The sequence below is a fragment of the Rutidosis leptorrhynchoides genome, chromosome 5 (genome assembly GCF_046630445.1).
Source record: "Rutidosis leptorrhynchoides isolate AG116_Rl617_1_P2 chromosome 5, CSIRO_AGI_Rlap_v1, whole genome shotgun sequence".
In the NCBI taxonomy this organism is placed as follows: Eukaryota; Viridiplantae; Streptophyta; class Magnoliopsida; order Asterales; family Asteraceae; genus Rutidosis; species Rutidosis leptorrhynchoides.
In genome coordinates, this window is record NC_092337.1 from 381459468 (window position 1) to 381531556 (window position 72089).

The window sequence follows — 72089 nt, forward strand, 5'->3', positions numbered from 1 at the left end:
GTAAGGTTATGAATATAGAGAAATAAAAAAGCGGCTTAAAATACTCAAACAATGAAACCAAGACGTTATAAAAGCGGCAAGGTTTTGTGGCTAGTGGTGAGATAGTAGCCCCAACATAATTCTCGATGTACCTAAATATAATATTAAATAATAAAGAGTATCAAAGTGGTATTTAAGCATGCACGATAATTCACATGCGAATGTATTAATTATCGTAAGATCTAAAAGTGCAAAATTCAACTTTAAAAATAGTAAAATGTCATTTTTGACATTTAACTGCTTCGAACGGGGGAAAACCTTAAGAAATTCTTGTTCGTAGTGCCGTTTTTTAGTTATCTTGTGAAAATTGGCCCAATCTGCATTAGAAAGTTTTTCGAAAAATTCTCCACCTAATTTAGTTAGATTCTATGGAGAATGTAGTGTTTTGCGGACATGAAGTTTTAACGAAACAAAACTATACTCTCATATTCGTATTCAATATGAAATTTAGAAACAAAAATAAAAATAACGTTTTGAATCTTGAGGAATGAATAAACCTCTTAAAATACTCTAATAATGAAACCAAGACGTTATAAATGCAGCAAGGTGTTGTGGCCAGTGATGAGATAGTAGCCCCAACATAATTCTCGATGTACCTAAATACAATATTAAATAATAAAGTGTATCAAAGTGGTATTTAATCATGAACAATAATTCACCTGCGAAATCACGTAAGTTACACAAAACGTAGGTACTAACTACGCAGCAAAAAAAAAAAAAAAAAATCTTTAGGTGTTGTCATGATAATGTAAACATACCACGGGTACCAACGGCATAACTTTTTCTTAAATTATTATTATTATTATTATTATTATTATTATTATTATTATTATTATTATTATTATTATTATTATTATTATTATTATTAGTTATTGTTATTTTTATTATTTTCTATACTATTTTTGTTGTTATTATTATTATTATTACTGTCATTTTAATATATTATTATCATTTCATATATTATTACAATTATTATAAAAACAATAATAATAATAATAATAATAATAATAATAATAATAATAATTATAATAATTATAATAATAATAGTAATAATAATAATAATAATAATAATAATAATAATAATAATAATAATAATAATAATAATAATAATAATAATAATTAGTTATCATTATGGAGTACTGTTTTAATGTTATACGGAGTATATTATTATTATTGTTAATTATTATTGTTACTATTAATTTATGTCTATCCATAAACGCATTGTTGTTTTTTGATGTGTAAAGATCAAATAATGCTATTTTGATTTGTTTAATTCATCATGTATGTATGTACCCATGGCTAACTATAGTTAGCAATGGGTACCAATCACGTAAGTTACACAAAACTTAGGTACCAACTACGCAAAAAATAAACTTTAGGTGTTGTCATGATAATGTAAAAAAATCACAGGTACCAACGACGTAATTTTTTCAAATATTTAAATAGTTTTAACAAATGAAATTTTTTTTATACATAAATGTTTAAGTTTTATATTTATATATATAGTTTTTATTATAATTACACACACACACACACACACACACACACACATATATATATATATATATATATATATATATATATATATATATATATATATATATACACATATATGATCCAGCACTAAACAATATTTTAGGGATTAGGGGATAAGTGATTTTGTGATTTTTATATCTTTAGATCTAAAGCTCCAATTAAAAAAAAAATGATGGTATCCATTTTCATTGTATAGATTCAGAAAAAAAATTTGAAAAAAAGCTCGTTAACATACATCTGATGCATATTAGTTGTTGTTCATGCACCAGATGTATGATGACTCCGAATGTATACTCATAGAGATCATGAAGGCGTTTTAAATTAATCGGTTTATTAATTTTAATTGAGTGTGTTTTATTAATTTATTTTTTTAATAATTACTGTTGAGTCCCCTAAATAATTAAGGATTTAATTATGACAAAATATGATCATAAAAACTAGTTGTAATGTGCAGACCACCATAAGTTAACTTATCTACTTTTAAGAGTAACATTGTTTTTTGTGTCCGAGTGAGTTAGTGTGATGTCCTCACTATCAGCACAAGATAGTTAAAGATTCAAGGGTTCTTCACAACCAGCATAGGATGTATGCTGAACCAGCAACAAGATCTTACGAAGAACTAGCATGAGAAGAACCAGCACAGACTGGAGCAGCACACACCACTTAGACAAATTATGTTCCATTACAAGCATAATCATTTCGTGTGTTGTCTACATCAAGAATACTATTCAACTGACATCGAAGACAAAGTTGAACATAAAAAGGACACGCGTCGGTGACTGAAAAGTGACTTTATAAGGCAACAAAGGAATGCAGAAGTTTAACCCATATGCAGTTCATGGTTAATACTTTGTCAATGCCTAAGGAACCCAACATTCCATTTTTTTCAAATAGGATGTCCAAACACTTTGAGGTGTTCCTGCAAATAGCTACCGAAGAGGAAATGGAGTCACGTGCTTCCTGACATAGTTGTCGGCTGAGTACAAACATCCTTTGTACTAGTGGACAATAGATTTATTACACAGTTACGAGGACTTCTATAAATAGATGTATTCCACTATTGTATTAATTAGTGGTGTGAGTATTAAATCGATAGAGTCCAAACCTTGTATAATTTCATTTGTTCGAAAGCTATCTAAGTGTAATCCGTTCAACCAGTTATCTATTCCGCCAAAGGATAACCACGATTCTTTGAGATTATTTCAATAAAAGAATAACGTTGAAAAATACATATGACTCCGAATTAATTGATTATTAATTCTATACTTAAATTTGTAAATAATCTTAATTAACAAAAAAATTGTATTTACTCCCTCTCTGTACAAACTAAAATAATATAATAATAATAAGACAAATGAAAAATAAATCAAAAATAACCACCCTTACCTTTTAACAGGGTACTTAATACGTCATCTCGTTATTTTTTAATTTACCAATAAACTCAACACGTCAGACACCCCACTCTTAATACGCTAGTTTTGCCATCACCATTGGATTTGGATATGATTTTATTTGTTACTCCCGGTTAAATATTGAAGCCATTATTATTATTGGATAAAATGATGATGGAGAATATTCACATACATTATAAAATTTGTCATGAAGTGTGAGAGACATGAATGACGAGACAAAATTTACAGAATATGTTTTTCAATGATTGTTGTAAACATGTGATCCAAAATAAACTCGACAAAAAAATGTAAAAAAAGTTTTCCAAACTAATGAAAAAAAATACTCCCTAGTTTCAAAAAATTAAAAGAAGTCGTGACTTTTTATTGAATTTAAAATATTTTAATAAATTATCAAATAATAAAAGGATATAGTTGAACTTTATAGATTTTTTAGTTGCTATATTTAATTTGACTTTTTATAAAGAATAACTAATAGATTAATTACTATATTTAATGTTAAATTTTCTAATAATAAAAGTGATATAATTAGAACTTATTGGTTTTAATCGTTATTTGAAGTAAAAAACAATAATTTTGAAACAAACAAAATAGAAAGGTAGACAGTGTTAGAGCTATTGGACCCAACAATAAGAGTGATTTACAGAAATCACCCACCTACAATAGATAAACAAAGACAAAAATAAAGAAAATAAGAACGCGAAGATTTTAACGTGGTTATATGTAATCAACGGATTGATTACTTTAATCCACGGACCAAACTAGAGAGATTTTATTGATAATTTTTGTAATGTATGGGTTACAATAGAATGTTTATATAGGCAAAGTTCTCTCCGTCAGACACGCGTCGCGGTCGCGACATATGCATCCTGGTCACGACGTGCCTCCCCAAAGTTGTTTCTCGTTCTGTCACTCCATCATGACCGCGACTCCAACATTCCGGTCACGATACTCCCTTGTTCTCACGAGTCTTGATTGTTTGAATCTCTTTCACCACTCCAACAATCTCCCACTTGAAGGAGTATTTAAACAAACTCAATTTTTGTCAACCCAACACTTCAATAAACTAACCAAGATAATTGAACCACCATACATACCGCCAAAACACCATTTGGGACACACACACACACTCATCACATATGTCGAATGAGTAGACTTTCGATACAAGGTCTTCAACACTTCTTGTTATACTCGAACCATCATCTCTCTATCTCTCTAGTAGGTCATCTTCTCTCATCAATTCATGAGAAGACCGGTTAAAGTAATGCAAAACCTCAACTTATCCTTCGTCACCACCTTAGTAAGCATATCCGTGGGATTCTTCGAACCAAGGACTTTCTTCAAAACTAAAGTACCATCTCTTATATAATGTCGAATGAAATGATACCTCAACTTGATGTATTTCGCATAACTATGAAACACCAGATTCTTCTCAAGATGAACCGCACTTTGATTATCACAATACAAGATGCGATAGTCTTGTCTTGTACCCAATTCACACAAGAAGTCCTTCAACCACACAAGCTCTTTAGTAGCTTCCGCAATAGCCATATATTAGGCCTCCATTGTAGATAAAGCAACACTTCTTTGTAGTCGTGACATCCAACTAATCGCCGTCTTCCCTATGAAAATATAACCCGTAGTGCTTTTCCCCGAATCATCACATCCACCGAAATTAGCATTCGCATAACCTCTAAGTATGACATCGTTTCTATTAAAACACAATCCCATATTAATAGTACCTTTCAAGTAACGAAGCAACCATTTGACCACTTCATAATACTCTTTCACCGATTTAGACATGTAACAGCTTACTACTCCCACTGAATGGGCAATATCCAATCTCGTACAAACCATGACATACATAACACTACTCACAGACGATTCATACGAAACCTTTTCCATCTCCGCTTTGTCTTCTTCCGTTTTAGGTGATTGACGTTTCGATAACCTTATTGAGCTTCCCAAAGGCATAGAACGAGCATTTAAATTCTCCATGTTGAACCTCTATAATACTTTCTCAATGTATTTCGTTTGAGACAAGTATAGAGTTCCTTTCACACGATCACGCACAATACTCATCCCAAGTATTTGCCTAGCTCCACCAAGGTCTTTCATCTCAAACTCATAGGAAAGTAATCTTTTCAATTTGTTGATTTCGGACATGTTAGAACCCGCAATCAACATGTCATCCACATACGATAACAAGATGATATGAAAAGACTTGAATTTCTTCAAGTAGCAATAATGATCGGCTTCACATCTTAAAAAAATTAATCTTCTTCATAAACTCATCAAACTTAAAGTACCATTGCCAAGGTGCTTACTTCAATCCATACAAACTTTTCTTTAGCTTATAAACCCACTTCTCTTTACCATTTACCTCAAAGCCCTCGGGCTGCTTTATATAGATCTCTTCATGAAGATCTTCGAGTAAGAATGCGGTCTTTACATCTAATTACTCTAGATGTAAGTATTCAGATGCAAGTATAGCAAGTACCAACCGAATAGCAGTCATCTTTGTAAGTAACTAGAGGGGGGTGAATAGTTACTTAATACGTTTTTAATACTTTTTCGATTGATCACCAAATTCGATTTAACTTTGATCAACCAACTCAACTCAAACTTGATGTGTATAGTGTATATGTTCAAAATGATAAATGAAGTAATGTAAAGAACATAGACATAAGGATTTATAGTGGTTCGGGTGGATGTTAACTAATCCACCTTAATCCACTCTCCGATTACACTAATCGGGATTTGTTGCTTCACTAAGCACTTTTCTCCATACCCGGTGGAGATCCGATTTACAAGTCTTCAACTTCTTTGGTAGACAACAAACCTAATATTTATTTCCCTTTGAAAGATCAACTCCAACCTAGATCAACTTGCCTTCACCTTGGACAAGTATTAATCTCCAAACAAGATTAATTAACTTCCTAAGTCCCTTTAAGGAAGTAGATCACTAAGCTAGCCTATGCTTCTACTAATTGAAGTTACAAGACTTATACACTTTGCAATGATGATCCTAACACAATACTAGGACATAGATTACATTAAGTAAACTCACAAGATAAATGATTTTGATTAGTAAGTTTACAACAACCCAATTCTATATCTATAAGATCATAGAATCTTCTCTTGCTTGATCACCTTTAGTAGTAATTGATGCACTTGTGATCACTGGAGATAAGCCTTTGAAATATGCAAGAGGGTCAGCTTCAAATGCTCTTAAATGTTTGCCTTTTATAGAGAGATTCAAAAAATAGCCGTTGATACACAGTTGCCTGCACGGTCGACCGTGGTGCGACCGTGCGTGCTCCAGTCCAAATTAGGTATCTGTTGTATAGCCGTTTGACTCAAATTTGAACACCACATTTTGGCACATTTACTCCTTCTAGTACCTGCAAAAGAAATCAAACATCCTATACAAGTACTATATGCATTAAGTGTGTGAGATTTGGTCTTATTGCATGAAAGTGACTAATCATTCCAAAAGTGGTAAACCTAACATTCTTGAAGAAGTGTCTTGATTGATATTTAGGGAAATTTCAGTTTGGTCAAGACTTAGTTAGTCACATTAATGTCTTTGGTTCAATTCTAAAGACTAGTCACTATGTCATTAACTTCCTAGTTTCAATTAATCACAAGTCATGATCTTTTTTAAGTTTAGTTAGAGATTAATTGAACAATGTCTCTATAAGATAATCATGAAGCATGTAAAGACATCAAAGTTAAGTCATAAGCAATCACCCTTAGTTACTTAGACTAGATCAAATAGACAATTGACTATACTTTCATTGTGAACCATTTTACACTTAATCTATTAGAGTAGGTTAGATACTTGAATCCTAACTAATGAGCACATAGCAAACATATTAATCAAGTTGACAAGTTTATGAGTATTAAGCATATTGGCAAGTAGCAAGTAATACTCACATAGCAAGAGATAGTTATTCTAGGATCAATCATATATGTAATGCCCCGTACAAAACCATCGTGTACGAATCATCAACAACAGGATCATTATAAGGTTAAGTACTATATGCTGTAATTAAAGAAATTGCATTCGCGATAAAAAGGTGATGTCATAACCGACATCAAATGTTTTACATTTCAAAAGTATGCTTCACTAAGTAGAAGCAAATAATAAGTGTACGTGACCACAATGGTCGTTACAAGTCATAGTTCAAAAGTACGAATGTTTGAATGCAAAGTAAAGTAGTTCATGTGTGGACAACTCTAAGCAGCGGGTTCTATAGCATGACTAGTACATAGCGGAAGCAACCTCAAGCGCCTGAGAAATACATGCTTAAAAACGTCAACACAACGGTTGGTGAGCTATAGTTTAAGTATAACAGTATGTAAGGTAGGCCACGAGATTTCAGTGCTACAAAGAGCGTTTCAAAACAGTAATCCAAATCTGTATGTTTAAGTATATGCTCAACCGTGGGCACTCGGTAACTAACTTAACGTTTAATAATATATCACCCCCTGAAAGTACACTTGGCAAGTGCGTATGTTTACGAAGTATTAAACACTCGTTAAATGCTAGCGCAACTAGCCCGAGTGGGGATGTCAAACCCTATGGATCCATATCTAAGATTCGCGTTCAAGGTTCAAAAACCAATGATTAAACGTTACCGAGCTAAAGGGAATGTTTATGCCGTTGTATAACCCATACATATATAAGTTTAAGTACTCGTGCCTAGTATGTAAAACATAAAATCCGCAAGTATTCTCAGTTCCCAAAATTAAGTTAAAGTAAAAAGGGAATGCTATAACTCACAATGATATGTAGCGGTAAAGTAGTAGTCGGGAAAGGTGTGCAAGTAAATGGTCCGAAGTCCTCAACCTAAGTCAAATAGTACTAAGTCAGTAAATCGTCTTAATTGGTTTAAAAGTATGTATTTAAGGTCTTAAGGGTCATCATCATTCATCATCAAACAAAAGGCGTAAAGTAAGTTTCGTTTATGAAAGTAGTTTAAAACAAAGTCTGACTTCAGTCAGTCACCACGGCCTATACCCTTACTGAATTAAGGTGAGACCAGTGGCCATGGCTCCGTCTATGAGTCCCTTAAGTGTGGTAAAATTTACAGAAGCAAACTCGTCTTGGTTTGACCGTGGCGACGGTCTAAGTGCGAGTAGGTCAGAAATTTCTGCACAACGTTAAAGGACATAGTGACGATCGGAGGGCCATAAATCCTAAACCGTAACTCGGATTAAGACGAGTCCTATATGAAAAGTTATCTACACGAACTGAGCTATCTGAAAATCAAGCTTACAGTATCCCAGGTGTACTGGTCTGTTACAGAAACCAGAAAAACAGAAACTGTACACAGAAAACAGAAAAGTAAATGGACATAGTGACGCTCGGAGGGCCGTAGACTCTAAACCGTAACTCGGATTAAGACGAGTCTTATATGAAAAGTTATCTACTCGAAAAGTTCTATCTAAAAATCAAGGTTAGAACAGCCCAGGTCTACTGGTCTGTTCCAGAAGCATCAGGTCAGTAGGTTTTGGACAGAAGCAGTGAGTTTAAAAGGGTTCCGGTGGTCTTGGTGCTTGATGTTCATCATGGTTCTCATCCTTGATGCATATAGCTTCAAGTGTACAACTCATTGATGTATCTACATCATCTTAACCAAGTCTTGACCATCATAACCCATGTGCAAGTCTAAGACATGAAGCACAACTCACTTAAGAGTTGCATGTAGTTTGATGAACCAAAGTTACATCAAAGTCTTAGGTTTGACACTTACATGAACTATAATAGAAATATTGAACTCTAAACTTGAAAATAAACTAACTACCTGAAATTAAAGTGCAATAAATGAAGAAGTAACTAAGTAAACATGTAGTTTGTTCATGGTTGTTCATACTTTAAAGATTCAAACCAAAGTTTGATCTTTAGAAAGTAAACTTTAAAGTTTACTTCATGAACTTCAAGTATGAGTTTAATCAACACATGAACTTGCAATCTTTTAAGAAAGTATATGTAGAATCATAACTAGTAAGCTATGTTCTTGAGTGTTCTTGCAATTACAAGATAAAAGAAGAATCTAACTAGAAAGTTGATTCTTGTAACAAGTATGTAACAACAACAAGTAAGTAAACAACTATAACTAACAAGTAATCAAACAACAAAGATGATGATGATTTAAGGTGTATAAATTCAGTTTTGTAAGAAAAGAAAGGAAGAAAAGAAGTTCATAATGCTTACAATCTAGAGAGAAAAAGAAAGGAAAGTTGAAGTGCAAGTTGAAGTGTGTTTTGGAGAATGAGAGAATGAGAGTGTTGAAGTAATGAAATATGAAACAAAAACTCCATCTAATGGCCTAAAGGCCACGAGATTTCTGCAGCAAAAAGGGAGGGGGGAGTTGCTCTTTGGTTATTAGCATGAAAAGTTTACAAAAGTTGGGTAAAATGGGTGTTCACATGGGGATAATGAGCAACTAGATTCTATATCTCTTAACTAGCTAGTTCCATGTTCTAAATGATACTTACACTTGAAAGAGTGGGCTAAAGGGTCCATTAATAATGTAGGGTGGGCTTGTAAGCCCAAAGTCAAGTGTCCATTACACTAACAAAGCCCAAGTTCAAATAAATCACAAGTTAAACCAATTAAAGCCCAAGTAACTAACTAATAGTCTTAGTTAATTAAAATGATTAATAAATTTAATCATGAATGTAAATAATATCTAAAAATATTATTCGTGAAAGTTCCGGGTGTCATAAAGACGTTTCGGGCCCTTAAAAGTCAAGTACGGGCAATCATGGCAACATGTAAATGTAATAACGTACATTCGTTTAAACACGCGTATTAATAATAGTAATTATTAATAAATAAATATTGGAAATTCCAGGGTCGTTACATTACCCACCTGTTAAAGAAAATTTCGTCCCGAAATTTAAGCTGAGGTAGATGGAGGAGTCGGGAAAAGGTGAGGATACTTTTGCATCATTTGATCCTCTCGCTCCCAAGTAAACTCAGGTCCTCGTTTAGCATTCCATCGTACCCGTACAATCGGAATCTTGTTGCGTTTCAAAGTTTTGATCTCACGATCCATAATCTCAACTGGTTCCTCCACAAAGTGGAGTTTGTCGTCAATCGTAAGTTTCTCAAGTGGTATGATAAGTTCAGGTGCAGCAAGACACTTCTTCAAGTTTGACACATGGAAGGTAGGATGAACTGAGCTCAATTGTGCTGGTAGATCCAAACGGTATGCAACGGGTCCAACACGTTCCAATATCTTGAAAGGACCAATGTATCGTGGGTTCAACTTTCCACGCTTTCCAAAACGGATCACACCTTTCCAAGGTGCAACCTTTAACATTACACGATCACCAACGTTGAATTCAAAGTCTTTACGCTTAAGATCGGCATAACTCTTTTGGCGATCACGGGCAGTCTTAAGTCTAGCTTGAATCTGAGCAATCTTTTCCGTGGTTTCGTGGACTACCTCGGGTCCGGTGATTTGCTTTTCGCCTACTTCGGCCCAACAAATAGGAGATCGGCACTTACGGCCATACAATGATTCAAAAGGTGCAGCATTAATGCTTGAGTGATAACTGTTGTTGTACGAGAATTCGGCGAGTGGCAAATGCCTTTCCCAGGCCTTTCCAAAATCAATAACACATGCACGCAACATGTCCTCCAAGGTCTGAATCGTTCGTTCACTTTGTCCGTCAGTCTGAGGATGATAAGCGGTACTCATGTCAAGACGAGTTCCCATGGCTTCTTGCAAAGAACGCCAAAATCTAGAAGCAAAACGGGGATCGCGATCGGAGATGATCGATAAAGGTACACCATGACGAGATACAACCTCTTTGATGTACAGCTGAGCAAGTCTTTCCATTGTATCAGTTTCCTTCATTGCCAGGAAGTGTGCAGATTTGGTAAGGCGGTCAACAATAACCCAAATGGTATCGTATCCGCCCACCGTCTTCGGCAGCTTAGTAATGAAATCCATTGTGATCCTTTCCCACTTCCATTGTGGGATTTCCGATTGCTGAAGTAAACCAGAAGGTCTCTGATGCTCGGCTTTAACCTTCGAGCAAGTCAAACAATTACCAACATAAGTCGCAACGTCCTTCTTAAGATTCGGCCACCAATACTGTTCTTTAAGGTCGTGGTACATCTTACCCGCATCGGGGTGAATCGAATATCTCGATTTGTGTGCTTCATCAAGTATCAGGTTCCGTAGATCTCCATAAAGAGGTACCCAAATTCTTCCGGCATAACATCGGAGTCCAGACTCCCTAACCTCGAATCGAGAGACAAGTATGTTCAAATGTTCGTGAGATATGTTCTCCTCCTTGAGAGCCTCAACTTGGGCTACTCTGATCTGGCTGTTGAGGTTCGAATGGATGGTGATGTTCAGAGCCCTAACACGAAGAGGTGCCGTCCTCTCCTTTCGGCTTAAAGCGTCAGCTACAACATTGGCCTTGCCAGGGTGATAACGGAGTTCACAATCGTAGTCGTTGAGCGTCTCGATCCATCGACGCTGTCTCATATTCAGTTGCTTCTGATCAAAGATGTGCTGGAGACTCTTGTGGTCGGTGAAGATAGTGCTCTTAGTTCCATACAAATAATGTCTCCACAATTTGAGTGCAAAGACAACAGCTCCAAGTTCAAGATCATGTGTAGTATAGTTCCGCTCGTGAATCTTCAATTGGCGGGAGGCATAGGCAATAACCTTTGACCGTTGCATCAGTACACAACCAAAACCACTCTTCGATGCATCACAATAAACAACAAAGTCGTCACTGCCTTCAGGAAGTGATAGAATAGGTGCGGAGGTTAACTTCTTCTTTAAAGTTTGGAATGTTGATTCGTGTGCGGGTTCCCAAATGAACTTCTTGCCCTTGTGAGTCAGCGCGGTCAAAGGATGCGCAATCAGAGAAAATCCTTCGATAAACCTTCGATAATAACCGGCGAGACCTAGGAATTGGCGAATATGCGTAGGAGTAGTGGGGGTCTCCCACTTGCTGATGGCTTCAATCTTGGCGGGATCAACTTTGATACCCTGGTCGCTTACAACATGACCCAAAAATTGTACTTCCTTCAACCAAAATTCACACTTGGAGAATTTGGCGTAAAGTTGCTCTTGTCTTAAGAGTTCAAGCATTAATCGGAGGTGTTGCTCATGCTCTTCTTTGCTCTTAGAGTAGATGAGGATATCATCTATGAAGACGATAACAAACTTGTCCAAGTAAGGCTTGCAGACACGATTCATGAGGTCCATGAACACGGCAGGTGCATTTGTCAAACCGAATGGCATCACGAGAAACTCATAATGACCATAACGGGTCCTGAATGCAGTTTTCATCACGTCACTTTCCTTCACCCTCAGCTGGTGATAACCGGATCGCAAATCGATTTTTGAGTAGACACTCGATCTTTGTAGTTGATCAAAAAGATCATCAATTCGCGGAAGAGGATACCGATTCTTGATTGTCAATTTGTTGAGCTCACGGTAGTCGATACACATACGAAAGGATCCATCCTTCTTCTTCACAAACAGAACAGGTGCACCTCAAGGCAAGAAACTTGGTTGGATAAACCCTCGATCTAACAGCTCTTGTAGTTGACTCTGTAATTCTTGCATCTCGGAAGGTGCGAGTCTATAAGGTGCGCGAGCTACAGGTGCAGCTCCTGGCACTAAATCAATCTGAAATTCTACGGCTCTCGGCGGTGGTAATCCAGGCAATTCCTCTGGGAAGACATCGGAAAATTCGTTCACAATTTGAACGTCATTCACGCTCTTCACCTCAGTTTCTACCGCTTTCACATGTGCTAGGACAGCAAAGCGTCCCTTCTTCATAATCTTTTGCGCTTTCACGCAACTAATGAGGTTCAACTTCGAGGTACATCTCTCTCCATAGATAACCAGTGGTTCGCCATCTCCTTGTGGTATGCGAAGTGCTATATCTCCACAAATAACATCGGCCTTTATCTTGCTCAACCAATCCATACCGACGATCACGTCAAAACTTCCCAGTTTGATAGGTATCAAATTAATTTCAAAATCTGCACCAGCTATGTTGATAATAGCTCCACGACTAATATGGTCAACCTTTTCAAGTTTTCCATTGGCGACCTCGACAAGCATACTTTCTTTTAACGGGACTAATGACCAATTAATCTTATCGCAAAAATGTCTACATACATAACTTCTATCCGCACCAGTATCAAACAAGACAGAAGCTAAAATATTGTTGATTTTGAATATACCTGTCACCAAGTCGGGGTTATCGCATGCATCCCTTGCATTAACATTAAAAGCTCTAGCACGCGGTGGTCCGCCATCCTTTCGTTTGTTCGGGCACTCGTTTCTGAAATGGTCCATCTGTCCACATTCGTAGCACTTCTTAGGTCCATTGGTGTTCGGCTTCCCATTCAGAGTAGTGACCTTGCAGTCCTTCCCGATGTGCCCAGCCCGTTGGCACTTCTCACAAACAACATTGCAATACCCAGTGTGGTGCTTGTAACATCGCTTGCATTGAGGTAAGGTTCCTTTGTAGTTCGGGTTGGTGTTGGTGTTGTTGTTGGGATTAGGGTTTCCACCATTGTTGTGCCTCTTGGAGGGGGTCTGATCGTAATTTCTCCCCCTGTTATTGTTGTTGTTGTTGTTGTTGTTGTTGTTGTTGTGGTTGTTGTCCCATTTCCTCTTTTCACTACTACCGGCTTCAAACTTAGCCTTCTCCGGCTCATCAATAAGGATCTGATTCATGAGGGTATGTGCCATGCGCATTGCTTCGGGAACATTCGGTGGTTTGGATGAGGTGACATTACCCTTGATGGACTTAGGAAGTCCCGAGAGGTATTTCTCCATGCGCTTGAATTCGGGGGTGACCATGGTCGGACACATTAATGCTAACTCCAAAAACCTACGATTATAACTGTTAAGGTCGTTCCCTACGGCCTTCAACTGCATGAATTCAATTTCCATCTTCTGAATTTCGGTTCTTGGACAATACTCATCAATCATAGCCGCCTTGAATTCCTCCCATGGCGTAGCATACGCCTCATCGATACCTTTCGCTTGAGCTAACGTGTTCCACCATGTTAGCGCGCCGTCAGATAGCGTGCAAGATGCAAACTTGGTCTTATTGTCCTCCAAACAGTTGCTAACTCGGAATACTGATTCAAGTTTTTCGAACCATCTGGTGAGACCAACTGGTCCCTCGGTGCCGCTGAAGTTATGCGGTTTGCAGCTCTGGAATTCCTTGTATGTACACCCATTTCGAACGGGTGGAATAACCGGTGGTGGTGGCGGTGGAGCTTCGAGATTTCTTTCTGCTAGGGCTGCAGCAACCCGTTCGTTGATCATGTCCTCAATCTGGGCGGCGGTAGGTGTGGATCTTCCGTTAGCCATGGTATTCTAAACAAAAATTTTGACTCAAGTCAAAATCCAGTATGCAAGTAGTAGTAATAAAGTATATAGTGACCAACATGGAATCAAAACATCACATGTTATTAAATAATGCATCTAGGTACAAATACCACAGAATCATCGTACAGCAATGTAAATAGAATACCGTGCAAGAATTAAATAATGCAAAGTTCCATTCATTAATAATAATAAGTTTCATACATCTGAATAAGTTCGTACAATACATATGAAATACATGAAACTATGCCTAGATTACATCATGAAATCTAAATACAAGGTCCTACGGTGAAGGCGGGTGAACTGCTCCTCGAGCCAACTGCTCCTCGAGCTCAGTGACTCGAGTTCGGAGAGTCTCAGTCTCCCTCATCAGTTCCTCGTTAGAGGGAGCTGGTGGGGCAGGCGGTGCAGGTGGGGCGGGTGGTGCGGGTGGTGCCGATGGTGCCGATGTAGATGGTCCGGCTCTGGATGTAGACGGTACGTCTCTAGATGTAAGCGGTCCGTATCTAAATCTAGGTGGTACGGTTCCAGGAATAGTCAATATGTAACGGGGAACCTTACGTATCTGTGGGTCGACAGGGTATGGCACAACTCGTTTACGAGCAGTAACCCTACGACGATGGCCAAAAGCGTCAGTAAAAGCACGACCTCTATTCACCCCTGGAATGACGGTGCCGTCGAAACGGTACCGCTTCTTCGGCGGGGTGGAGGGTGCTTGAATAGGTCTATCAGCAGGATCCTCATCATCGCTGGAGTCGTCTGATGATGAAGAATCGGCGGATGATGAGTCATCCGAATCGTGTGGTGGTGACACTGGTGGCGGAGCTGGTAATCCGAAGCGTCCGAAGGCGGCCAACATCTGTCTGTGTCTGCCTGGCGGAATCACGACTAAACGTCCGTCGGGAGTGCGTCGGCAAGGCATGCGCATGTGGTTACGAAACGGCCCTTCCCCAAACTCCGCGGGGATCTCAATACCACCAATACGGGGCTGTGACCTCGAGGGTCCGGGAGCAGACACTGGGGCAGGTTCACTAGTACCAGCTCCGGAAGTAGAAACGCCGGGATCACTAGTGGGTGTCGGGGCCGGTGTATCAGCAGTAGCAGCAGCAGGTGTAGCAGTAGGTAGGGCGACGGGGTCTGAGTCTGTACTGCCCGAAATGCCAGCAGGTGGAACATCCGACATCTGAACAAGGAAAAATAAATTTTCCATGTCAGTATGTCATAAAGCAATCAAATAATAGGCCAACAGTTTAAATCATGTATAACGGTAACTAGCATGGCAATAACAGTAATTCGTATGAAGGTAGCATGCAATCGAAAGCAAGTAGCATCATGCTGTAGTGAAATCATGTAGAGCATACGGCATATAGCAGAAAAAGTAAGCAGTAGCATGCAGTAAATTCAGCGGAAACAAGTAAACTAGCAAGTTGTAGATTAGTCCTATTAGTGAATCCTACTCGGGTCGGTCTTAGACTCACTAATGCAACCTAATTCCCTACAACCAATGCTCTGATACCAAATGTGATGCCCCGTACAAAACCATCGTGTACGAATCATCAACAACAGGATCATTACAAGGTTAAGTACTATATGCTGTAATTAAAGAAATTGCATTCGCGATAAAAAGGTGATGTCATAACCGACATCAAATGTTTTACATTTCAAAAGTATGCTTCACTAAGTAGAAGCAAATAATAAGTGTACGTGACCACAATGGTCGTTACAAGTCATAGTTCAAAAGTACGAATGTTTGAATGCAAAGTAAAGTAGTTCATGCGTGGACAACTCTAAGCAGCGGGTTCTACAGCACGACTAGTACACAGCGGAAGCAACCTCAAGCACCTGAGAAATACATGCTTAAAAACGTCAACACAATGGTTGGTGAGCTATAGTTTAAGTATAACAGTATGTAAGGTAGGCCACGAGATTTCAGTGCTACAAAGAGCGTTTCAAAACAGTAATCCAAATCTGTATGTTTAAGTATATGCTCAACCGTGGGCACTCGGTAACTAACTTAACGTTTAATAATATATCACCCCCTGAAAGTACACTTGGCAAGTGCGTATGTTTACGAAGTATTAAACACTCGTTAAATGCTAGCGCAACTAGCCCGAGTGGGGATGTCAAACCCTATGGATCCATATCTAAGATTCGCGTTCACCGTTCAAAAACCAATGATTAAACGTTACCGAGCTAAAGGGAATGTTTATGCCGTTGTATAACCCACACATATATAAGTTTAAGTACTCGTGCCTAGTATGTGAAACATAAAATCCGCATGTATTCTCAGTTCCCAAAATTAAGTTAAAGTAAAAAGGGAATGCTATAACTCACAATGATATGTAGCGGTAAAGTAGTAGTCGGGAAAGGTGTGCAAGTAAATGGTCCGAAGTCCTCAACCTAAGTAAAATAGTACTAAGTCAGTAAATCGTCTTAATAGGTTTAAAAGTATGTATTTAAGGTCTTAAGGGTCATCATCATTCATCATCAAACAAAAGGCGTAAAGTAAGTTTAGTTTATAAAAGTAGTTTAAAACAAAGTCTGACTTCAGTCAGTCACCACGGCCTCTACCCTTACTGAATTAAGGTGAGACCAGTGGTCATGGCTCCATCTATGAGTCCCTTAAGTGTGGTAAAATTTACAGAAGCAAACTCTTCTTGGTTTGACCGTGGCGACGGTCTAAGTGAGAGTAGGTCAGAAATTTCTACACAACGTTAAAGGACATAGTGACGATCGGAGGGCCATAAATCCTAAACCGTAACTCGGATTAAGACGAGTCCTATATGAAAAGTTATCTACACGAACTGAGCTATCTGAAAATCAAGGTTACAGTAGCCCAGGTGTACTGGTCTGTTACAGAAACCAGAAAAACAGAAACTGTACACAGAAAACAGAAAAGTAAATGGACATAGTGAAGCTCGGAGGGCCGTAGACTCTAAACCGTAACTCGGATTAAGACGAGTCTTATATGAAAAGTTATCTACTCGAAAAGTTATATCTAAAAATCAAGGTTAGAACAGCCCAGGTCTACTGGTCTGTTCCAGAAGCATCAGGTCAGTAGGTTTTGGACAGAAGCAGTGAGTTTAAAAGGGTTCCGGTGGTCTTGGTGCTTGATGTTCATCATGGTTCTCATCCTTGATGCATATAGCTTCAAGTGTACAACTCATTGATTTATCTACATCATCTTAACCAAGTCTTGACCATCATAACCCATGTGCAAGTCTAAGACATGAAGCACAACTCACTTAAGAGTTGCATGTAGTTTGATGAACCAAAGTTACATCAAAGTCTTAGGTTTGACACTTACATGAACTATAATAGAAATATTGAACTCTAAACTTGAAAATAAACTAACTACATGAAATTAAAGTGCAATAAATGAAGAAGTAACTAAGTAAACATGTAGTTTGTTCATGGTTGTTCATACTTTAAAGATTCAAACCAAAATTTGATCTTTAGAAAGTAAACTTTAAAGTTTACTTCATGAACTTCAAGTATGAGTTTAATCAACACATGAACTTGCAATTTTTTAAGAAAGTATATGTAGAATCATAACTAGTAAGCTATGTACTTGAGTGTTCTTGCAATTACAAGATAAAAGAAGAATCTAACTAGAAAGTTGATTCTTGTAACAAGTATGTAACAACAACAAGTAAGTAAACAACTATAACTAACAAGTAATCAAACAACAAAGATGATGATGATTTAAGGTGTATAAATTCAGTTTTGTAAGAAAAGAAAGGAAGAAAAGAAGTTCATAATGCTTACAATCTAGAGAGAAAAAGAAAGGAAAGTTGAAGTGCAAGTTGAAGTGTGTTTTGGAGAATGAGAGAATGAGAGTGTTGAAGTAATGAAATATGAAACAAAAACTCCATCTAATGGCCTAAAGGCCACGAGATTTCTGCAGCAAAAAGGGAGGGGGGAGTTGCTCTTTGGTTATTAGCATTAAAAGTTTACAAAAGTTGGGTAAAATGGGTGTTCACATGGGGATAATGAGCAACTAGATTCTATATCTCTTAACTAGCTAGTTCCATGTTCTAAATGATACTTACACTTTAAAGAGTGGGCTAAAGGATCCATTAATAATGTAGGGTGGGCTTGTAAGCCCAAAGTCAAGTGTCCATTACACTAACAAAGCCCAAGTTCAAATAAATCACAAGTTAAACCAATTAAAGCCCAAGTAACTAACTAATAGCCTTAGTTAATTAAAATGATTAATAAATTTAATCATGAATGTAAATAATATCTAAAAATATTATTCGTGAAAGTTCCGGGTGTCACAAAGACGTTTCGGGCCCTTAAAAGTCAAGTACGGGCAATCATGGCAACATGTAAATGTAATAACGTACATTCGTTTAAACAAGCGTATTAATAATAGTAATTATTAATAAATAAATGTTGGAAATTCCAGGGTCGTTACAATATAGATAGTTGTACAACTTATAATTCAAGCACTTAATAAGTTTAATGTGCAATATAACACATTACATGATTAATGTGTAAGCACACATTAATGTCCAACACATGCACAAGGGAAGAGCAATCTCTAGTTGGGACTTGGTGACCATCCTAAATGTATCTAAGTATGTTTTAGGATTACAAGTCATTACTAGTTAACCTTGAGAGCATTGTTTCTTATTTAGCCTTAATTAATCACTAAGTCATTTCTAATAGCAATCATTGTTTTAGTGACATTGGCTTAAGTGTGTTGGTACTTGATGATCAGACTAAGGATATCTATATAAGAATTAAGATCACAAGTTGTTGATTAACACTTATGTGTTATGCCTAATCTTGGTTAATTTATTATTAAGATGTCATTAGGCGTAATTAATCACAATTAGTATTTTTATGACCAAAACTCGGTTGAGTATGAAGAAGGCATCTATTCTAAGCATGTTGAGAAAGGTTTCATGAATTATAGATGTCGGGAACTAGTCAAACTTTATTTGGTCAAAAATGGTAACAGAGAGAACTGCGGTCGCACTGCTGTTGATTGTGGTGACGACCGTGCAACTTGTTTTCACAAAACTGCGTTGTAATTCAGTTTGGGTTTTCACGGTTGACTATGCGGTCGACCGTACCTCGACCATGTGTTTAGCTGAAGTTTTAATTTCATTCTTTAACCTATGTTTGACTTGGTCATTTGCAAGATAAAGTATGGATTAGTGACCTTGCGTGTTTTATGTTAAGATGTCAGTCATCACTTATGCATATGTATGTGTCATCATCAAAACATATTCTTTGGTTAATCACACTTTGGTTAATCATACTTAAGTTTATCATTTAGTACATTAACCCACATTCAACCAACAATCTTAACTACCGGTGAAAATATCTCGTTGTAATCAACTTCTTCCTTTTGTTCAAAGCCTTTAACTACCAACCGAGCCTTGTACCTCTTCTTGCCATCAAACTCATTCTTTAGCCGATACACCCATTTGTTTTGCAACGCCCTTTTATCATGAGATAATTTTGCTATTGACCAAGTTTTGTTCTTCTCAAGTGATCCTATCTCTTCTTTCATGGCAAGCTTCCATTATATGGATTCTTTAGATTGTCTTGCCTCAAAGTAACTCTCAAGTTCACTATTTTCGGTATAGAGCAAGTAGTTTGTTGATGAATAATACTTAGTAATGATACGCATAATGATCCGTCTCAAAGCAAGCAAGCATCTCGGCAAAGATCCTACCCGGCACCGCACGTCCCGGAATATGGACCCTTCCCGGCATCCATCCGACGTCATCTCAGCAACTTTACTACGCCGGACGAATGGCTAGACTGAGAACCTGGATGACATACACATAACCGACATCATATAGCCAGTCATGATGGTTATAATCGTGAAGAAACACTTGGAATAAATAGAAAGCAAAACCTCCCCGGCTAGACTGAAAGCACCGTGATGCCTTAACCGGAACCGACACGATGCTGTTACCATCACCGCTTCTCGGTTCAAACCGGCATAAAGATACCCTCCGGGGACAAGCACGGCGTCCCGGAGAAAGTGCATTGTCCCGGAATAGACACTTCATCCCGGAACGAATACTTGACAACAGAACAAGCATGCAAGCAAGATTGCATGCCACGTCAGCCCGCGTATCTAGGAAAGTTTGTTAGGATCTGTTGTTCCCATGAAAAGGACAGGTGCCACGTCACCCCTTGGGAATAGCAAAGTTCGTTACAACCATGAAAGGGACATGTGCCATGTCATCATTCCCTCTAAAACATCAATAAATACGTAAACAAGATCTTTCATTCACACAACACTGGATGCATTAATGTTACTCTGCTCAAATCAATTACGATAGCATTACTCCAGTCGTTAACTCAATTCTAATCAACGCTCCGATCGTCATCGGAGCCAATCTTCGCTCTAAGATATTAACTTATTCGATTTCGATCGAATAATGTTAATTCAAGCGATTGTTTTACGCCCTTGGAATCCAGATTCCAAATCGGGGTTTGCACAATTATTGGAGTTAAAACATTCGACTTACTCTTTTTTCCAAATCAAGCACTCAAACCCGAAATCTATTTACGCCTAACGATTTTCGTTTGATCACTTAGGATTAGGCTTGTGCACTCTATTAGAACATCTTAGTGTAGGAGCAACCGGTATGGTTGGACCGGTTCCATTCCATCATCATCCTCCTCATCACTAGAACTCACACTATGTTCGGAACTTTCACCGCTTTACAAACCATCTTCATCATTAGCACTTTGTGACGCCTCACCATTATTCGGAAATTCATTGTTACCCGAACTCCCACTATAAACTGCAAGATCATCAATACAAGCACCGTCAAAAGTAATATAATCCGGTTTAGGACTCCCCGTTTCCGGTTTGCCATAAACCGAATCTTCATCAAAGGTAACATCACGCGAACGAACAACTTTTCTAGCATCGTTATCCCAATATCGATAACCCATCTAATTCGAATCGTAACCTATGAAAGTACACCTCTTTGACTTAGCCTCAAGCTTGTCTCTATCCGCATCCTTGGTCTTCATATATGCATTTTACATTTGCACCCGAAGATTCTAAAATGACTATAACTCACCTTTTTACCTTGCCATTCTTTCTCGAGAATTCGGAAACCCAATGGTTTTGAGGGTCCCCTATTTATCAAATAAACTGTCGTATTAACCGTATACGCCCAAAACATCTTAGGCAAACCGGCATGTAGTCTCATACTCTTAGCCCTTTCAGTCAATATACGATTCATACGTTCGGAGACCCCATTGTGTTACAGTGTCTCCGGTACCTTCTTTAACATCTTAATACCGAGCTTTGCACAATGTCTTTAAACTCAAGACTACCATATTATCCTCCGTTATCCGACTCTAAGCACTTCACTTTTAAATTAGTTTCATTCTCTACCATAGCTTTCCACTTCACAAAAGTATCAAATACATCGGAATTAACTTTAAGAAAATAAACACATACCTTTTGAGTGGAGTCGTTAATGAATGTGACATATTAGTGAGAACCTCCGTGTGCTTCTACATTCGTTGGACCAAATACATATGTATGAACTAGCTCAAATTTCTCCAACTTGGGCGCATTCCTCGATTTCCAAAACGTCACCTTCTTTTGCTTCCCAAACGTACATGGTTCGCGAAACCCAAGTTACACTTTCTTCAAATCCGGAATTCTCCCACTCGAAACAAACATCATCATACCTTTTTCACTCATATGGCCTAGCCTTCGGTGCAATAGAGTAGAACTATCTCCAACATCAACTATAGCAACCACCGTGTTTTCATCAAACACCTCAAATATATAAAGTGTTCCCCTTTTATGTCCACGAGCCACGACCCTACTACCCTTAACCACCTTCCATTGAAGATTTTCAAAAGTAACCGCATTACCTTCCTCATCTAATTGATCTACCGAGATAAGCTTCCTTTTCAACTTAGGAATAAACCTCACGTCTTTCAAAGTCCAATTAGAACCAAGAGTGGTCTTCGATACAACATCTTGTATACCTTCAATTTCAAGCTTCTTATTGTTTGCCAATCTAACCTTACCTTGAAACGATCAAAAATTCGTCATCAAACTCCTAGTGGGTGAGGCATGAAACGAAGCTCCCGAATTCAAAATCTAAGACTCCACTGAATCTTCAACACTACACAAAAGTGCGTCATCCATATTTTCTGCGATAAAGTTAATACCTTTCGCCGGAGAAAATTTTACAAATCCTTTGAAAGTGTCCCTTTTGATTGCAGCCCCAACAAATAGCTTCACTTCGGTCTTTTGATGGATACTTCTTTGACTTCTTCCTACCCTTCTTCTCACCACCACGATCAATTTTCCTACCCCGGTTGTTGGCACTTAACAAGGATTCGGATGACGATTCCCCCGAGATTCTCCTACGAGTGTCTTCACCGAGAATCAAATTCCTAATACCTTCAAACGCTAGCTTAGTAGTTCCCGTAGAGCTACTAACCGCGGTAATCGTACCCGACCAACTTTTCGATAACGATGAAAGAAAGATAGTGCTTTTAGTTCATCATCAAACTTGAGATCTACCGATTCAAGCCTTGATATAATATTGTTGAATTCATTGATGTGATCCGTTGCACTCAAACCTTCCCACATCTTCGTATTGAACAATTGTCGCGTAAGAAAAACCTTATTCGCCGTCGTAGGGTTTTCATACATGTTAGAGAGAGCCTTCAAACATGCAAACATTATTTTCTCATTCACAACGTTATATGCAACGTTCTTTGCAAGAGAGAGACGAATCGCACCCAAAGCTTGGCGATCCAAAAGAGACCAATCGGCATCATCCATGTCTTCGGGTTTGACCTCCAACAAGGGTTGGTGTAGCTTCTTTTGATATATTCGCCTATTCGGTTTGTTTTCAGGTCTTGATAAATAGAAGTCAAAAAGATTGTATGATCATTCAATCAGACTTAGGTCTGACACAATTGTAACAACTAAATTATTTGATCATTTTATACAAAATATATTAAAAAAAACTTGTTCTTTTTAAATATGGAGTATGTGAAACTATAATTAACATAACAAATTAATAATTATTATGAATAAAAAATCACTATACTAATTAAATTTATTATTACTATCTATATCTATATTACAATTATAATATAATAATAATAAATAAATTTTTATTAACATTATCAAGTTAGTGGTTAAAATAAAAATCAATGATTGAAAATAGTATAAAGGCAAATATAACATCAACATTCACGTCATGAGAATTTTATTTACATAATCGTTTAAGGGTTGAGATTGAATACGTTTAATAAATTTTCTCTTTCCTTTGATAAATAAAAAAGTTAGTTTGTTATTGACAATTGTTATTTTATTTAATTTAATATTGAAATATTATCATTATATTATTATCACTATTATTATTATTAAATTATTAATGTATGAGTTACAAAACATAAATGATGAGTGGCTAGGGTTGTAAATAAGCCGAACCGAGTTCAAGCTCGACTAGGCTCGAGCTCGGCTCGTTTAAATTTCAAATAGTTTGGGTCTCGAGCTCGCCTCAATTCAAGCTTAATATCTTAAACTCGAGCTCGGCTCGTTTGCTATTTTACAAGCTCGAGTTCGACTCGTTAATTACATAAAATATTTTCATTTCTTTTATATTATATTTTTTGATTTAATTTGATTTAATATTTTTATGTATTTTTTCTACTCTTATAATCATATTTAATATTTCTATATCATTTTAACCGGCTGGCGGCATGCTAACGTCAGCCTGACATCAGCTATTTTGTCTTTTGGTGAATTTTTTTTTGGGAAATTTTGCTTTTTCAGCCCACTTATATAGGGCAAGGAAGTGGGCCACTGGACCTCCATCTAGTTATTTATATTATTAAGAAAGATATTTTTAGCGTATAAATGAAAAATCCGTTTAGACTCGTGAGCTTGTTCGAGTTCGAGATATGAAGTTTGAGCTCAGACTCGTTTATTATATGAGCTTCATAAAATGTTCAAACTAGGACTCGAGCTGGTTTAGGTTCGGCTCGAGTCGAGTTTTTAATGAGTCGAGCTCGGGCTCGTTTATTATACGAGCTTCATAATAAGTTCAAGCTAGGGCTCGAGCTCGTTTAGGCTCGGCTCGAGTCGAATTTTTAACGAGTCGAACTCGAGTAACTCGCGAGTAGCTCGGCTCATTTACAGCCCTATTAGGGTCTAATATATGAAATCAAGTATTGAGCTTTAAGATCATCTTTAAACCGTCAAACATTGAAACTGTCAAATGAGAACAAAGATAAAAATATTTAAATCTTGAAATGGGGACCACATCACTCCCAACTAACCGACACATGAAGGATGTGACAAGTCATGACGGAAGTCATGACGAGTCCATGCCTAAGATCACCATTAACCTTGTCTGTGACGTCTTTCTGAAGAAAAAGTGAATTTTGTGACTATGACGTGACAATGTCATGAAGTGTAGTTAAATAATGGTAAGTGTTAAATTCAAGTGAGTGAAAACGTATAAGGTAATGTGTTAAAATATGAAAAAAAAAATTAAATTAAATTATTGATATAGATATTTACGTGTTAAGATTGGTTATAAAAAATCTAAGATCTAATTTTTCATGTCAGATAGTTGACTTGCGCTCATTTTTCGTCACAGATAACGCCCCATTAAGACGTCAGGGGGGCGTTAATTTTGGTCCACTTCAGCAAATTGGGTGTGAGATTGTCTCGATGACGCCTGGTTAACATTGATCTAAGGCATTATGACTTTCACGAACAAAAAAATGAGAATAACGGAGGGTGTTAGTAGAATATTGGGAGTTGTCTTGTTAGAATTCACGATAATAGAATATACAACCCATTCGATTTATTTATGTATACAAGTTAACAATATTACACTCTTAGAGCACTGAAGTCACTTGGCATGTCAGGTCTGACTTGCTGAGTCAGAAAAAGTGGGGAGTGGTGACCTCTGTCAGTTGGGCATGTCAGTTTATATTTTTATTATTATTTTAATGATTTAAAAATAACATAAATTAATAAATTATAAAAATTAACATAAATAGAAATAACTTCCATTAAAATAAAAATAAAACATTATAATTCCTAAAAAAAAAACATTACAATTCCCAAAAAAAAAAAAAAAAAAAAAATTACAATTCCTATTTATTAAAAACCAATACGAAACGATTCAATTTCCACTTCGAAGCTTGGCCCGAATCGCTGCTTTCTTCGCTTGAAGAACTATTGCATCTTCTTCATCCATTCCAGCGGTAGACATTTGTAGTATTTTCAAATCAAAGTAACTAGTCATTGAATCAAAAGTACTGCTTGCACTTTCATCAAACGAGGATCTTGCGGAAGCGGCGGAACTCGAAGATGTCTTTTGTGATTTTGATTTTCTTGATTTTCCAGGAGGTCGTGGTGTTGCATCCTCCCCATATAGCTCTGCATTTGGATTCTCTTCCGGTTCCTCTGGTTCCTCATCAAGATCACAATCATCCAAACTAACACAATCACGTTTAATTGTTTTAAGTGGAGTCGGGTTGTTCCACTTTTGCTTATCTTTTAGGAATTCTCAAGCTAGGTAATTGTTAAACCTCTTAAACGTCTCCACCTTGTATTGTGCATCACAATGTTCCTTGAAATTTACATCACCCTCGCCACTACGTGGAACTCGTTTGAGACAACTCACGATTCCACCATATTTTCTGCAACATTCATTCATTTTTGTCCATTTGGAGGTCAACATATCCTTTGTTCGTTTGTAAGGTAGACCCCTCGAATGGTACTCATTCATAACCACGTTCCAAAACGAAGCTGACTTTTGATCAATGCCTTGGTTTGGATCTTCAGAAGCCGCAATCCACGATTGACCTAAACGTAGCTCATCTTCGGGTTCCCACAAGTACTCAGTTCGTCTTCTAGGTTGAGACGAATCGACCGCAACTTCTTTCCCTTTAGCCTTTGCTCTCGACTTGCGTTTTGGTGCTTGTGGTGTTTGTTGTGTTTGTTGAACTTGTGTTTGTTGTGTTTGTGGAACTTGTGATTGTTGTTGTTGCCACACCATAAACGCTTGCATTTGCTCGGGAGACATTTGTGGAAATGATTGTTGTGAATTCGAAAAATTCGAAAAATCGAGATTAGCATCACCACCACCATTAGCCGAACCTTGAGCCGATCCGGGTGAATATGGTGAGAGTGGACTCCATTGTGAATTGAGATAATATCGGTTATTTGACATTTTTTTTTTGTCAATGAGATTTGCGTTTGCGTTTGCGTTTGTGTATGTGTTGTGTATGTATAGAAAGTAAAAAAAAACAACGGATACATAGCCTTGTTCACGAACATTATAGATGGGATGAAAATATGAGTAGAGACACTTTGTGATAAATGTTTTTATTTAGGCGGGAAAACGCTCGAAGAAGTAATATATAACAATTATCGTGTTTTTCGAGCGTATGTTGAGGTTTTAGCTATTGGGGTTTAGATATTAGGGTTTAGATATTAGGGTTTATAGGGTTTAGATATTAGGGTTTAGAAATTTAGGGTTTAGGGTTTAGATTTAGGGTTTAGATTTAGGATTTAGATTGAGTTTTTAACATGAACGGTTTAGAGTTTAGGGTTTAGAGTTTGGTGTTTTGGGTTTATGGAATAAACCCAAAACACCAAACCCTAAACCCTAAACTCTAAACCCTAAACCCTAAACCCTAAACTCTAAATCGGGCTAAATTTTACTTCACAAAACATGAAGAAAAAAAACGTTCATATTGTTCACGAACAATATTATCTTGAATGTTATTTTTGTCAATCGTTTTCCCGCCTAAATAATAACATTCATCACGAAGTGTATCTTCTAAATGTTCATATTTTCGTGTGATCTTGATGCCGGAAAAAAAATTCCAAAAAAAAACGAAAAAAAAAATTTGCTTCCCCCCGATTAGTTACTTCCCCATTGATCATGCCCATATATATATATATATATATATATATATATATATATATATATATATATATATATATATATATATATATATATATAGTGGTAGGATCAAGAGGGAAGTAACCAATCGGGGGGAAGCGGGGGGAAGCAAAAACTTTTTTTTTTCTTTTTTTGAAAAAACCTTGTTCACGAACATTATAGATGGGATGAAAATATGAACATTTAGTAGAGACACTTTGTGATAAATGTTTTTATTTTGGCGGGAAAACGCTCGAAGAAGTAATATATAACAATTATCGTGTTTTTCGAGCGTGTGTTGAGGTTTTAGCTATTGAGGTTTAGATATTAGGGTTTAGATATTAGGGTTTATAGGGTTTAGATATTAGGGTTTAGAAATTTAGGGTTTAGGGTTTAGATTTAGGGTTTAGATTTAGATTGAGTTTTTAACACGAACGGTTTAGAGTTTAGGGTTTAGGGTGTAGGGTTTAGGATTTGGTGTTTTGGGTTTATGGAATAAACCCAAAACACCAAACCCTAAACTCTAAATCGGGCTAAATTTTACTTCACAAAACATGAAGAAAAAAAACGTTCATATTCTTCACGAACAATATTATATTGAATGTTATTTTTGTCGATCGTTTTCCCGCCTAAATAATAACATTCATCACGAAGTGTCTCTTCTAAATGTTCATATTTTCGTGTGATCTTGATGCCGGAAAAAAAAAATTCCAAGAAAAACGGAAAAAAAAAAAAAAAATTTGCTTCCCCCCGCTTCCCCCCGATTGGTTACTTCCCCATTGATCCTGCCCCCCTATATATATATATATATATATATATATATATATATATATATATATATATATATATATATATATATATATATATATATATATATATATATATATATATATATATATATATATATATATTCATCAATTTTATCCGTCGCCTACTCGACTGACATAGGGGGGACGCAAGCAAGTGACGGGGTGGGGGAGTGGGGTGACATGCGACGAGGTGGGGGACGGGGCATCCGACGAGCTCCACTCCCATTGCTCTTAGTCTCTTACAGAACATGAAACAACCATTTTTAGCCAACTTAACGGTTCTAGGATCTGATGTTTTGTCACCACGGCCTTTAGGTTTCAAATCCTCAACAATCATCACTTTAGGGGAGGGCTGAATTTGCCTCTGTTTCCATTAGTCTCTTCTCCGTTTGAGAAGGGGTTTGATTCTAATCATTCTATGTCTTCTAAAAACATACCAATTTACAAAAAACATAACATTAAATGAAAAGTAAACATGCCTTCAGTTTCGTTGAGCAAGATGGTTCATCTTATATGTTCACACTTCACAGATCAAAACCAATTTATTATGCTGACAAATATGACAAAAAAGACTACTCCTCTTGGGATACAGTGGAACTTGTAAAATTCTCAACATTCAGATAAAAGTGAATCAAGAACTCCAGCCTGTGTACTCGTTTTGAGCATACTTAAATCATCTAAATAAGCAATCATCAATTCAAATCAAATATTTTAAAGGAAAATCATGTACAAACTACAAAGACAACCAGACAACATCCCTCAAACAAACTTGCACAATAACAAATTAACAAAAGAAACAACATTAGATGATCTCTAACCAAGTGTAGGAATTCGGATCACGCATACACAGTGAGAGTAGTATTAGACGAGACAGAAAAACCGAACACCATCAACTACATTCTACAAATTATCCAGCACTGAAGTAAACTATCTTAAAAAAATCACACCACAACATTCCAACCGACACATAATCAACAACCCACGAAAATCACCAACTCCTATCTACCACACACTATCAATCCGTCTATCACGATCTCGGTTCCGCAAGCCGTGAGCTGGCGGCAGCTGCACTGCTACTACTACCGCCGCCGCCGCCGCCCACTCTTGAAGCTAACGCAAGAACTTCAGGTGACATGTCCCAGCTCCCGCTTTTCCTACCCCAACTTGACCTTCTCGCGTGTATAATATTTGCTCGGTCCCCTTCGTCAACTGTTGTTCTTATCTCCGGTGACATTTCACCTATTCCAATTTCTTTAGTGTTCAAACCTTCATTGTCGCTGAGCTGTCCTTCACGGGGATCTAAAGCGGCCCCACCATCACCCCAAACCGCTTTCCTTCCCATTTCAATGTCTTCTACGGCCTTCCCCATGTTTGGACTTACAAACCCACCGCCAACCGATCGACCTCCGATCCCGGGTTCTCTTGGCACGTAATCCCGAAACTTGTTTTTAGAGTCGGGGATTCGGGTGCAAAATATTTCTGCAAAATTCTGTAGGATTCCTTTGTTGTAGGGATTGGCTCGCCTGTCGTACCTATATCTGAAGTTTTCATATGTAGTCTGCAAAGGTAACATAACATGTTAGATTTATATGACTAAATGTTTGACTATAGTGGCGACGTAGTTGACTTGGGTACAGTGTTGCAAAAATCGTAACTCAAGGAGCACTCGTTCGGGACTTCTAAAAGAATACTTGGCAACTCGGGAAGTTCTCCGGGAGTAATTTCAAGTTTGACTTTGACTGATTTTGACCGAGTTTTAGCAGAGTTTGACCCGAGTACTCCTTGAGTTGCATAAACCGAGTACTTGCCGAGTAATTCCGAATTCTGCAACACTACTTGGGTAACAGCTCAAAGCTGGACGTTCAAGATACGGGCTGAAACAGGTGGGGCCAGTTTGAATGAAAACAGTTTTTACAAAAAACATAAATAATAACAATTGTGTTTTAAAATATATAACTAGTGTGCCAAATAAGGGTTAAAATTTTTATATTATTATTATTACATTATTACAATAAGCTAATAATAAAAAGATTAAAGAGGTATTATGCATTACAAGTAAACTTTGGTCAACTTTCAACACTGTGTAATTCTAAGCCTATTTTTTTTTACTCAACGAGCGAGCAAAACCTGAAACAGCCTATGCATAAGTAGATGAATCGATATAGCCACCTCAGATATGAAATATAAAAATCAGAAATAAAAAATAAATTTTAATCGGGTAATAATTAAATTAGGGAAATAAACGATGACCTGATTTGTACTGATGAGATATAGATGAAAGGCAGTAAGGCCGCCCACAAACCACACTGATATGAAAGTGTAGACAATTAACACAATGGAAGCAGGCGTTTTGAGCATTGCTCTCCATAACGTTATGTCCTCTGAATCCGTAATCCTCTTTATATAGATCCAACAGAAACTAAAAACATATATACATAGTAGAGTGGTCGAAAACACAAACATGAAGAAGAACCGATAATTTCTCTGCAATCACATTAGTATGATATCAGATAAACCACGTATCACCATATGCAAGACATCATGTAAGCCCGTAAAACTTTGAAAAATGAAGCATAAACAAAGCAACTACTAGGCAATGTTGCAAAATCGCTACTCGGGGAGTACCCGTTCGGGACTTTTCAGGGAGTACTCTGCAACTCGGGAAATACTCGGATGTTGACCAATTTTGATTTGACCGAGTTTGACCAATTTTGACTGATTTTCCGAGTAATCCTGAGTTTTGTCCAGGTTTGACCGAGATTGACCAAGTTTGACCTAGTACTTCGCCGAGCAGTGGAGGAAGATAGTGTGTCACAAAGGGGTATCCGCCCCATCTGGATTTAACAAGAAATTTTTTTTTTTACACTAATTAAAAAAATTACTAAAAATAAGGTTTTTTTAGTGTTTACCCCCGCTGACAATGGAAAATTTATTAAATTTTAACACCCGCCCCATCTGTATCCGGGTTCAAGTGCGAGTACACCTTGAGTTGCAAAAAACGAGTACTCGCGGAGTAATTCCGAGTTTTACAACACTTATACTAGGTAGTATAACTGGCACAATTAATTCTTAATCTAAAGTTCATTAAAGATAAATAACATAAATTAGATGCAAATGTGTAAGCTAAGTTGAAGAGAGAAATGCAAATCTTACCAGGCCTATACATTGTCCAACCCAAGGGCAATGGTGATCGAATCGTTCAACGCAATTATTGCAGATTGAACAGTGTGAACATCGAGGAGGTCTATAAAGCATGCAGGTATCACAATATTTGATCTTTACAGTTACACCATTGACTTCAACTTCCTTAACACGAGGCAACCGTAATTGTGGGGTTTGGGCACTACCTTCAGTGTTTCCGTCAATGTTCTCGGGTTCTGGAGGATGTGCATTACGTGGAATGATACCGGGATCTCGTCCGGATGTTAGTAGGAGAAGTACTAAAACCTGAGATATTCATGTTTACACAATTAATATTTTTATAACGAATAGATAGATGATCAAACACATCACTCAGATGGCAGATAAGATTGCAATATCGCTTTAACAACAACAATACCCAATCAATACAATTGTTAATACAGTTGTTATCAATACAAACATAAATTTGGACCTGAATTGACATGTACTTTAAAAAATTACCCATCTTTACCAGAGACCCCATCCACCTATTTCTTTTCATCACTACCCAGAATCAACAAAGTAACAAGTAGGCACCTCTTTTTTACTAAGGGAAATATGTTTTAGGGGTTTGTGCAATTACAATGCTATCATGAGAGTGGTAAAACATATAAAAGCGTAAGAAAGAAAATGTTGATTTCTCACTACAGAGCCACAAAAGTCATCATAAGTGTATATTAGATTATTAGTTCAACGATGATAATATCATGTCCTTTGACATTGGTCATCCTATACTACATTCTAAATATATAAATCCAGAGAAAGTTAGTTTATAAACTCTCAGTAGGCTTCAATGGTGGAGCAGCAACCTTGTAATCCATAATAGGATTAATAAACGGTATGAATTAAGAACCAATTAGTATAATACAAGTATTTATATCTATATCAAATTAAGCACCAAATATGCTAGCTTAATACTCCTATCTACACAATATCAGAGACTGTGCTAAGAACCATTCACATGTAATGACCGAACGATTTGATAATAAGTTCTATAACTGCTTTTGCAATGACATTTGTCCCAAGTAACATGATAACGCACCGTATAGTTTGGTTGACTTTATGGGAAAACTCTTAAAATAAAATAGAACTCCGATTATTATATTCAGTAACAGAGGAGAGGAGCTTACATGAATTGTGAATAGAATAGCCACAACCATAACTGATATCCCCCAGTTATCTTCAAAGTCATACATCAGTTTTCTAGCAATGAAAACACAAAAAACTGAAACAGGAGCTACCACAAGGAATATGGTCAGCACCAGTGATCTTACATCCGGTCCAAATACAAACCTACCCTGAAGGAAAAATATCTGCAAAGCAATATAGGATACAAACATTTCATAAAAGATTATTACTCCTTGATTGCTTAACTACACTTAAAATGTATAATTAGTTTTAAAGTCAGTAAATTATACAATCACAACACAATTGGCACATTAAACGCATGCCTGTAAAAAACTTTATAGCATTTAAGTAGTTCATTCCACTGGATACACATCAGTGACTATGTTCTTAACTCAATTTGGTCTTTATAATCATAAAAATGTTATCTTGTGTGACTTATTGTTGTTATCTACAGTTTCATTAACAAATTTACTATAAGCTATACTCTGCATATCATCATTCATAAAGCAAGCAAATAAACACAAATTTCAATCTAATGCATTACAGAAACCAAAAAATAACACTAACAATAATCAATAATAATAAACTATTAAAAATGTGTGTAATTGTGTATAAAAACAAATTCTAGAAATTAGGGCACTCAAATTATACAAATTAGGAGTTAGGAACTAAATAATTAACAAAACCTAAATTGATCCAGGAAGAGATCAAGTAATAAAACAAACACTTACATTGCTTCCTTTCCATGTCTGATAAATTCTCAAGTTATCCGGCCCGTTATTGGATCCGGTTAAAGGATCCGAGCGCTTCGGCGGAGGGACCACGTACATCCTTATTATTATTTTATTATTATTATTATCACCTTTTTCTCAAATCTGAACTCGAGATCTTCAACAAAACGTGAAATACACACGGTGAATGCGAATGTATATGTATATGCGCTCGAGATACAATATGCTTTCACTAATTCCAACAAGCAACTATATAAATTAATTAAAAAATTGAATAAATGAGAAACAAGTAGTAGTCGGAAAAGTGGAAAGGGCAAAACTCCGGCGAATGTTTTAAGTCCGGTGAACGGAAAAGGAGGTGGTTGTTCTCAGGGTTTGATTGGCCGACAAGCCATGAGAGTAAAGAAAAGAAAAAGGAGAAAGAAAAAAGGGTTTTTGAGTGTAGGGTGAGGGGAGTGTGTGTGGGGATGTAATTGTATTTATTTTTTGCTGTATGTATATTATTTCATTTTTGTACAGGATAGTAAAAAAGAAAGATGACGTGGCGTTAAGTTAGTGGCCACGTCATATTTTTGTGTTTTGGACCGGTGTGATTGTAATCCGTTTAATTGAAAATTTAAAATAAATGTTACATTTAATGAAATAACTTATTTATAATATTTCCGCGTTTATTTTTGTTATTATTATTATTTTTTTGAAAGAGCTCTCAGTTTAATTGGTGGAACCTTTTTTGAATTTTACCATCTTCGATTCTTACATTTTCACAAGTTGTTATAATGGATTAGGCATCAAGGCCAACAAATATTGAAAGTTTATTAGGTCGGGATCATTATAGGCGTTTTGGATTGTTAGAATTGAATTGATATTTATTTAGTGTATACATTTGTTGGCCCCTCACGAATGGTTAGTAAATCACAATATATTTTTTTTTTGAAAGGCAAGTAAATATTATTAAAAATTTTAAAAGAACACGAGATAAAAACTAGCAAGGAGCTAGACAGGACACGAGGCAGCCCATAACCGCACAATTAAAACGTACACACAACCATAAACACGAAAAACACAAGGACATTAGATGCAACACGACACGATACTAAGATAAGTTATGTTTCCGAGTCCGATGATGCGCATGAAGAGCAGCATGAGCAACAGTCAATATCCTCTTTCGAATCATCCATCACATTCTCGATAAAGTATCGCTCATGCCACCGAAAATTATCCCAACGACGGTTACGCTTCATATTTCTCCTACCCCACACATGTTTAATAAAATGACTTTTAATCAAAGGATGAGCATTTTTCCTAGTAAATGACAATATATGTGAGAGTCGTCAATTTTATGTGTGGTAAATACTCCTAGGTTGTTTCTGTGATCGAGTTTGTGTCCAAGTTTGTACAAGTGGGTAACAAGAGTGCATTTATTCTGTGATCTTTCCTTTTAGCTCTCTAAATGTGAAATATTGGATATTGAATATAGTTGTTTTTCCCTTTTTAATGGGGTTTATCAATGGGGAGTAATAGAATGTAAACCACGTTGATCATTGGTGTATTTTTTAATTTTTATTTTTTTCGTGAAAAAATCATTATAATTTGATTCGAGTTTGTTACCAAAATAAAATAAATAATAAAAAAGTGGATAGAAAAATAGTGAAATGAAATGGGGTAACTTAACGAGGTCACATATATCCAAATCACATGGATTGTTATTTCAAATAGTCTAGATAATAAAAAGAGTACATAAATCTCTTAACAAAAAAAAAAAAAAAAAAAAAAAAAAAAAAAGGAGTAGATTTTAAAACTTTAATCTAGATAAAATTGCTCATTTCGTCCTTGTGTTTTTCATTTTTTTCCCGTTTTATTCATGTATTTTATTTTCTACATTTTTCATCCGTAAAAGCATTTTAAAGTCTCAATTTCATCCCTCACTCTAACAAAGGTTAACCGAGTCCGTTAAAACTATTCACAGAGACTATCCACGTAATCTTTAACTAATTAAATTACAAAAATCAATTCATTCTTCCTTTCATTATGTCTGGCAGTTCAAAACCTTCAAATATTTCAGTTATATCATTAAAAAAAATTATGAAAGGTAAGGGATGATATTGGGAAGTTGTGAAAGGCAACTATAAGGTGGGTAATTTTCTTTGGTAATTAGTAGTGTTATATAAATGAAGACAAAAATTGCTGAAATGGTCCCTGTGGTTTGTACCAAAATGCTGGTTTCGTCCCTGTGCTTTTTTTTGATGGATTTGGTCCCCGGTGGTTTATAAAAGTTGCTGATTTAGTCCCTCTGACCGACGGCTGTCAAAAAAGGCCGTTAAGTCCAGTATGTGCCAGACATGTGAGGGTATTTTCGTCAGTTTCATTCATTTATTAGCAAAATTGCTGAAATGGTCCCTGTGGTTTGTACCAAAATTATTGAAATGGTCCCTGTAGTTTGTCTTTTCATTAAAAAAACATCATCACCTCTCTTCATCTACATCCCCAAATTCTCTAAATTGATAAACAAATCCACATCAAACACAATCTATACTTCATCTTTATCCCCAAATTCTCTACAATGATAAACACTCTAATTTAAAAAATTAAACACTCGATAAACACAAACCCACAATCAAATTCTTCAATATCTATTCATATTCATATTATTCAAACCAAATAATAAATTTAATGCCATATATACAAAAAAAAATTATAAAAAAAACGTACCAAAAACTTGTTCAGAAGGGGAGTGAACAATCGCCAGCTTTAATCAAAAAAAGGTCCAACAAATTTGTGTTGTCATCATCCATTTTTATAGATCTGGAAAAAAAGAACTCAAACCCAAATTCATATTTTTCTTCACATCTGCTTCTTCATTTTTCGTTTCTCCTTTTGTAACCCTAAAATCCTTATCTTCTTCCCTAATCTCACACTACTGTATTTTAATCATTTTTTCCCTGATTTTAATCACTTTATTTCGAATTTCGATAGCTGTAAAAAGAAAAGAAAAACAGAAGAACACAAGAGCAGAAGCATCACTTAAAGGAATTTCAATAAGAAAACTTGCAAATTCATACTGAGTTCGATTAACCACCAATACCACTCGATGAACAAAGATGAAGAACTCGTTCTTCGACTTTTATTTGAAATTAGCGACAATCCCATTTCCAGATCTGATCGAATTGGTTAACGAATTGAAGCAGAAACGAATTGGGTAACGAACTGAAGCAAAAAACTAATTGAAGCAGAAAATAAATTGAAGTAGAAAACGAATTGGGTAACGAGCAGGTCAGATTCCAAAATGATTTTGTTTGGGTAAATGTATTTGGGAATCACAGGTCAGTTCTAAGCGATCTTGTTTATGAAATCACATATTTTTTTTATTGATTATGTTTATTCAGAGGTGAAATTGACTAATTTTGTTTCAAACTGATTATATGGCGATGATGATGATGCCAAGGGTGCCGGAAGACCCAGATGACGATGATTATTGTGTTTATTTAGGATGTTGTTTTTGTTTTGGAATTAAATGGTTTGGTACGTTAATTAAACTGTTCGAAGAAAATGGAAAAATTAGGATTTGTTCATATGATTTGGGGATAAAGATGAAGGTGAGTATTTCAACAATTTTGGGACAAACCACAAAGAATATTTCAGCAATTTGATCAATAAAGGATATAGAGGATTGGGGAAGAAGATAAAGTATAGATTAGGGTTCATCATTTTTGGGTGGATAAGAAGGTTTAGAGAAGAGGAAGAAAGAGTCGAAGAAATAACAGGGACCGTTCCAGCAATTTTGGTACAAACCACAGGGACCATTTCAGCAATTTTGCTAATAAATGAATGAAACTGACGAAAATACCCTCACATGTCTGGCACATGATTGGACTTAACGGCCTTTTTTGACGGTCGTCGGTCAGAGGGACTAAATCAGCAACTTTTATAAACCACCGGGACCAAATCCATAAAAAAAAAAGCACAGGGACGAAACCAGCATTTTGGTACAAACCACAGGGACCATTTCAGCAATTTTGTCATAAATGAATTTAACTGGTAATAGAGCATGCATCAAATTGTAACTGCACTTGGTCAAGTGAACATGACAATACCAAAATCAACAATGAAAAGTAAATAAACCAAAAACAAAACACATTTTCCTGTTTGGTACCAGTTGGCTTATGTTTTAAAACAAATCAGGTTTCAAACTAGACCTTGAACCAGATATGTAATCTGGAAAAAGTTCTATTTTTTTTTCTTTTTTTGATCAAAGTGGTTTGATTATCAATTATGGTTTGGAATTGGACATATTCTGAGCCCAAACCAGGTTTTGCTCACACCTCAGAGGCAAGTAACACATTTTTGTAGTTGTATTGTTTCATACTTTCATAACTCATAGCTTCTTCCATAGATTTTTTTAACTTTCCATATTTATTTATTTATTTTTCCTTTATTTTGGTTTGAAGAAACTATATGATAACTTTGATAGATACTAAAGAATTCAATGGAAATGTTCTGAAGAAAACAAATAAAATTAAGCGAAGGATTTATTCTTCTGAGCAAGAAAACTAGCTTATTGACTACATGACTGGTGTTACTTCATCCTGTCCAGGTTTGTTACGTTATATAGTGCAAAAATGTATGTATAACGACGAACTACTTTAAAACTCATTGAACTACTTCCTGGTTAGTTTTCGCCGCATATCTTATGTTATAAATTATTTTTGTCACTGATATATATATATATATATATATATATATATATATATATATATATATATATATATATATATATATATATATACACGACCAATTGGTTGAATGGTACCCGGCTCCCATGAACCCCGGGCCCGCAGTTGTATACCCCTTGCCAAATATGGGGTGCAGGTTCGAATCCGGCCTGCGCCAACTGTTGGGTATTGGGGGGAGGAGTTTTACACGGTATACTTAGCCCTTACGGGGTGGGCGGTATAGGTGCTACGGCACACGGTGTCAGGGTTTCACCGCCAAATTAAACCTTTTGCCATATATATATATATATATATATATATATATATATATATATATATATATATATATATATATATATATATATATATAATATATTGTGTCAGATCTTTCATAATATACCCTAAAGTACATTCACTAATTATTACTTTATTAGAAGATTTTATTTCCCTGTGAATAGTTTTAACGGACTCTGCTAACCTTCGTTATAGTAAGGGATGAAATTGAGACTTTAAAATACTTTTAAGGATGAAAAATGCAGAAATTAAACACGGAGATGAAATGGGAAAAAAGTGAAAAGAACGGGGACGAAATGAACAATTTTGTCTTTAATTTAATTATTACTTCGTATAACACTAGATGCTATGGAACTCCACATAAGGCCACTTGCTATGGTGTTTATTTTTAACACAATATTTATACTTTATATCAGCACAAACACTTTAACATTTCTTTCACATTCCTTTCACTAAACCATCACTATCTTACACTCCATTTCAAACTTTAACTAATTTTAAATTATTAAATAAATACAATAAAAAATACAAATAATATTTTACTAAAAGAAATAACATTTTTAAACTAAAATAAATAAAAATAAATTACATAAAATAAAAATACGATTACATTAATATAAATAAAATTACGATTACATTAACTACGATAACATAAACGATAACATAAAATTAAACTACGATTACATAAACTAAATACGATTAAATTATAAATACGATTAAATTAACTAAGTACCGATTAATCGGTATAATACACATCCTCACTATGATCAGTTAAATGAAGGATATCGTCCCAATGTTTCGTATACAACACGACATTAGTCGAGTTGATTATGGCGGTTCCTAGTAGCCAAGCCCATTTATCATTATCCTCGAGCCACTCGAACACCTTCTTTTCTTCATTCCAATACGCAAATTGCGAAATCTCGTCGCAATCAGCGGGTAGCCTTAGATGATCGAACAAATTGCTAACGTAAAGGTCGATAACCGCCACATCTAAGGTATCGACCCTCTCATCGTCGTTTGGGTCCATGTCATCGGAAAAAATTATCCGTCGTGAACCTCGAACGTAACCGTTTTTGTGTGCACCATGATTGTGTAATAATTGAGAGTAAAAAATGTACGTGTGAGAAAAAATTGAGAGTGAAATGGTATGGTTTTGGTTAAGTGATGGTGTATATATATATATATATATATATATATATATATATATATATATATATATATATATATATATGTGTGTGTGTGTGTGTGTGTGTGTGTGTGTGTGTGTGTGAAATGGATTGGAATAAAAAAAAGCCAACGGCTAAATAAAAATATTCAAAAATTGAAGTGGGCCCCACAAATGCATCTGTTAGAACCGTTGCAGGAGCCACTGGTGGAGCCAGTGACGGATTGCTGGTGGTGGCAGTGAGCTGGTGGGGGTGGTTAACGGAGCTGGTGGCGGAGCCATTGCGAGTGGCCTAATGTACCTTACACTTTTAAGTTTTAATAGAGAAGTAATAATAATGCAATAACAAATCTTTAACTCGTGAGTACTACTATTTATCTAGAAGTACTAGTAGCCTAAAAGTGTCCTTTGAACTATAGAGTATAGTAGAGCTTTATATAAAAGGATTTCCTAAAACATGCCATATTGCCATAGAGATCCTTTGAGAAAGGCGAGCAAATAATAAATCCAAAGGGACTATAAACTTTTTTTATTTGTTATGGAGTTTTTCTAAGAATTTGATGTCTTAAGATTATGTATGTAGGAGGTTAATTGGTTGAGATTAACCTTGTTTTGATGTTATGAACTTAGCATGAGTAAGGAATTGATGAGATTAGTATCTATGTTAGGTGCTAATAAAGGAAAAGAAGCAAGAATTTAGGATCAAGTAAATCAAGGTGAGTTATATGGTGGTGATTTGGGCTGGCTAAGAGTGTTCATGGACTTATTCATGATCACGAGTTGCATTGATATGTAAGACAACTCATGAGTTTATCATGATCACGAGTTGTTTTGACATGTAAGAGTGTTCATGGTTCACCATGATCACGAGATGATATGATATGTAAGAGTGTTTATGGGTCGTCCAGATTGCATATGTGCATGATGAGTCCATGAACAAGAGTTATGATTTTGTATGGTACTTTTATTTAGAATCGGATCCGATGAGTTAAGATTTCCTATGAATATGAGTTAGATAAGTTGCCCTTTTTTCCTTATAATACTTGCACTGTAACTCACTAAGCGTTTTGCTTACCCATTATGTTATTGAATGATTTGTAGGTACAAGTAAGCATTGTGAAGGTATGGAGCTAGCTTGAGATTAGAGTGAGCATTGGCCCAACGTAGGTGGACTTCGTTTCCTTCCTTAATCAAACTTTATGATAAGCCGCTTAAACTCCATGTTTTGGGACTTCTATTTAATGTAGTATGTGTTATGTCAAAATGGTTAATGTGTAATGAAATCGTGTCATGACTTGTAATGGTCTTATGTTTTGAATGTGGATGATCATGTGTACAAATGCTTGTGTTCCAAAGTTGTAGTGTTTAGAGGTTTTCAGGTATGATCAAAGTGGTTTTATATTTCGAATGAGTCGAGTGTCATTTTGTGTAAAAATCAGTATAATCTGATACACGTATAATGCACTGTGCTCTGCGCACTAAGGCTGCAAATACCCTTACACGGCAAAAAGATGAAAATACCCCTACCCAGCAGTAGAGGGCCATGCTCTAATGATATATAGGATAATTGTTATCTAGATATAATATTTTTTATTAAAGGTTAACAACTATGATATTGCTCGATTTATACACATTTTACCTCGCAATATCTACCTCATTTCATTCGGTTTTGAGGATCATTGAGCCCGAAAGTTGGATATTTGTGTAAATGTATCGGTTCAAGGCTAAAAACTCATATTGGTGCAAAATTGACCAAAATCTAGCCAAATTTGTGAACCAAAGTGCGGGGCATGGTCTAGAGTGCAAAGAGAGTGCAAATGTGCAAGTTTAAAGTGAGAAAACATGATTTCTTGAAGTGCAGGCTTAAGGTGCGGCGCACCAAAGTGCAAAAGCTGCGCACCTCAACAAAGGATTCTCAAATTTCAAATTCAGAACTTACATGAAGATTTTATAGTTATATGGTGTGGTGCACCACCCCTAGGGTGCGGTGCATCTCAGAACACCGTTATATGGTGCGGTGCACCATCGCTGTTTTTAGTACAAAATTTTTCAAGGTATAAAAGGAATAAGTTAGGGTTTTCCAAGGGGGAACTGCAGTTTTTGTCTCGAATCTAATCCAAAAAACCCTAATTTCATCATCTAAGTGAAGATTAAGGCTAATTTGGAGGATCAAGCAAAAGCTCAAGCAATCTTGGCATTAGATCTACCTAGTTTTCTCATTTAGGTTGTAATCTCCACCTTTACTTCTCTTGTTTTTGATTGAATACTTGTAATAGTTGAACATGAAGTTTATTTGTGATTTATTGTCTTTGATTAGTGTAATCTTAGCCATGCTTGGCTAATTTTGTTGTGTTTGCTTATTTATGAAACTCAAATGTGAGGATTTTGGCCCAAATCATTGAATAAAAGTTGTTTGAATGAAATATATGAGTAAGTGTTATTGTGTTAGCTATAGATCCATTGCTATGCATTTGTTTTAGGGTTTACTTTGATTACATAGATTGACTAGCTTTTTTAAGTGATTTGATTAGTGAAACAATTTGTGCTTCAACACCTTAAGTTATCTAGACAATCAAATTTGAAATTTCAAGTGATCATGTTCTTGATTTATGTTAGTTTTCAATTGGCCTTTAGTCAACATAGTGGTGTTTGATTATCTTAAGTGATTTTGATAATTGAAGGGTTTTAAGTGATTTCAATCCAAGCATAATCTCAATGACTACTCATGATTAACTTGATCTTATAATACAATGGTTATGTGAGTTTGCATAGTGTGATTTGATTAAGGTTTAGTAGTGATGCTAAACATCTAATAGTTCAACAACGAATGTGATAGCAAATTGGGTAAAGCGGGGCAATCCAAGCATAAGAGTGGATTAGATAAGTGAACACTACTTAGTTCATTGATTTAGATTCCTATAATTAGTTATTTGATTATTTGTGCAGGTTTTAGATGTTAGTCAAAATCAATCAAAAGTCAAAACTCCACAATCAAACAAACTTTAGGACAATTATTAGTTTCAAATATTCGATTGAACCACTCTCTTAGGACAAACTTGAATCGAATACTTACATGAAAAGTGCTATAATGATCGGGACTTAGTTGCTCGTTAGTTGTGTGTGCTTATTTTTAGTGTTTGAATCTTATTAAAAATTTGAGAGTAATTGGTGTATTGTGCGACACACATCAAAATTTTTGGTGCCCGCTGCCAGGGAGCGGTTTTTAATTTGATTTTTGATTTAAGCTTTTAATTGTTCGATCCTTTTGTGAGGATTTATCCTTGCAAAAATTACTTTTCTTGTTTTTATATATTATTGTGTTTAGGGAAACCCGTGTTTTGTTTTTTTTTTTTTTTTTTTGTGTGATCAAAGGTTAGGTACCACGGTGTATGCAAAGGAGATCCCAAAAGGATCGGGAGTTTGAACATCCATTTTCCGAACCGAAGAGGAACGTTCACGGGGTTTATAAAAAAAGGGAAGAAATGGTATTAAAGAAGAATTTTGAGGTTTTACCATTTTGTATTGATGAAATAGAAGGTGTTAATCCACAAAACGAGGGTAATCCATTTGGTCATGGTCTACCCAACAATCCACTACTCGTTAATCAAGAACAACAAGTAGATCCTAATGATACACCTATGTGGGATGCTAGGTTGGTTACACCTACGGTGGTGCCACCGGCTATTACTAAACCGCCCATCGGGGCCGACAATTGGAAGGTTGAGGGTAATTTCTTCACTATGATAAAGGATGTGCAATTTCACGGTTTAATGGAAGAAAATCCTTTTGAACGCCTTCAATAATTCAATGAAATTTGTGATATCTATAAGCATAATGATGTTACCGAAGATGCATATAAGTTAAGGGCATTACCCTTTTCTCTTTAAGGTGACACTAAAGTTTGGTTAAGAAATCTACCTTCTGACTCGATTAGAACTTTTCAAGATTTGAGTGACACCTTTCTCAATCACTTCTTTCCACCATCGAAGGCGGAGAGACTTAGGATGGAGATCAATGCATTCGCTCAACGGAGTGATGAATCTTTATATGATGCATGGATTCGTTTTAAGAAGATGTTGAGGGCGTGTCCACCACATGGGTTAACTAAGAGATAGTACATCAATACTTTCTATCGGGGTACGAATTTATTGACAAGACAAGTTTTTGATGCCTCCGTAGGAGGTGTGTTCATGTATAAGTCACCAAATGCGGTCGAAACATTGCTAGAAGACATCTCGATTCATAATTATGAGTGGAATGAAATGCCCCGTCCTAATCCATCTGGACGAATACATTACATTTGATTACATCGCGAGGTACTTGACCTCTGTATGATACATTTTACAAACATTGCATTCGTTTTTAAAAGACAAACTTTCTTTACATCGAAAGTTGACGGCATGCATACCATTTCATAATATATCCAACTATAATTGACTTAATAATAACCTTGATGAACTAGACGACTCGAATGCAACGTCTTTTGAAATATGTCATGAATGACTCCAAGTAATATCTCTAATATGAGCAAATGCACAGCGGAAGATTTCTTTCAAACATGAGAATAAACATGCTTTAAAGTGTCAACCAAAAGGTTGGTGAGTTCATTAGTTTAAAATAATCGATCATTTTCATCATTTTAATAGACCACAAGATTTTCATTTCCATTTCTCATAAATATACGTCCCATGCATAGAGAAAAAAATAATCATTCATATGGATTGAACACCTGGTAACCGACATTAACAAGATGCATATAGAATATCCCCATCATTCCGGGACACCCATCGGACATGATAAACTCGAAGTACTAAAGCATTCCAAATTCCAGAATGGGAGTTGTTAGTTCCCGTAGATCTACCTTTAGGATTCGCGTCAATTAGGGGCCAGTTCCCTAATTCTTAGGCTACCAAGCTAAAAGGAGCATATTCGATTTCGATCATTCAACCATAAAATGTAGTTTTAATTACTTGTGTCTATTTCGTCAAACATTTATAAAAGCGCATGTATTCTCAGTCCTAAAAATATATATTGCAAAAGCATTTAAAAAGGGAGTAATGAAACTCATAATACTGTATTTCGTAGTAAAAATACATATGACGTCATTGAACAAGTGTATGGTTGGCATCGGATTCACGAACCTATATCAAGTATATATATTAACACATATAATTGAAATCGAACAAATTTGTATATAATTAATGATATAAATCTTATATTAAAAATTTATAGGCTTCCTTAATAAATTAAATATATTCATTTTATATATAAAAATATTAATTTTATTAAGTTATATATATTGAGTATAGTTTTAATAGTTATAATATTAAATAAAAAGTTGTAATATCTTTTAGTAATAATAATAGTAAATATTTTTAATAATAATAATAATTATAGTAATCATAACCATGATAATAATAATGTTAATAATGTTAAGTTGTATTATTTTTATTAAATATTAATAACTATATATAAAATAATAATTTTAATAATAATAATAATTATAATAATAATAATGAAATTTTAATAATAATGATAATATTAAAAATAATAATTTTAATAGAAATGAAAATATTTATAATACTAATAATAATGATAATACTCATAAAAATAAATAAAATGTTATAAGTTAATAATAATAATGATAATCCTTATATTAATTCTTAATGATAATACTAATATTAATGTTAATAATAATAATAATAATAATAATTTTACATCATGTTAATACTAATAATAATAATAATACTAATAATAATAATAATAACTATGATAATAATTATAATACTAGTAATAATGATAATAATAATTAATAATATTTATAATAATGATAATAAAATAAACATACATAATCATTAACATTATATTATCATCATAAAATTCATCCTTTATAATTATAAGTATATATGTAAATTTAAAACTTAAGTTTTAAAGTTTATACCCTCGGGTCAATCGAACGCGAGAGACGAGTAGTGTTCGGAAGTGAAGCCTAACAGCAGTGACAGAAGGTGGAGTAAGAACCTCCAATCATGATGCACCAAATCTAGTTTAAGAAAATGGGTCTTAAGATAACTAAACCCAATTCTCTCACCCTTATTGTTCCTTCCACTCTTTTTAAGATTATAAGCCCATCATCATAAGTTACATGAGTAAAAAAAAAATATAATTCCCTCTAATCATTCAACAACCCAGTCATTACATCCCATGACCCAACTGTACTGGGATTCCTAACCTAATACTTATTTAACGAACGAGTAGAAAATTCCGGTGTACTATATCAATACGACAATTCATATTTCCTACTACCATCTTTAATCAATTTCGTCCCTTTAATCCAAACAACAAAGGTGAGGTCACCGAACTCCTTATAACACCTACATCATCTGGATTCACATAATTAAATCCCTCAGCTAAAATCCGTTCTCCTCTGTATTTGATTTCTTAAAGCAGCAACAGCCGATTGAAGCCCTTTCTTCTCCTTCTTTCTCCTCTTCATCAACGAAACCCTATTAAATTTGTGGCGTCATAAGATCACACACATCTCTACAAATACTAAATCACCTTCGTTTCTTGTATCACTTAAACTATCATCTATCATCTTTATCATCAAATATTCATCGTGTTTCATTGCTAAAACAAAATAAAAATAGAAAAGTAGCAGTGGTAACAACAAGCAGTATTTTCATGGTTCACCAAATTACGCGAATTAATTATGATCCATACGAAACGTGTGGTTTTCTAATCTTCGCGAAACATACACATATATATACGAAACGCGTAATTCTTTGTCAAGTTTACTGTATCATCGTTATATCTGTTTCATCTTCTTTATCAGAATCGTGTACGTCATCATCATCTTTACATCATCATAGAATCACAATCATCATCAACCTTTGTTTCCTTCATCATCATTATCATCATAATAACAGGAGGCGTACAATATTAGTCAACCATGGTTATGTGGTTTGGTTGTGGGGTTCGTTTGAAACAGTGCACAGAAATAAATCGTTTGAAGGGTGTTGGTGATCATGGTAGAAAAGAAAACGAATAGTGACAAACGAATGGGTTTTGCAGCGGTTGTAAATAAATGATAGAAGTGAGAGAACGAGAAAAAAAAAGGTGACGGTTGTTGATGGTGGTTAGTGATGGAGGTTGTGACCCACTGTGGTGTATGGTGGAGGCAGAGGGTGGTTGTAGGTGGCCGGTTGCTCTTGGTTAAACGGACTAGTGAGTGATGCATATGTATATATGCATATCACATATATATAGTTACAATTGATACTAATAATAATATAATATAATAATAATAATAAGTATTAAACTAATCATATGCATGAAAAAGAAACGTGTTATATGTAAGATGTAATAGTGTAGCAGCCGACAGTTTTCCACGAATATCATTTCGTGTCCATTGCTAAACAGTTAAAATATAATAGTGTTCCTAAAATCCCCAAATTTTTTAATTGGGTCCATTTATTTATTGTGGTCATTATGGTATAAAATTCGATCATTAACTATTAAATAAATATTACATTAACTGTCCCTCTCATTTATGGGTGAAATATGAAAAGTGTTAAAATTTAATATCTAGATCCTAAATACATTTTTAGTAAGCCTAAAATTTATAGAACTCATTTTCGGATCACCGTTTATTTTAAAATCACATAATTTCGAATTAAACTTCTCTAAATAATAATCAAAACATCCAACGAGTATTACAATCATTTAATATTTATTTTTACTATACTTTATTTATATATAGTTATGCTTTAAATAATAATTATTATAATATCTTATTTTTATTTTATTTTACATAATTAATTTTAAATACAACAACATATAATGTTTCAAATTATTTTTTTTTCAATACATACATACATTATATATATATATATATATATATATATATATATATATATATATATATATATATATATATATACATATATATTTATTTACAAACAGTTGTTCGTGAATCGTCGGGAATAGTCAAAGGTCAGATGATTTCATAAAATAGTTAGAACATTTTGAGATTTAGTTTGATAGACTTTGTTTATTGTGTCGGAATCATAATAAGATTAAGTTTAAATTTAGTCGGAAATTTTCGGGTCGTCACAGTACCTACCCGTTAAAGAAATTTCGTCCCGAAATTTGATCGAGGTCGTCATAGCTAACAATAAAAATGTTTTCATGACGTTATATCCATTTCATCGTTATATCCGTTTCATCTTCTTCATCAGAATCTTGTACTTCATCATCATCTTTACATCATCATAGAATCACAATCATCATCAACCTTAGTTTCCTTCATCATCATTATCATCATAATAACAGGAGGCGTACAATATTAGTCAACCATGGTTATGTGGTTTGGTTGTGGGGTTCGTTTGAAATAGTGCGCAGAAATAAATCGTTTGAAGGGTGTTGGTGATCATGGTAGAAAAGAAAAATGAATAGTGACAAACGAATGGGTTTTGCAGCGGTTGTAAATAGATGATAGAAGTGAGAGAGCGAGAGAAAAAAAATAGGTGACGGTTGTTGATGGTGGTTAGTGATGGAGGTTGTGACCCACGGTGGTGTATGGTGGCGGCAGAGGGTGGTTGTAGGTGGCCGGTTGCTCTTGGTTGAACGGACTAGTGGGTGATGCATATGTATATATGCATATCACATATATATAGTTACAATTGATACTAATAATAATAATAATATAATAATAATAATAATAATAATAATAATAATAATAATAATAATAATAATAATAATAATAATAATAATAATAATAATAATAATAATAATAATAATAAGTATTAAACTAATCATATGCATGAAAAAGAAACGTGTTATATGCAAGATGTAATAGTGTAGCAGCCGACAGTTTTCCACGGATATCATTTCGTGTCCATTGCTAAACAGTTAAAATATAATAGTGTTTCTAAAATCCCCAAATTTTTAAATTGGTTCCATTTATTTATTGTTGTCATTATGGTATAAAATTCGATCATTAACTATTAAATAAATATTACATTAACTGTCCCTCTCATTTATGGGTGAAATATGAAAAGAGTTAAAATTTAATATCTAGATCCTAAATACAATTTTAGTAAGCCTAAAATTTATAGAACTCATTTTCGGATTACCGTTTATTTTAAAATCACATAATTTCGAATTAAACTTCTCTAAATAATAATCGAAACGTCCAACGAGTATTACAATCATTTAATATTTATCTTTACTATACTTTATTTATATATAGTTATGCTTTAAATAATAATTATTATAATATCTTATTTTTATTTTATTTTACATAATTAATTTTAAATACAACAACATATAATGTTTCAATTTTTTTTTTCAATACATACATACATATATATATATATATATATATATATATATATATATATACATACATATTTATTTACAAACAATTTTTCGTGAATTGTCGGGAATAGTCAAAGGTCAGATGATTTCATAAAATAGTTCGAACATTTTGAGATTCAGTTTGATAGACTTTGCTTATCGTGTCGAAATTATAATAAGATTAAGTTTAAATTTGGTCAGAAATTTCCGGGTCGTCACATGGAATCCCTCACCTGGGGATATGCCAAGGAAGAATATAGCTCAAGTGGGGAGTGACAACGGTCAAATCACACTTGCTAGTTTGAATAACCAATTTCAATCATACGGGAAGGAGTTGAAGAAGCTACAACAATCCATCATTGCTATGCAAGTCAGGTGTGAAAGGTGTGATGGACCCCACCTCACAAAAAATTGCCCCCAAATCAACCAATGCAATCATATTGATTTGGATGATATCCCAATGAATTCGGATGCTCATGTCAACTATGCGAGTAATCAAAATTACCAAAGGGGCAGTTCATCAAGCCAAGGCAATAACTCTTACCAAGGAAACCAAGGTTACTTCAACCAAAACCAAAGACAAGTCTCTTTCAACAACCAAAATAACCCACCACCCGAATTTACAAACCAAAACCGAAGTCAAAGTTACAACCAAGGATACAACCAAAATCAGAGCAACACCAACCAATCACAAAATCAACAACCTTACAACAACCAATCCTATAACAACCAACCTTATAACAATCAAAGCAATCAAGGCTATCAATAAAACCAAGGTTATAACTAAAACCAAAACAACCACGGTTACAATCAATACAAACCACAACAAAACCAACATAAAACACTCAACCATCTCAACTATTTAAACCTTCTAAGATCCTAGAGGAGATGATGTAAAAATACATCAAGAAGGTGGAGACAACCGATGAAATGTCCCGTTCTTATTGATTAAAAACGTTCCATATTAATTGATTTCGTTGCGAGGTTTTGACCTCTATATGAGACGTTTTTCAAAGACTGCATTCATTTTTAAACAAACCATAACCTTTATTTCATCAATAAAGGTTTAAAAAGCTTTACGTAGATTATCAAATAATGATAATCTAAAATATCCTGTTTACACACGACCATTACATAATGGTTTACAATACAAATATGTTACAACAAAATAAGTTTCTTGAATGCAGTTTTTACACAATATCATACAAGCATGGACTCCAAATATTGTCCTTATTTAAGTATGCGACAGCGGAAGCTCTTAATAATCACCTGAGAATAAACATGCTTAAAACGTCAACAAAAATGTTGGTGAGTTATAGGTTTAACCTATATATATCAAATCGTAACAATAGACCACAAGATTTCATATTTCAATACACATCCCATACATAGAGATAAAAATCATTCATATGGTGAACACCTGGTAACCGACATTAACAAGATGCATATATATAAGAATATCCCCATCATTCCGGGACACCCTTCGGATATGATATAAATTTCGAAGTACTAAAGCATCCGGTACTTTGGATGGGGTTTGTTAGGCCCAATAGATCTATCTTTAGGATTCGCGTCAATTAGGGTGTCTGTTCCCTAATTCTTAGATTACCAGACTTAATAAAAAGGGGCATATTCGATTTCGATAATTCAACCATAGAATGTAGTTTCACGTACTTGTGTCTATTTTGTAAATCATTTATAAAACCTGCATGTATTCTCATCCCAAAAATATTAGATTTTAAAAGTGGGACTATAACTCACTTTCACAGATTTTTACTTCGTCGGGAAGTAAGACTTGGCCACTGGTTGATTCACGAACCTATAACAATATATACATATATATCAAAGTATGTTCAAAATATATTTACAACACTTTTAATATATTTTGATGTTTTAAGTTTATTAAGTCAGTTGTCCTCGTTAGTAACCTATAACTAGTTGTCCACAGTTAGATATACAGAAATAAATCGATAAATATTATCTTGAATCAATCCACGACCCAGTGTATACGTATCTCAGTATTGATCACAACTCAAACTATACATATTTTGGAATCAACCTCAACCCTGTATAGCTAACTCCAACATTCACATATAGAGTGTCTATGGTTGTTCCGAAATATATATAGATGTGTCGACATGATAGGTCGAAACATTGTATACGTGTCTATGGTATCTCAAGATTACATAATATACAATACAAGTTGATTAAGTTATGGTTGGAATATATTTGTTACCAATTTTCATGTAGCTAAAATGAGAAAAATTATCCAATCTTGTTTTACCCATAACTTCTTCATTTTAAATCCGTTTTGAGTGAATCAAATTGCTATGGTTTCATATTGAACTCTATTTTATGAATCTAAACAGAAAAAGTATAGGTTTATAGTCGGAAAAATAAGTTACAAGTCATTTTTGTAAAGGTAGTCATTTCAGTCGAAAGAACGACGTCTAGATGACCATTTTAGAAAACATACTTCCACTTTGAGTTTAACCATAATTTTTGGATATAGTTTCATGTTCATAATAAAAATCATTTTCTCAGAATAACAACTTTTAAATTAAAGTTTATCATAGTTTTTAATTAACTAACCCAAAACAGCCCGCGGTGTTACTACGACGGCGTAAATCCGGTTTTACGGTGTTTTTCGTGTTTCCAGGTTTTAAATCATTAAGTTAGCATATCATATAGATATAGAACATGTGTTTAGTTTATTTTAAAAGTCAAGTTAGAAGGATTAACTTTTGTTTGCGAACAAGTTTAGAATTAACTAAACTATGTTCTAGTGATTACAAGTTTAAACCTTCGAATAAGATAGCTTTATATGTATGAATCGAATGATGTTATGAACATCATTACTACCTTAAGTTCCTTGGATAAACCTACTGGAAAAGAGAAAAATGGATCTAGCTTCAATGGATCCTTGGATGGCTCGAAGTTCTTGAAGCAGAATCATGACACGAAAACAAGTTCAAGTAAGATCATCACTTAAAATAAGATTGTTATAGTTATAGAAATTGAACCAAAGTTTGAATATGATTATTACCTTGTATTAGAATGATAACCTACTGTAAGAAACAAAGATTTCTTGAGGTTGGATGATCACCTTACAAGATTGGAAGTGAGCTAGCAAACTTGAAAGTATTCTTGATTTTATGAAACTAGAACTTTTGGAATTTATGAAGAACACTTAGAACTTGAAGATAGAACTTGAGAGAGATCAATTAGATGAAGAAAATTGAAGAATGAAAGTGTTTGTAGGTGTTTTTGGTCGTTGGTGTATGGATTAGATATAAAGGATATGTAATTTTGTTTTCATGTAAATAAGTCATGAATGATTACTCATATTTTTGTAATTTTATGAGATATTTCATGCTAGTTGCCAAATGATGGTTCCCACATGTGTTAGGTGACTCACATGGGCTGCTAAGAGCTGATCATTGGAGTGTATATACCAATAGTACATACATCTAAAAGCTGTGTATTGTACGAGTACGAATACGGGTGCATACGAGTAGAATTGTTGATGAAACTGAACGAGGATGTAATTGTAAGCATTTTTGTTAAGTAGAAGTATTTTGATAAGTGTATTGAAGTCTTTAAAAAGTGTATAAATACATATTAAAACACTACATGTATATACATTTTAACTGAGTCGTTAAGTCATCGTTAGTCGTTACATGTAAGTATTGTTTTGAAACCTTTAGGTTAACGATCTTGTTAAATGTTGTTAACCCAATGTTTATAATATCAAATGAGATTTTAAATTATTATATTATCATGATATTATCATGTATGAATATCTCTTAATATGATATATATACATTAAATGTCTTTACAACGATAATCGTTACATATATGTCTCGTTTAAAAATCATTAAGTTAGTAGTCTTGTTTTTACATATGTAGTTCATTGTTAATATACTTAATGATATGTTTACTTATCATAGTATCATGTTAACTATATATATATCCATATATATGTCATCATATAGTTTTTACAAGTTTTAACGTTCGTGAATCACCGGTCAACTTGGGTGGTCAATTGTCTATATGAAACATATTTCAATTAATCAAGTCTTAACAAGTTTGATTGCTTAACATGTTAGAAACATTTAATCATGTAAATATCAATCTCAACTAATATATATAAACATGGAAAAGTTCGGGTCACTACAGTACCTACCCGTTAAATAAATTTCGTCCCGAAATTTTAAGCTGTTGAAGGTGTTGACGAATCTTCTGGAAATAGATGCGGGTATTTCTTCTTCATCTGATCTTCACGCTCCCAGGTGAACTCGGGTCCTCTACGAGCATTCCATCGAACCTTAACAATTGGTATCTTGTTTTTCTTAAGTCTTTTAACCTCACGATCCATTATTTCGACGGGTTCTTCGATGAATTGAAGTTTTTCGTTGATTTGGATTTCATCTAACGGAATAGTGAGATCTTCTTTAGCAAAACATTTCTTTAAATTCGAGACGTGGAAAGTGTTATGTACAGCTGCGAGTTGTTGAGGTAACTCTAGTCGGTAAGCTACTGGTCCGATACGATCAATAATCTTGAATGGTCCAATATACCTTGGATTTAATTTCCCTCGTTTACCAAATCGAACAACGCCTTTCTAAGGTGCAACTTTAAGCATGACCATCTCTCCAATTTCAAATTCTATATCTTTTCTTTTAATGTCAGCGTAGCTCTTTTGTCGACTTTGGGCGGTTTTCAACCGTTGTTGAATTTGGATGATCTTCTCGGTAGTTTCTTGTATAATATTCGGACCCGTAATCTGTCTATCCCCCACCTCACTCCAAAAAATCGGAGACCTGCACTTTCTACCATAAAGTGCTTCAAACGGCGCCATCTCAATACTTGAATGGTAGCTGTTGTTGTAGGAAAATTCTGCTAACGGTAGATGTCGATCCCAACTGTTTCCGAAATCAATAACACATGCTCGTAGCATGTCTTCAAGCGTTTGTATCGTCCTTTCGCTCTGCCCATCAGTTTGTGGATGATAGGCAGTACTCATGTCTAGACGAGTTCCTAATGCTTGCTGTAATGTCTGCCAGAATCTTGAAATAAATCTGCCATCCCTATCAGAGATAATAGAGATTGGTATTCCATGTCTGGAGATGACTTCCTTCAAATACAGTCGTGCTAACTTCTCCATCTTGTCATCTTCTCTTATTGGTAGGAAGTGTGCGGATTTAGTGAGACGATCAACTATTACCCAAATAGTATCAAAACCACTTGCAGTCCTTGGCAATTTAGTGATGAAATCCATGGTAATGTTTTCCCATTTCCATTCCGGGATTTCGGGTTGTTGAAGTAGACCTGATGGTTTCTGATGCTCAGCTTTGACCTTAGAACACGTCAAACATTCTCCTACGTATTTAGCAACATCGGCTTTCATACCCGGCCATCAAAAATGTTTCTTGAGATCCTTGTACATCTTCCCCGTTCCAGGATGTATTGAGTATCTGGTTTTATGAGCTTCTCTAAGTACCATTTCTCTCATATCTCCAAATTTTGGTACCCAAATCCTTTCAGCCCTATACCGGGTTCCGTCTTCCCGAATATTAAGATGCTTCTCCGATCCTTTGGGTATTTCATCCTTTAAATTTCCCTCTTTTAAAACTCCTTGTTGCGCCTCCTTTATTTGAGTAGTAAGGTTATTATGAATCATTATATTCATAGATTTTACTCGAATGGGTTCTCTGTCCTTCCTACTCAAGGCATCGGCTACCACATTTGCCTTCCCCGGGTGGTAACGAATCTCAAAGTCGTAATCATTCAATAATTCAATCCACCTACGCTGCCTCATATTCAGTTGTTTCTGATTAAATATGTGTTGAAGACTTTTGTGGTCGGTATATATAATACTTTTGACCCCATATAAGTAGTGCCTCCAAGTCTTTAATGCAAAAACAACCGCGCCTAATTCCAAATCATGCGTCGTATAATTTTGTTCGTGAATCTTCAATTGTCTAGACGCATAAGCAATCACCTTCATTCGTTGCATTAATACACAACCGAGACCTTGCTTTGATGCATCACAATAAATCACAAAATCATCATTCCCTTCAGGCAATGACAATATAGGTGCTGTAGTTAGCTTTTTCTTCAATAACTGAAACGCTTTCTCTTGTTCATCATTCCATTCAAATTTCTTCCCTTTATGCGTTAATGCAGTCAAGGGTTTTGCTATTCTGGAAAAGTCTTGGATGAACCTTCTGTAGTAACCAGCTAGTCCTAAAAACTGGCGTATGTGTTTCTGAGTTTTCGGGGTTTCCCACTTTTCAACAGTTTCTATCTTTGCCGGATCCACCTTAATGCCTTCTTTGTTCACTATGTGACCGAGGAATTGAACTTCTTCCAACCAAAATGCACACTTTGAAAACTTAGCATACAATTCTTCCTTTCTCAATACTTCTAACACCTTTCTCAAATGTTCACCGTGTTCTTGGTCATTCTTTGAGTAAATAAGTATGTCATCAATGAAAACAATGACAAACTTGTCAAGGTATGGTCCACACACTCAGTTCATAAGGTCCATGAACATAGCTGGTGCATTAGTTAAACCAAACGGCATGACCATAAACTCGTAATGACCGTAACGTGTTCTGAAAGCAGTCTTTGGAATATCATCTTCTTTCACCCGCATTTGATGATACCCGGAACGTAAGTCAATCTTTGAATAAACAGACTAGCCTTGTAGTTGATCAAATAAGTCATCGATTCTCGGTAGTGGGTAGCGGTTCTTGATGGTAAGTTTGTTCAACTCTCGGTAGTCGATACACAACCTGAATGTACCATCTTTCTTCTTGACAAACAAAACAGGAGCTCCCCACGGTGATGTGCTTGGTTGAATGAAACCACGCTCTAAAAGTTCTTGTAATTGGCTTTGTAGTTCTTTCATCTCGCTGGGTGCGAGTCTGTAAGGAGCACGAGCTATTGGTGCAGCTCCTGGTACAAGATCTATTTGAAATTCAACGGATCGATGTGGGGGTAATCCCGGTAATTCTTTCGGAAATACATCAGGAAATTCTTTTGCGACGGGAACATCATTGATGCTCTTTTCTTCAGTTTGTACTTTCTCGACGTGTGCTAGAACAGCATAGCAACCTTTTCTTATTAGTTTTTGTGCCTTCAAATTACTAATAAGATGTAGCTTCGTGTTGCCCTTTTCTCCGTACACCATTAAGGGTTTTCCTTTTTCTCGTATAATGCGAATTGCATTTTTGTAACAAACGATCTCCGCTTTCACTTCTTTCAACCAGTCCATACCGATTATCACATCAAAACTCCCTAACTCTACTGGTATCAAATCAATCTTAAATGTTTCGCTAACCAGTTTAATTTCTCGATTCCGACATATATTATCTGCTGAAATTAATTTACCATTTGCTAATTCGAGTAAAAATTTACTATCCAAAGGCGTCAATGGACAACTTAATTTAGCACAAAAATCTCTACTCATATAGCTTCTATCTGCACCCGAATCAAATAAAACGTAAGCAGATTTATTGTCAATAAGAAACGTACCCGTAACAAGCTCCGGGTCTTCCTGTGCCTCTGCCGCATTAATATTGAAAACTCTTCCACGGCCTTGTCCATTCGTGTTCTCCTGGTTCGGGCAATTTCTAATAATGTGGCCCGGTTTTCCACATTTATAACAAACTACATTGGCATAACTTGCTCCGACACTACTTGCTCCTCCATTACTCATTCCGACACCATTTGTTCCTTTCGTTCTATTAACCCCTGGTCCGTAGACCTCACACTTCGCCGCGCTATGACCATTTCTTTTACACTTGTTGCAAAATTTGGTGCAGAACCCCGAGTGATTCTTTTCACACCTTTGGCATAGCTGCTTCTGATTGTTGTTGTTATTGTTGTTGTGGTTATTATTGTTGTTGGGATGATTGTTGTAGTTGCTGTTGTTGTTGTTGTTGTTGTTGTTGTTGTTGGGCCGTTTGTTGTAGTTGCGATTGATGTTGCGATTGTTGGGATAATTGTTGCGATTATTGTTGTAATTGCTGTTGTTGTTGTATTGGTGATTCTTATCACCGTTTTCCTCCCACTTTCTTTTGACTTGCTTCACATTGGCCTCTTCAGCAGTCTGTTCTTTAATTCTTTCTTCAATTTGGTTCACGAGTTTGTGAGCCATTCTACATGCCTGTTGTATGGAGGCGGGCTCGTGTGAACTTATATCTTCTTGGATTCTTTCCGGTAATCCTTTCACAAACGCGTCGATCTTCTCTTCCTCATCTTCGAATGCTCCCGGACACAATAGGCACAATTCTGTGAATCGTCTTTCATACGTGGTAATATCAAATCCTTGGGTTCGTAACCCTCTAAGTTCTGTCTTGAGCTTATTGACCTCGGTTCTGGGACGGTACTTCTCGTTCATCAAGTGCTTGAATGCTGACCACGGTAGTGCGTACGCATCGTCTTGTCTCACTTGCTCTAGATAGGTATTCCACCATGTTAACGCAGAACCTGTGAAGGTATGCGTAGCGTACTTCACTTTGTCCTCTTCAGTACACTTACTTATGGCAAACACCGATTCGACCTTCTCGGTCCACCGTTTCAATCCGATCGGTCCTTCGGTTCCATCAAATTCCAAAGGTTTGCAGGCAGTGAATTCTTTGTAGGTGCATCCTACACGATTTCCTGTACTGCTAGATCCAAGGTTATTGTTGGTATGTAGCGTAGCCTGTACTGCGGCTATGTTTGAAGCTAGAAAAGTACGGAATTCCTCTTCATTCATATTCACTGTGTGTCGAGTAGTCGGTGCCATTTCCTTCAAAATAGTCAAATGGAACAAGTTAATCATACAGAATATTAAGAGTAGTTAATAGTATTTCGTAGCATAATATGAACTCATTTATAAAAGCTTTTTCTTTATATTAGCGTTTTATAAGTTTAAATTCGGGTAGTACCTACCCGTTAAGTTCATACTTAGTAGCTAATATACAATTCAACTACTACAATTCTATATGAAAAACTGATTATAATAATATTTCGCGTTCAAACTTTTATACAATATTTTACAAACTTACAATACCGCTTATTTTACATAAAGCATGAAATATAGCACACAATAACTTTGATACAATATAGTTGTGAAGATAATTCTAGCTAGTACACAAGTCGTTCAGCAAAGGCAATAAAGACACGTAATTCATACGTCCAGAAACAAGTCATGCATTCTGGTTTTACTAGGACTACTTCCCATCCTTGGTCTTGTGCAACATAACCGTTATGGCCGTTGATAAGACAGCGTGTTGTAACGTCGTCAAAGGGACGAGGGTTACACAATGTCCAACAGTCCCGTAACAATCTAAAAACCTCATTTCTTACCCCAATTACCGACTCCGTCACTTGTGGAAACGTTTTGTTTAATAGTTGTAGCCCGATGTTCTTGTTCTCACTTTGGTGAGAAGCGAACATTACTAATCCGTAAGCATAACATGCTTCTTTATGTTGCATGTTAGCCGCTTTTTCTAAATCACGAAGTCCAATATTCGAATATATTGAGTCAAAATAATTTCTTAACCCGTTCCGTAAAATAGCATTTGGGTTCCCCGCAATATATGCGTCAAAGTAAACACATCGTAACTTATGGGTTTCCCAATGTGATATCCCCCATCTTTCAAACGAAAGTCTCTTATAAACCAAGACATTCTTGGAACGTTCTTCGAATGTCTTACAAACTGATCTCGCCTTAAATAGTTGTGCCGAGGAATTCTGACCGACTCTAGACAAGATTTCATCAATCATGTCTCCGGGTAGGTCTCTTAAAATATTGGGTTGTCTATCCATTTTGTGTTTTTAAACTGTAAAATAGACAAGAGTTAGATTCATAAAAAAAATACTTATTAATACAAGCAATTTTTACATATGTCATAAAGCATAAGCACACTATATTACATATATTACACCACACGAATACAACTATCTTATTCCGACTCGCTCGTTTCTTCTTCTTCGGTTTTGGTTCGTTTTGCCAAGTTTCTAGGGATATATGATGTTCCCCTAATACGAGCCGTCGTTGTCCACATTGGTTTAGAAAAACCTGGTGGTTTAGAGGTTCCCGGGTCATTGTTACAACTTAAGGACTTCGGGCGTTGACGATACATATAAAGTTCATCGGGGTTGGAATTAGATTTCTCTATTTTTATGCCCTTTCCCTTATTATTTTCTTTTGCCTTTTTAAATTCAGTTGGGGTAATTTCTATAACATCATCGGAATTCTCGTCGGAATCCGATTCATCGGAGAATTGGTAATCCTCCCAATATTTTGCTTCCTTGGCGGAAACACCATTGACCATAATTAACCTTGGTCGGTTGGTTGAGGATTTTCTTTTACTTAACCGTTTTATTATTTCCCCCACCGGTTCTATTTCTTCATCCGGTTCCGATTCTTCTTCCGGTTCCGATTCTTCTTCCGGTTCCGACTCTTCTTCCGGTTCCTCTTCGGGAACTTGTGAATCAGTCCACGAATCATTCCAATTTACATTTGACTCTTCATTGTTATTAGGTGAGTCAATGGGACTTGTTCTAGAGGTAGACATCTATCACATAATATCAAACGCGTTAAGAGATTAATATATCACATAATATTCACATGTTAAAAATATATAGTTTCCAACAAAATTTGTTAAGCAATCATTTTTCAAGTAAACACGGTCGAAGTCTAGACTCACTAATGCATCCTAACAAACTCGATAAGACACACTAATGAAAAATTCTGGTTCTCTAAGACCAACGCTCGGATACCAACTGAAATGTCCCGTTCTTATTGATTAAAAACGTTCCATATTAATTGATTTCGTTGCGAGGTTTTGACCTCTATATGAGACGTTTTTCAAAGACTGCATTCATTTTTAAACAAACCATAACCTTTATTTCATCAATAAAGGTTTAAAAAGCTTTACGTAGATTATCAAATAATGATAATCTAAAATATCCTGTTTACACACGACCATTACATAATGGTTTACAATACAAATATGTTACAACAAAATAAGTTTCTTGAATGCAGTTTTTACACAATATCATACAAGCATGGACTCCAAATATTGTCCTTATTTAAGTATGCGACAGCGGAAGCTCTTAATAATCACCTGAGAATAAACATGCTTAAAACGTCAACAAAAATGTTGGTGAGTTATAGGTTTAACCTATATATATCAAATCGTAACAATAGACCACAAGATTTCATATTTCAATACACATCCCATACATAGAGATAAAAATCATTCATATGGTGAACACCTGGTAACCGACATTAACAAGATGCATATATATAAGAATATCCCCATCATTCCGGGACACCCTTCGGATATGATATAAATTTCGAAGTACTAAAGCATCCGGTACTTTGGATGGGGTTTGTTAGGCCCAATAGATCTATCTTTAGGATTCGCGTCAATTAGGGTGTCTGTTCCCTAATTCTTAGATTACCAGACTTAATAAAAAGGGGCATATTCGATTTCGATAATTCAACCATAGAATGTAGTTTCACGTACTTGTGTCTATTTTGTAAATCATTTATAAAACCTGCATGTATTCTCATCCCAAAAATATTAGATTTTAAAAGTGGGACTATAACTCACTTTCACAGATTTTTACTTCATCGGGAAGTAAGACTTGGCCACTGGTTGATTCACGAACCTATAACAATATATACATATATATCAAAGTATGTTCAAAATATATTTACAACAGTTTTAATATATTTTGATGTTTTAAGTTTATTAAGTCAGTTGTCCTCGTTAGTAACCTATAACTAGTTGTCCACAGTTAGATATACAGAAATAAATCGATAAATATTATCTTGAATCAATCCACGACCCAGTGTATACGTATCTCAGTATTGATCACAACTCAAACTATACATATTTTGGAATCAACCTCAACCCTGTATAGCTAACTCCAACATTCACATATAGAGTGTCTATGGTTGTTCCGAAATATATATAGATGTGTCGACATGATAGGTTGAAACATTGTATACGTGTCTATGGTATCTCAAGATTACATAATATACAATACAAGTTGATTAAGTTATGGTTGGAATATATTTGTTACCAATTTTCACGTAGCTAAAATGAGAAAAATTATCCAATCTTGTTTTACCCATAACTTCTTCATTTTAAATCCGTTTTGAGTGAATCAAATTGCTATGGTTTCATATTGAACTATATTTTATGAATCTAAACAGAAAAAGTATAGGTTTATAGTCGGAAAAATAAGTTACAAGTCATTTTTGTAAAGGTAGTCATTTCAGTCGAAAGAACGACGTCTAGATGACCATTTTAGAAAACATACTTCCACTTTGAGTTTAACCATAATTTTTGGATATAGTTTCATGTTCATAATAAAAATCATTTTCTCAGAATAACAACTTTTAAATCAAAGTTTATCATAGTTTTTAATTAACTAACCCAAAACAGCCCGCGGTGTTACTACGACGGCGTAAATCCGGTTTTACGGTATTTTTCGTGTTTCCAGGTTTTAAATCATTAAGTTAGCATATCATATAGATATAGAACATGTGTTTAGTTTATTTTAAAAGTCAAGTTAGAAGGATTAACTTTTGTTTGCGAACAAGTTTAGAATTAACTAAACTATGTTCTAGTGATTACAAGTTTAAACCTTCGAATAAGATAGCTTTATATGTATGAATCGAATGATGTTATGAACATCATTACTACCTTAAGTTCCTTGGATAAACCTACTGGAAAAGAGAAAAATGGATCTAGCTTCAATGGATCCTTGGATGGCTCGATGTTCTTGAAGCAGAATCATGACACGAAAACAAGTTCAAGTAAGATCATCACTTAAAATAAGATTGTTATAGTTATTGAAATTGAACCAAAGTTTGAATATGATTATTACCTTGTATTAGAATGATAACCTACTGTAAGAAACAAAGATTTCTTGAGGTTGGATGATCACCTTACAAGATTGGAAGTGAGCTAGCAAACTTGAAAGTATTCTTGATTTTATGAAACTAGAACTTTTGGAATTTATGAAGAACACTTAGAACTTGAAGATAGAACTTGAGAGAGATCAATTAGATGAAGAAAATTGAAGAATTAAAGTGTTTGTAGGTGTTTTTGGTCGTTGGTGTATGGATTAGATATAAAGGATATGTAATTTTATTTTCATGTAAATAAGTCATGAATGATTACTCATATTTTTGTAATTTTATGAGATATTTCATGCTAGTTGCCAAATGATGGTTCCCACATGTGTTAGGTGACTCACATGGGCTGCTAATAGCTGATCATTGGAGTGTATATACCAATAGTACATACATCTAAAAGCTGTGTATTGTACGAGTACGAATACGGGTGCATACGAGTAGAATTGTTGATGAAACTGAACGAGGATGTAATTGTAAGCATTTTTGTTAAGTAGAAGTATTTTGATAAGTGTATTGAATTCTTTCAAAAGTGTATAAATACATATTAAAACACTACATGTATATACATTTTAACTGAGTCGTTAAGTCATCGTTAGTCGTTACATGTAAGTATTGTTTTGAAACCTTTAGGTTAACGATCTTGTTAAATGTTGTTAACCCAATGTTTATAATATCAAATGAGATTTTAAATTATTATATTATCATGATATTATCATGTATGAATATCTCTTAATATGATATATATACATTAAATGTCTTTACAACGATAATCGTTACATATATGTCTCGTTCAAAAATCATTAAGTTAGTAGTCTTGTTTTTACATATGTAGTTCATTGTTAATATACTTAATGATATGTTTACTTATCATAGTATCATGTTAACTATATATATATATCCATATATATGTCATCATATAGTTTTTACAAGTTTTAACGTTCGTGAATCACCGGTCAACTTGGGTGGTCAATTGTCTATATGAAACATATTTCAATTAATCAAGTCTTAACAAGTTTGATTGCTTAACATGTTAGAAACATTTAATCATGTAAATATCAATCTCAATTAATATATATAAACATGGAAAAGTTCGGGTCACTACAACCGAGGCATTTTTGACTAAGGAGAATGAGTTCTTGAAGCAACAATTAAGACATCAACAAGCATCATTCCAAAACCTTGAGAGCACCGTAGGGAGATTATCAAATCAAGTCTCTGAGAGACGTCAAGGAACCTTACCATCCAACACACAAGTCAACCCTAACAATAATTATAACAATAATCGAAACCAAAACCAAAACAACAACAACACAAGAACCATTCCCATTGAGAGTACCAATCACAACCAAAACAATAACCAAGCAAGTTCATCAAATTCCACACCTAATTCCAATTACGCTCAAGTGAACTCAATTGTTCCAATCAAAGAGGAGGAGCAACACGAATGTCCTTGTATCTTTACATTCGATGTTGAAGAGGAAGAGGTTGATATGAATGAAGCATTAGAATTCAACACAATAGAGCTTGGAGTGTTTAAGTTTTTAGATGATTTCGAAGTGGCAGAGTACATTCCTTATCGTGTGAAGAGCGTGATGTCCATGGAGGCTACCGAGTCACCATGCAAGCAATTGGGAAGTGATTTCAAGAAAATTGAACTGAACAAGGTCAAAAAAGGGGCAAAGGTAGGAATTGTTTTGAATGAAAAGGAGTAAAAGAACGAGGTCGAGGTTCTTGCTACACCAACCATGAGGAGATATGAGGCATCAGTCCCATATCTCCAAGCATTGCTTCCTACACATCCAAAGGATATGAATTTTAAGTCTATTAAATCCGAAAATGAGAATATCTATGTTAAATTACCTTGGCGGAAGTGCTCGAGAATATGCCCAATTATGGAAAATTCTTGAAGTCACTTATGGCCAAGAAAGGAGAACGTGAACAGGCATCCACCGCTTTCCTAAAGAGGAGTGTGATGGGATTTTGAAAAAAAAAACAAAATTTACCACCTAAAATGGGCGATCCCGGGCCTTTCCTAATTCCATTATGTAAATGGGTCGGAGATGTTTACTTCATTGGCCGACTCGGGGGGGGGGGGGGGGGGAGGCAAGTATAAACTTCATGCCATATTCTATCTATAAGAGGTTAGGCCTTGGTGACCTTGCGCCTATCAAAATGGGAGTTAAATTAACTGGCCAATCTGGTAGCCCAAGTGTGTAGATCGTCGAGGACTTAATTATCAAAGTGGGTGAAATGGAGTTCCCGACCAAATTTGTTATTGTTGACATAAAGGAAGACCCGGTTGTGCCCCTTGTATTGGGAAGACCTTTCTTAGCAACGGCGGATTCTTTCTTTGACTTTAGAACCAGAAATTTGACTTTAAGAGACCAAGGGAAAACTATGAGCGTTCATAGTAAATACACTAGTTTGCCACTAAAGCCAAAAAACCACCCCACATACGGTTGCTAGTGTGCAAAGCACTATAAGCACATCTCCACTTGTTTTACTAACCAAATGTGAGGGGTTGACCAAAGAAACCCAAAGTTCACCTGAAAATGAAATTGAAGTCATTGACAAATCCATGAGAAAGTTATATGGGCGGGTTCGTCGTGCCTCATCCAAGAAGGATGAGCACTTGAGAAAACGTTTGGTGTCAATTTTTCAAAACATGAAAAAGGTAAACTTAAGGAATTGATCATGGAGACTAAACTGATGGATGATTGGTTATTATCAATGCTAAACGATGGTTCTCAATGTGGTGGTTTCCCTAGCTCAAAGGGGTGGGGGATCTACCACCTCGGTATTAGTTGAACACTTAAGTGGATTTGAGTCGGGTGATAGACTCATTAAATACTTTCCACAATCTTGTACATAGCTCATTTAGTTGCATTTCATGTAAGTTGTATGATATTATCTTTTCATAGTTGCATTTGCATTTAGATTGCATTTCACACATTTGGGTAATCATAAAAGACCAAAAATAGTTTGTGTAAGTAACTAGAGGGGTGAATAGTTACTTAATACGATTTTTAAAACTTTTTTGATGCTCAATACGATTTGTATGATACTTGATCACGATAGTCAACTCAAACTAATGTGTGGTGTGTTTATGTTTGTAATGATATGGAAAGTAAAGTAAAGAACATAAACACAAGGATTTATAGTGGTTCGGGTGGATGTTAACTAATCCACCTTAATCCACTCCTCGATTCACTAATCGGGTTTTTTGCTTCACTAAGCACTTTTCTCCAAATCCGATGGAGATCCGATTTACAAGCCTTGTACTTCTCCTTAGACAACAAACCTAATCCTTCTATCTCTTTGAAGGATTAATTACCTCCAACTTAGATCAACTTGTCTTTAACTTGGACTAGTATTAATCTCCAATGAGATTAGTCAACTCCCTAGTTCCCTTTAAGGAAGATGATAGCTAAGCTAGTATATGCTTCTAATTACAAAGTACAAAGACTCTCCCTTTTTCAGTGATGAAAATCCTAAGACAATTCTAAGGATTAATATAGCACTATGTAAACTCATAATAAGAATTTGAAAGTAAGTTTACAATAACCTTTTATAATCTATGATATTATAAAACTTCTCTTGTTAATCACAAACATGTGTAGAAGTATTATGTTCTTGTTATTCTCTAGTGATTATTGAGTTGTAGCATGCTAGAGGTCCGAGTCTTCAAATTTCTCCAAGTTTTGCTATTTATATGGAGAGATAAAAAGGTCAGCCCTGTCTGCGGCTTGACCTACGGTAGACCGAGGGTCGACTGCACGTGGTTCAGTCCAAAATATATATCCGTTGTATAGTCATTTGATTCAGTTTTGGACATCACTCTTTGGACACTTTACTTCATTTAACACCTGCAAAAGATATCCAACATCCTATGCAAGTACTATATGCATTAAATGTACATTTACCTTGGATGAATTGCCTTGATAGTGACTTATAATGTTCAAAGTAGAAAGTCTAACATTCTTGGATACAAGACATGATAATCATTTGAGGCATTCTCAGTTTTGTCATAATCCTTTATTTGTATTTAACACATTTGCTAAATCTCTATGATGCAAGTACTATATGCATTAAATGTACATTTACCTTGGATGAATTTCCTTGATAGTGACTTATAATGTCCAAAGTGGAAAGTCTAACATTCTTGGATACAAAACATGATAATCATTTGAGGCAATCTCAGTTTTGTAATAATCCTTTATTTGTAATTAACACATTTGCTAAATCTCTATTGGTTAGTCAACATGTTATTGATGACACAAACCCACTTTAATCACAAAGCATGCTAGTATTCAAATTTAAACTTGTTTGTAATTAATTAAGTGTGTTAATGATGTTTTGACGATTTAAGCAAGTAATAACAATTAAGCATGTTGCAAGGCATCAAGTTAATCAAGTTTAAAACTTACTTATATACTTAATTTTAGACTTAATCAAACCTGTGTGTGTTAATGTTTCATTGTCTTTTAAGTTTACTAGATTATGACATTTTAATATTTATCCAAGTAACACATGCACTTATTGAAGTAGTCCAAATACTAGTTCCATCTTGTAACAAATAGCAAGACAAGATTGATAAATATACATATTAACTTACTACTTATCATTTAGCACTTAGCACTTAGTCAAATAATGCACATGTACTAATAACAAGTAGTCAAGTAATATTCATGTAATGACTAGCAAAAGATCATTAAGTAATCTTAGAATTAAGCATATAGTGATTACATAGCATAAAACTATGACTAAGTAAGTTTTACTTGCAAAGTGGCATTTGTAAGATTAATGTATAAGCATACATTAATATCCAAAACATGTACAAGGAAAGATCAATTCTTGGTTGGGACTTGGTGACCATCCTAATTATGTCTAGATATATTTTAGATGTACATGTTTTCTTATAACACTCATGTGTTAACCTTAATCTAGGCCTAATCATCATTAAGGTGTCACTAGGTGTGATTAATCAAGATTAGTGTTCTAGTAACCAAAACTCCTTTGGGAATGAAGGAGGCAACTATCCTAAGCATGTTTGAACAGGTTTCATAAATTATAGATGCCCGAAAGTGGTCAAACATTTTTCGATCAAAATCCGAACAGATGGTTTATGTGGTCGACCCACGGTCAGCCGTGGAGTCGACCGTGCATCCCTGATTTCGTAAATCTGGGTGCAGATCTCCACGGTTTGACCTGTGGTCAACCGTGGTTTAGCCGTGTACCATGTTTTTCATTTTAAGCTTTCTTTAGTTTTTGGTCTTTTGTTAGATCAAGTGTAGATTAGTGAACTTGATGATTTATGTCAAGATGTCTACCATCACCCTTAGCTATGTGCGTATGTCATCATCAAAGCACTTATCGTTGTGGGTTAAGATTAGTATAGTCATTAAGTATAATTCTATGTTAACCCATATTCTCCCCCGACATTCTCCTCCTTTTTAATGATGACAAATACATAAGTGATGGTGGACATTTATCTATAAATAATGCAAGTGTTAACACCACTTATCTAACTTTCTCCCCCTTTTGTCGAAGTAAAAAAGTTAGCTCCCCCTGGAACTAAGCTCGCCCTAAGACAAATGCTCCCCCTTGAATCGTACATGGTGAAAAAATAGAAACCACAACATTTAAAAACACATAAACTTTTATTTATCCCTAAAGAGAAGACACATACACCAAACATGGTGGAAACAAAGAAAATGTCACACATAGAGCAAAAGCTCTTATTCAAAACAACATATAAAGACACCATGCGTAATATCTCACATGAGATATGCATGAGAAGTACATTAAGGTTGTTTTAGATTCGATCATAAGGATGCGAAGTGCTTCCCCCACAAGTAAAATTTGCTAAGAATTTTTTTTTGTAACTTGTGGGTTCGTCAATTCTGACGATGAAGCACAGCCCGTTGGATTGGTGATCGAAGGGAGATGAACTGATCGTCTTCCATGCTTTCTTCAGATCCCGTTTTGCTCCATGTCGGTGTGTTTACATCTTCCATCACTTCATTGAACGGTCTAACCGAATCATAATTAATTGGAGAGGTGGTTAGATCATCAAAGTGTAGTGCTTGAATTTTCAAGTACTTGAAGAGCTTGGTGCGATGAGCTCCATACGGAAGAGGGAGAGAATCATCATGCACTAGTCCATTCATCCTATTTGCCATGAAGAATACCATATTAACGAGAATATGGTGCTTAAGACACCATAGGATAGCGGCTTCACTGGCATGCACTTGAGGAAAGAGACTTTCAGATTTACAGTACACATTCTTGCTTATGACTTGTAACTATAAGTCATATTTAAGAGCAAGATGGTATGCATGAAGACCCTCATTTTGAATGGATACGTGGTTGACGGGAGGTTGACAAAAGATCCTTACGATGTCACCTTTTGTTACAAACATGGGAAGACGATTAAGATTTGGGCTATGATTGAAGAATTCAACCCCTTCATAAGGAACACGCATTATTTTTCCACACTCTTGAAGAGTCATGGAGTATTCCCTATGAAACAAACAAAATTTGATTTTGTTTATTGGAGTAAGTTCATAGTTGGCATAGAATTCGCGAACAATTGTAGAGTGAATGGGATCGTTGAGGGTTAAGAATGCATCCCATTGAATTGTTGCGAAGTTATCTACAAGATTTTTAGGAAACTATTCAACTATGACTCGACAACATTCGGCTATTGGTCGTGAGCCAACTAATAGCCTATTTTGGTTTACCAAATTCTTGACATATTTAGGAGAGGGTACGGGAAGATTGTCAAAAGAGTTAGAAACCGACGAAGTTAAGTCGATTAGGAAGTGATTTTTTGGTGATTTGTTTGAGTGACTCATTGTGAAGAATGGAGATGTGAAGAACTTGCCTGTTGATCTCTTCTTTATAAAGAGAAGAGTCTTTCCATTTTGAAGTAATTGAATATTTTAAGGAAATGAATCATAGTTAAGAATGATAGTTTATGTATGATATAATTCGGCCTTTTGAATGCACACAAATCTTTGTTTGAAAGATTTACTGTGCATTAAATTCTTCTTCAAAGAAAAGGACAAAAAATTGACAGATGGTCTGTGGTCTAGCCTACGGTCGACCGTGGAGCTGACCGTACAGCTTCTGGTAATTTTTCAAATCTCACATTCGATCAACAACAACTTATCAAAACAAACCATTGAATATTTAAAGTAACAAATAGTCATTACATCAATAGAAATCATGATTTTACTATCGGTGTTTTCGACTTCCTTCTCCAACATGCCTTGAATAATCTACATCATCATTCCTTTGGCATGATATAGCTTTCATAACCTTCTTTATCAACTTCTTGATCTTGGATTGGTACCTTTCCCTCTTGAGTTGGTTCAAGTAAATTCTCTCCATTTTTGAATCGGGATCTAAACTATAGAAAGGACCTCTCGATTCTTCTAAGATTTCTTCCTCATCACTGTCTAATATGTTGTCTAAGTTGGAACTAACATTTACCATATCTTCATATACTTGCTCGATTATATCAGAGTCATTATCTTCAACGTGTCCTTCGGACTCGTACCCCATTTTTGTGATTGTACTTCTGCTAAGTGGCCGAAGAGACGGAGAATGATGATCAGGATGGTTGATCTTAAGATAATCAAATATCTTGTTGAGATGCATCCCATACGGAAGTGCCCTAGAAGTGTCCTTTTTCAACGTCGATCATTTTTGTTGCCATGAGATAAACCATGTTAACACGTTCTTCTTTTTCTAGACACTAGAGAAGAGCAATTTAGGTGGCATGAACATTTGAGTGATGTCCCAATTTGTAGTGGATGTTGTATTCGATCACATTATTCCAAATGTCATACTTTTGACGCAAGTGTTTTGTGATGCCCCGTACAAAATTAACTTGTACGGATCATCAACAACAGGATCATTATAAGAATACATTTAGTACAACACAAGTATTAATAATAAATATTAATAATATAAGTCGAAAAATTCAGGGTCGTTACATTACCCACCTGTTAAAGAAAATTTCGTCCCGAAATTTTAAGCTGAGGTAGATGGAGGAGTTAGAAAAAGGTGAGGATACTTCTGCATCATTTGATCCTCTCGTTCCCAAGTAAACTCAGGTCCTTGTTTGGCATTCCATCGGACTCGGACGATCGGAAGTTTGTTGCGTTTAAAAGTTTTGACCTCACGGTCAATAATTTCAACCGGTTCTTCTACGAAGTGGAGTTTGTCATTAATCGTAAGTTCTTCCAGTGGTATGACAAGTTCCGGTTCAGCAAGACACTTCTTCAAATTCGATACGTGGAAGGTAGGATGAACTGAGCTCAATTGAGTCGGAAGATCCAAACGGTAAGCAACGGGTCCGACACGCTCCAAGATTTCGAAAGGACCAATGTATCACGGGTTAAGCTTCCCACGTTTTCCAAAACGGATCACACCTTTCCAAGGTGCGACCTTCAACATTACATGGTCACCCACGTTGAATTCAAAGTCTTTACGTTTAAGGTTGGCATAACTCTTTTGGCGATCACGGGCCGTCTTGAGCCTCGCTTGAATTTGGACAATCTTCTCGGTTGTTTCATGAACTAACTCGGGTCCGGTGATTTTATTTTCACCTACTTCGGCCCAACAAATAGGAGAACGGAATTTGCGGCCATACAACGCTTCGAAAGGTTCGGTATTAATACTCGAATGATAACTGTTGTTGTAAGAGAATTCGGCTAGCGGCAAATGCCTTTCCCAAGCGTTTCCGAAATCAATAACACAAGCACGCAACATGTCCTCCAAAGTCTGAATCATGCGTTCGCTTTGTCCGTCGGTCTGTGGGTGATACGCAGTACTCATGTCGAGACGTGTCCCCAAGGCTTCTTGCAAAGAACGCCCAAATCTAGAAGCAAAACGGGCATCTCGGTCTGAAATAATCGATAAGGGCACACCATGACAAGATACAATTTCCTTTATGTATAATTGAGCGAGTTTTTCCATCGTATCCATTTCTTTCATGGCTAAGAAGTGTGCAGATTTGGTAAGACGGTCAATGATAACCCTGATGGTATCGTATCCGCCCACCGTCTTTGGTAGTTTCGTAATGAAGTCCATTGTTATCCTTTCCCACTTCCATTGTGGGTTTCTGGTTGCTGAAGTAACCCAGATGGCCTTTGATGTTCGGCCTTAACCTTCGAGCAAGTCAAACACTTCCCAACATAAGTTGCAACATCCTTCTTAAGATTTGGCCACCAATACTGTTCCTTGAGATCGTGGTACATTTTACCGGCTCCTGGATAAATCGAATATCTTGACTTATGGGCTTCGTCTAGAATGAGGCTTCGCAAATCCCCATAACTAGGCACCCAAATTCTTCCAGCGAAGTATCGAAGTCCAGTCTCCTTAACCTCGAATCGAGAGACGAGAATGTTCAAGTGTTCATGAGAAATATTCTCCTCTTTGAGATCCTCATCTTGGGCTACTCGGATCTGGCTATTGAGGTTCGAATGAATGGCGATGTTCAGGGCCCGAACACAAAGAGGTGCCATCCTCTCCTTTCGGCTCAAAGCATCGGCTACAACATTGGCCTTGCCAGGATGGTAACGAAGTTCACAATCATAGTCGTTCAGCGTCTCGATCCATCGTCGCTGTCTCATGTTCAGTTTTTTCTGATCGAATTAGTGTTGGAGGCTTTTGTGGTCGGTGAAGATAGTACTTTTAGTTCCATAAAGATAGTGTCTCCATAATTTGAGCGCAAAAATAACGGCTTCAAGTTCGAGATCGTGAGTAGTGTAGTTTCGCTCATGAATCTTCAGTTGATGAGAAGCATAAGCAATGACCTTCGTTCTTTGCATCAATACGCAACCAAAACCATTTTTGAGGCATCGCAATACACAACAAAGTCGTCACTGCCTTCAGGAAGTGATAAGATAGGCGCGGTGGTTAACTTCTACTTCAAGGTTTGAAATGCTGATTTGTTTTCGGTCTCCCAAACGAACTTCTTCCCTTTGTGAGTCAGGGCAGTCAAAGGACACGCAATCAGAGAGAAACCTTCAATAAATCTTCGGTAGTAACTGGTGAGACCTAAAAATTGGCGCATATGAGTCAGAGTAGTGGGGGTTTCCCACTTGCTGATAGCTTCGATCTTTATGGGATCAACTTTGATACCTTGATCGCTCACAATATGACCCAGGAACTGGACTTCCTTCAACCAAAACTTGCACTTGGAGAATTTGGCATAAAGTTGCTCTTGTCTCAAGAGTTCAAGCACTAGTCGAAGATGTCGCTCTTGTTCTTCCTCGCTTTTGGAGTAGATGAGGATATCATCTATGTAGATGATAACGAACTTATCCAGGTATGGCTTGCATACACGATTCATGAGATCCATAAACACGACAGGTGCATTAGTTAAACCGAATGGCATCACGAGGAACTCATAGTGACCATAACGGGTTCTGAACGCAGTTTTCA

At 35.5% G+C, this 72089-nt stretch overlaps 1 protein-coding gene and 1 non-coding gene across 2 annotated transcripts; both read right to left on the reverse strand.

Annotated features, from left to right (window-relative positions):
- Window positions 1–28806: 28806 nt before the first annotated feature.
- Window positions 28807–33603, reverse strand: LOC139846599 (probable protein S-acyltransferase 7). The gene is made up of 5 exons (XM_071836075.1): window positions 33164–33603; window positions 32435–32617; window positions 31278–31571; window positions 30375–30608; window positions 28807–29682 (listed from the first exon to the last, which is right to left on the reverse strand). The coding sequence occupies exons 1-5, from the start codon at window positions 33260–33262 to the stop codon at window positions 29152–29154; spliced, it is 1341 nt and encodes a 446-aa protein (XP_071692176.1). The 5' UTR covers window positions 33263–33603; the 3' UTR covers window positions 28807–29151.
- A 9726-nt stretch (window positions 33604–43329) lies between these two features.
- LOC139851038 (small nucleolar RNA R71) lies at window positions 43330–43436 on the reverse strand. The gene has a single exon (XR_011760402.1). It is a non-coding gene; the product is annotated as a small nucleolar RNA R71 (small nucleolar RNA).
- Window positions 43437–72089: the final 28653 nt, after the last annotated feature.

Excerpts from the sequence above, each read along its gene's own strand:
- LOC139846599 (XM_071836075.1), bottom strand. The coding sequence starts at position 33,262 with ATGTACGTGGTCCCTCCGCCGAAGCGCTCGGATCCTTTAACCGGATCC. Across the intron at positions 32,618-33,163 it reads AGACATGGAAAGGAAGCAAT|ATATTTTTCCTTCAGGGTAG; the intron begins GTAAGTGTTTGT and ends ATTGCTTTGCAG. Across the intron at positions 30,609-31,277 it reads TTGGACAATGTATAGGCCTG|AGAAATTATCGGTTCTTCTT; the intron begins GTAAGATTTGCA and ends ATGTGATTGCAG.